General features: G+C 37.6%; 2 protein-coding genes across 4 annotated transcripts in view; both read right to left on the bottom strand.

The window, feature by feature from the left end:
- Nucleotides 1-8431, bottom strand: part of LOC311293693 (monocarboxylate transporter 2) — a 14484-nt gene extending 6053 nt beyond the window's left edge. Inside the window, exons 1-3 of one of the 2 annotated variants that reach the window (XM_084414153.1) lie at nt 8257-8431; nt 3541-3770; nt 3236-3379 (exon numbers count right to left, since the gene is read on the bottom strand). In XM_084414153.1, coding sequence (XP_084270279.1) covers nt 3236-3379; nt 3541-3742 — 346 coding nt within the window. In that variant the 5' untranslated portion in view covers nt 3743-3770; nt 8257-8431. The remainder of the gene's footprint in view (nt 1-3235; nt 3380-3540; nt 3771-8256) is intronic. The other variant, XM_084414154.1, reaches the window with a different exon arrangement.
- Nucleotides 8432-14447: 6016 nt separating this feature from the next.
- On the bottom strand, nt 14448-64959 carry jak2b (Janus kinase 2b). 2 transcript variants are annotated; one of them, XM_084414048.1, is made up of 24 exons: nt 64298-64959; nt 47939-48182; nt 44330-44453; nt 44094-44211; nt 39547-39692; nt 38242-38536; nt 35791-35910; nt 35474-35631; nt 35212-35323; nt 34203-34389; nt 32656-32780; nt 31986-32120; nt 31488-31575; nt 31275-31408; nt 31055-31193; nt 28601-28752; nt 28326-28476; nt 28069-28205; nt 21580-21769; nt 18299-18423; nt 16331-16503; nt 16083-16200; nt 15773-15886; nt 14448-15040 (listed from the first exon to the last, which is right to left on the bottom strand). In XM_084414048.1, exons 2-24 carry the CDS (start codon nt 48138-48140, stop codon nt 14906-14908), a joined length of 3378 nt encoding a protein of 1125 aa, XP_084270174.1. In that variant the 5' UTR covers nt 48141-48182; nt 64298-64959; the 3' UTR covers nt 14448-14905. The 2 variants fall into 2 exon arrangements, with proteins under 2 accessions (XP_084270174.1, XP_084270173.1); XM_084414047.1 differs by lacking the exon at nt 64298-64959 and adding an exon at nt 49851-50259 and having other exon boundaries at nt 47939-49485.
- Nucleotides 64960-72089: the final 7130 nt, after the last annotated feature.

Below are 72089 nucleotides of genomic sequence, written 5' to 3'. Positions count from 1 at the left end.
TATATATATATATATATATATATATAAAATGATTTTCACCATCATTACTCCAGTCTTCAGTGTCACATGATCCTTCAGAAATCATTCTAATATGCTAATTTGCTGCTCAAAACACATTTCATATCATTATCAATGTTGAAAACAGTTTTGCTGCTTAATATTTTTGTGGAAACCATGATACATTTTTTAAAGATTCTGTGACGTAGAAACATCAAAAGAACAGCATTTATTGAAATAGAACATTTTGGTAACAATGTAAATGTTTTTACTGTCACTTTTGATCAATGTAATACTTCCTTGCTAAATAAAAGTATTAATTCTAATAAAAAATCTTGTTTAAATGTTATAGATGTAATAATAAAATAATACATTATATACATAATAACTTGCATTTAAACTTGATTTATCAATTTACATTTAACTCATTTAACGAAAAATAATATTATTTGTCTACTGATTTAAATGTTTTTATTTTATTTAATAATTAGATTATTTTATTTTTTAAATGGCACTTGCTATGGTGTTACTAGGTGGTAGGTAGTTGTCAAAAATGGTTACTATGGAGTTTTTATAGAGTTCTTAAAATCTTTAATAACGAGTGCCATCAGTACAGCACGTATTTCTTTCATACTGTAGAAGAATAAGTAAATACTGTGTACAATACATCAATGTTTGTTTGTTTCTAGATTAGTGTCTCTTAACTTAACCTAGTCCGTTTACGCGATTTTCATGTGTTTGAAATAACACATAGCCTAGTACTTCAGTATATCCAAAGATGGGCATAAATACATGGAAATGTATTTAAAATACAAATACAAAATACTGTGTGGAAAAATGTATTTAAATACAAATACAAAATACTGTGTGAAAAAAAATGTATTTAAATACAAATTGTGTATATTTGAAAATACACAAAATACATGTGAAATTGGCCATCCAGTACAGGTATAGGTCACAGTGAATGAAGAAACTACATAGGACTACTGCCTTTTCATTCCTAACCTCATCTCTGCCCTCTTTCTTTCTTTCTTTCTTTCTTTCTTTCTTTCTTTCTTTCTTTCTTTCTTTCTTTCTTTCTTTCTTTCTTTCTTTCTTTCTTTCTTTCTTTCTTTCTTTCTTTCTGGCAATTACAAATAAACTTATGCAAAATAGCAGCCATTTACATACTATTACTTGTGGTGAACACTATTAAATATTGAGTGGTGAACACTATTAAATTAATATACTGTATGTAAAACTGTGGGAACCTTTTCTGCTATCTAGCAAAGAATATGGATGGGCGATATGACTAAAATCTCAATTTTACTTCACAGTAACAATATCATGGTTTCACAATTCTCAATATCAGTTTTGATTCCACAGAATAAACTGAAGATCAAACTCTTTTTTTTCTTTTTTTCTTTTTTTTTGCAGGTAGTCCAATGCTTTTTAAGTAATTTTATGTTTATTTTATGTAAAGTTTATTTGTTTCTATAAGTTTATTAAAATTAGAAAGTGTATCTAAAATTTAAAATTAAAATTCATTTAGATTCATTTGACACTATTTACCCCTTTTTTATTATTATTTTTTTATGTACAATGAAAGTAAAAGCTGAAGATTTCTGTGGTCTATCATTCATCAGTGTTTGTTTTTCCACTCCAACGTTCCAATAATTCCTGCCCACTAAAAGCTGCACGGATCAATTTGCACTTTATATCATTGCTATGGTATGTAGTGTCATATCACCCAGCCCAAACATGCAGTAATGCTTTAAACACATTTGACAAGCTAGTTGATAAAAATCAACAACCGGCCAAGACTGATTGGATAACGCTATTTTCCCACTTGTCTGTGGTCTTTTATTCTTTCATGTTAACTGAAGTGAATAATGCACTATTTTAACTTTAATTAACAAGTAGAATTGATCATGACATTCTCACCTTATTCCAAAGAAAATTGCTGATCCAATGATGAGCTATAGTGAATGTCTGAACTATTTGATGCACAAAATCAATACCCTGATAAAGAGGTTGACTGGCAAAAAGTATTTATGTATTTTGAAAATACAAAAATACTCAACTTAAATGTATTTAAATACAAATTACATTAGATTTTTTCCAAAGGCTTTAAAATACAAAATAGTATTTTGTATTTCAAATACGAGTATATCATATACTGTTCAAATGGTACATATTTAAACATGGTAACAGTGCACAACATTCATCACATAAACCAGTGGTGTACCTGAGTCTGACCATGACCTACTGCCATCATCCTTAGACCATCTTATAAGCCAAAACAGAAGGCATTGCATTGTGAAACAGCAGTGAACTTGGTTTTTGGATGTAAGAAAATGTGCATATTATGCACAGTTTGGATAATGCATGTATCTCAGTTTTGCAGAATTATTATAACTCTACACTCTTAGAAATAAAGGTTCAGTGGGGTTATATATAGAACCCTAGGGTTCTTGATTGAGTTTTAAAGAACCCTTTATGCCAAAAAGATTCCATATACTGTGAGGCCTTAAATGATTGCATAAACCTTCCATGTTTAATGAGTTATTTGAATTTTTTTTTTTTTGATAAAGTACGTTTATGAGCAGTTAATTCATAAAATGTAATTAAAATTAAAAATGTATTAAAACAAAATCCATAAAATGATCCCATGATGGGAACCCCTAAAAGGTTCTACAGTATATAAAGCACCTGACGGAACCCTGTAAGGTTCAATATAGAATCTTTTCTTCTAAGAGTGTACTTTCATAAGACTTGACTTGACTAATGTTAATGTTGCCTTAATGTTGCCACTGTTACACACTACAAGACTTTGTCCCAGGGTTTTGCTCCGATTTGCAGTCTAGAGAAGAATAGTTGTCAATTAGTTGTATATTTTGGGGCAGAGATGACAGATTTAATAGAAAATCATGCAGTGTATGATGGGCACAGACTTTTTCAGCTTCAGACTATAAATCCATTCTGTCGGAGGATATCAAAAACGATTTTAGAGTTTCACCGGTTTTCATTTCACAAGGTTCATGTTGAGTTTATTGTGTGCGGAACAACTTTAAATGACTAAATGAGGTTCACATACTATCAGACTTTCATGTATGATAATCAGTTTTACTCAGCAAGTGCCTGGTGTTCAATCTGTTCAGATTTTTAAAGTTATGTAGTGTATTCCAGTCTTTATACACGTAAAAAAGAGGATTACGTGCTTAAAATTCCAGCATTACATAATTAAAACTAAACTTACCTTGCAGTATACCCACAGACAGATACATCCAAGGCAGACTGAGGCCCAAAGAGGCGATAATCATTCCTGAGGCAGCCAGAAGCCCTCCAACCATGATAACAGTGCGCTGGGACAGGTGCATACTGAGAGCACTGGCAAGAGGAGCTAAACAGATGGGGAAAAAAAAGAAAACACCTCTCACTATGCAGGTCTGGTGCTTACTAGGGTGTCATCATGAAATGTCAGTTTAAAAAGTTTTTAAATAGTGGTTCTGAGACCATTCATACAATTTCTGTGGATAACAATAAGGAAAAAAAAATTCTCACCTCCCAAATGAAACACAGCAATGGTGGTTGAGGTCATCCATGAGGTAGTACTAGTAAGGACATTGTAGTGATTTTGGATTTCAAGGAAAAACAAGCCAAAGTTCTTGTGAACAGCAGCAGTGAGGCCCATGATGAAGAAGGCCGAGGTCACCACAACCCAGCCATAGCCTCCATCCGGTGGGGTGGACAAATACCTCTCCATGCTGAATCCGACAATCACTTCCCACCTTCTGTCAAAGAAGGTTAAATAATTTCAACATAGGCGTATATTGACATTATACTATTATAGTATTTATTAATATTATTAATATAGTATTTATTTTTACATGATCCATTTTGAGTTCAATTTTATCATATACTTCTGTCCATTTTTTATATGTAATATTTCCATTTAGCTTTAATTTTTTCCAGTTTAAGTCATTTTCATACGACTTATTTCAGTTAGCTGCCAAGGCAACATTTACAATGATCTTTTAATTCATTTTTTTTTTTTAAGTTTAAGTTTTTCATTAATCAAAATTTCATCAAAAATATACTTTATTTCACTTCTATTTACCAGCTTACCAAAACAATTTAGTCTTCTTTTTTTTGGCCTAACAACAACACTGCGCGCGTCCATAAGATTATTGAACGTTTTGATATTTTTCTGGACATTTCTTCATCAACATTTCTTCAAACGTGCCATCATTGCCACATGGAGGGGTGATCACTAACTCTTGACAAATTAGCTAAAAAGAGGCGTATGCATTTACTATTAAAGTGTTTTGCTAGCGAGCAGATCCGACAAACCCGATTATCCCTCCACGTGCCATAAGGTTGCTGACCCCTGGTATATACAATTAAAAAAATTCAACAAATTATTTGAAAGAAATTATTTTAGAATGTTATGATGAATGCATCTCTGTCAGCACTTCTGCAGCCTGTTCCACACAGTGTGTCATTTAGCATGTTGTGACCAAAAAAAAATATATATTGCATTTAACTTTTCATATGTCACTTTTCCCATAATCCATTGGATGGTCAGGGCACCACAGCAGATGCACACTTAGACAGCTTGTTCCATTCTGGTGGTTCTTGGCCAGGACTTGCGTCTTAGCAAAGTCAGGCCCATTCCATTATTTCATATTGTCTGCCTACTTTGTCCTAGGTCTCCATCTCCTTCTTGTACCTTCAATTTCCTTCTTTTGACTGTTACCAGTAGTTGTTCATTTGGCCCAGTATGCAGTATTGCACACTTCCTCATTGGTCACATGGTCTTTGTAGCTGATGCCCAGAATCTTTAGATTTTTCACAGGAACAGGAACAATCGTTCACAGTGGAAATTTGTAACAAGTGCCAGAAATCGTAAGATCGTGTGCGTCAACAAATTACCCACAATGCCTGCTCCACTGCCCAGCCCTGCTGCGATCACTGACTAAGCTAGTCCTTTATTGCCATTGACTCAGCACCACTAGCAGCAGGCAAACATACTCATGTTACAGTACAGTTCATGACAGCCTTGTCCTTGACTTGTTCCATCACCCATATTAGGCTACAGCTTGAAGTATTAAAGAAGCTATCAAACTGTCAGCAACCTCCAGTACAAAACAGCTTGATGTCCTGCAATCCAAATAAAAAGCTGCTTACCACCTACTATGCCATTCATGTGACCATTGTCACCTTTCAAAAACTCTTGCTTCCCCGCTGATAGAATCCTGTCCTAATCCACTCAATTACCGTATGAATCTGTGTTAATGCAGACTGCTCCTATATTATGTAATGTCTATAGGTTTGGGTGTAAGTGTAAATACAGGCACTCCTGAGGTTTACGGGCAAAATCTCCATGTTTCATCATGCATCTGCACTACTGTTGTGTACATCCAGCCTGACAGGAACCTGTCTGCATCAGCATAGTTGCTGCATGTTGAGTCAATGTGTCAAATGTGAACTCATGAACTTGGTAGAACTGCTTTTAGCGAAAAATGATGCAACAGTGGCAAAATGATGAAATTTACAGTGAATTCATTTTATGAAAAGTTATCATTTTAACAACAATAATTAAATCATGCAATAAACTGTTCTGCAGTAATTCACAATGTAGAGAATAACTGCCAATTTTCACTTATCACTATGTAAACCATTCGTTTTGTATTTACAAGTGCACTGGAATTACACAACACTATTGAAAAATCACAGGAAAACCATATTAATATACCAGGACACAAAGTGAGTTAGGCTATTTTATCTTTTTGCGCTGTAGTGGACACATTAAAACCCACACTGACCTACATTCAGACCAGTGTTATTTTTACTATCTACTAACCCAACAAACACAATGTTCCCCTATCTTTAGTATTTGGTTCCTGTTTGGTCATTTTTTGGGGGGAACCAAATAACATTTTTTTTTTAGGTTTTATTTTTTGCAACCATAAAATAACATTTAATTGCAGGTATTATAATAATATTACAATAATTTGTTACATTTAGTGCTTTTCTCTGCATTCAAAGAGCTTTATGGAAGGGGAAATCTCCTCAACCACCACCAATGTGCCACCTGGATGACGTGACGGCAGCCATATTGCACCAGAATGCCCACAATCAGTCTATATGGGGATGATTAGGATGACAATAGGAAAATTTGGCCAGAATGCCGGAGATACACCCATACTCTTTTTCGAAGGATATCCTGGTATTTTTTATGCCCACATAAGAGTCAGGACCTCGGTTTAACGTCTCATCCGAAGGACGGTGGTTTTTGACAGTATAGTGTCCCCATCACTATACTGGGGTGTTAAAACCCACACAGAACAGAGGGTGAGTACCCCCAGCTGGCCTCACTAACACCTCTTCCAGCAGTAACAGTTTTACCAGTTTTACAGGAGGTCTCCCATCCAGGTACTGACCAGGCTCAAACCTGCTCAGCTTCAGTGGGTAACCATTCTTTGACTACAGGGTGATAGCTGCTATAACCTAAAAATAACTCATACAGAATGTTCCCTATTTTATAAACCATAAAATAATGTTCCTAGAACACTGCAGACTGCAGTAAGGTTATTTTTAAAATAACCTAAAATTAACTTATACATAACGTTCCCTAATGGTTATTTTTAGGTTATTATTTTATAAACATGTAAACTAACCTTCCAATTAAAACGTTGCAGATGTTTTTGTGTGATGACCTATACAGAGCTCTGAAATTAGTTTAGTACAGATTTAATCAAATGAAGCTTAAATTAGATCAATCAAAACATGTTATAATGATCAGAAGAATACAACTTTGTGCTAAGGGTTAAGCATGTGAAAAGCACAGTGAAAAGCACATCATAAATGTGTGGGTTTGTTTGTTTCTATCTTCATTTACTACGCGCACTATTTAAAAAATAACGGTCATTTCTTTTTATTGCCTGCCTGACATTCGTTTTATCGATCTCTTTATTGAATAAATGAGCAATATCACACGAGCAGCATACGAGTAGTTCGTTCTGGTTCTCGAATCTGATTGGCTGAAAGCCTTTTTCCCAGCCATTCGATATTCTATGACCTTTCTTAATACCAAGTACAGCATATAAAATAACATTATTTATTGAGCAGCTTTAATTGAAATGTTCACTTAATCTTTAATATTTGGCCACTTTTTTTCTTTTCTTTTTTTTTTTACGATAAATGCATTGTAAGTTCAATGCGGAGCGAGGGTTTAAACTTTTATTTTGAAATCGCGATGAAAAAGATCGCACTTAAGTGTGTGTTAGTCCTGTGTCAGTGTAGGTTTATAAATTATATAGCACTATGATATGCTATATTATGATTTTTTAATTGTTTTAATATATCGTGCAGCCTTAGAAAACGATCTAATAATGCGGTTCATGGATTCTTTTTTTTTGGTTCATGGATTCTCATATGTGGAATCAATATAGGCTACATCCTCCATACCCACGCGGGTGTGCTTGGATGATTACTACAGCGGGGTAATGATATCAGAGTAAAGCGGTTAGGAACGTTCTAGTAATGTTAGAATAACGTTAGGGGAACTTTAAAATTACGTTAGAATAACGTTCTACAATAAGAAAACGTAAAGAACGTTCTGGGAACCAAAAAATGTTAGCTGGGGATACCGTTTTTATTAGTATTTTAAATTAGTTTTTATTTTCATATTTTCCATTTTAATTTAAGTTTTAGTAGGCCTACATTTGTTGTGTATTTTTGTCCTTTGTATTAGTTTTTTGGTCTATATTTATTCATTTGGTTTTCAGTTTTAGTTATTTTAGCACATCATGTTTAACTAAACGAAAATGAGAAATGTTTCATTGGCAATTAGCTGAAATATATAAATATATATATATTCAGTTAACGTTTATTTCATTCAAATAACGAAAATGTTTTTTTTATAGTTTTAGTTAACTAACTAATTCAGACAAGCGTGAATGAAGGTATTCAACTGAAAATTTAAACAAGAGTATTCTTCCTGAATATAAGGTCGCGTGTACCAGCCTACAGAAATTGACATACAAAAATAAACCCAAATATTCATTAGAGTAATAGTGAACAAGCCACGGTCCCCTACATATTGTTTATACTGTATTGTATCTTATGCCGAAGTGTCTATGTAACTATATAGATCGTTGCTGCTTTTCTTTGCAAGATAATTCTCCATAAAGGATTAACGATGTACGTCCTTGTACGTCAGCGTTTTGAAATAAAATCTGCTCTACATATATGGTTGGTAGGGAAATGACTTACACCAATGGTGCGACCGCACTCTTCTCCTCTCCTGTACTTTGTCAGGTCCTCTTCATGTTGTTCATCGCAGTCTGTAACACAATAGTAGTAGCAGTGTGTGATGCTGCCACTGATGTGAGCGGATCTCTATTTATAAACTCGCACGACCTGGCCACGCCCCTGCTCAACACGCTTCCATATGGCAAGCCCACTCAACATTTATCCCATTAAAGTCAGCATGAAATGGAAGCTGCGATACAATTTTCTTCCTTATTTGTGCCGTATATCCGAGTGAACCGGCTCCTCGAACAAGAAAAAATGTAGGGCGGGATTTGATTTGGTCAGTCTGGAATTTATTGGATTGTTGTTGTTTGCTATTGTTGCAATCATTGTTGATCTCATGTGAGTGAATGGTTGTCCTGCCCTCACACTAGTAAACACTTGATTAGAGAAGAGATGTCCTTGCAAGTGGGAGGCAGGGGCGCCCTAAGAAAACCTAAGGATCTGGGCTACAGCATTATGTAGTTTGTGGGGGGGTTGGGGGGGGAGATAACCCCTCCAATATTTAAATCTATGCATTACAACCCCCCAATATTTATACCATGATCACATGAAAAGGAGGCATCAGGAGGCATACCCAAACTTCAACCCCCCCAATGTTCAAACCAAATCTACGCCCTTGACGGTAGGCCCCCTACCCCAGATAAAACTTTTTTTTTTGTTTCGTGACAATTATTTATGTAGAAATTTGTCTCCTCGAGAAGAAAACACTGTAGTTACTCAAACATCAGTTCTCTATTTACCCTTGCATGAACGACCCTACAGCAATGATATATTCGTATTTGTAGCATTTATTTAATTTTTTGGGGGGGAATTTGATCATTTTCCACGGCTAGTTGGGAAATACTACATTATTATAGGCATTATACGGAGGTAGCTAATATGAAAAGAAAATGCCATCAAAACTTTTCTGACCAAAATGCGAGTTTACAGCTCCATGATATAAATAACATAAATTATGTAAAATATTTATTATTCATTAGCAGTAGATAATCACATGGCATAAATGAGGGCTATTTGGTGAAGAAAAGGTTTGAGTTTTCAAGCCACCAAAACGCAGTTGTCGTGTAAATGAACGGTCAAAACTCATTAAAAGTCTTCCGTTTTTAGTTGAAATTGTCGTGTAAATGGCCCCTGAAAGTATTCTCTAATTTTTTGTTCTTTTTCAATTTTCTCATTTAAATTTTATATTCTGTGCTTCAGAATATATTTAACTTGTGAAATATGCTAAAAACTGTTCAAATTTAACAACCTAGCATTGGATTAATGCTGCGTTCACGCCAGTCTCGAGATGACAACACGTGACGTTGTATTCGGACCTTTTCATATACTCGGACTGGGAGACACCTAGCCTGGTTTTTTTTCCCATGCTGCCTTGCGCGCAGTGCGATTTTATTCACGCTGCTAGGCAGCCTGGACACCATGGACCAGATTTTCCCCTCAAAAAGGGAACCAATCACAGAACGGGAAGGGAGCAGCAAGACGATGACGACGTCTATGCGACACACTGAAGCAGTTTGTTTAGATCTATGGATCCAACATGGCAGCAGACGCGAAGTTACCTTTCGATGCAGCCTTAGATAGTGTTCTAAGTAGTTTAGTCGCTGAACGCCATCGTGTACACATAAATCTCTGACCCATCGTCTTCTTCCTCGTCGAATTTCTGTCGCTCTACATACGTCATCTGAAACGATTGGCTATGAGCTACGTACAGGCGCATTTGATAGACATTCGTAGCGCCCAATAAACGGCTCTGGGCATTCGTAAACCACGCCTCAAATACGAGAAAATGAACATGTGGTTCCCAGACCACGTCTCAATGAGACGAGGTCTGACGTTAGCCAGGCTAGGAGACACCATTATCAATGCCTAAATGAATCTGTAGTGGTCAGGCGGTACAGCTGTCACGTGGTCCAACAAGTAGGAGCTCTCAGAAAACTCCTATCTTACAAGCTGTAATTACTAGCTCTATGGGGTTTAGTTTAAAGTTTAAATCACGTTGTCAGGTTGTCAAAATATTATGGTATTGGGGACGCATGTCTCAAGATGCTTGAAGACACATGGCTCAAGATGCTGGAAGAAACCTACCTGCAAATCTACAGTACTGTTAAGTTTTTGGGCACTTGTGTAAAAATGCTGTAAAGTGAGGATGCTTTCAATAATGTCATAAATAGATTTTACTGATCAGTTAACGTCTATTAACTAAATCAAATCAATATTTGGTGTGACCACCCTTTGTGTTTAAAACAGCTTTGTCCTGGTAAAACAGCACAGTTTTTCAGGTAACTTTGCAGGTCGGTTTCTTCAAGCGTCTTGGAAACGTTGCCACAGTTCTTCTGGATTTAGTCTCAGTTTTTTCTGTTTCTTCATGTAATCCCAGAGAGACTCGATGATGATGAGATCAGATCATACTGGCTGTTGTCAGAGTCCTTGTGCACACAAATATCTCTCTAATATATTAATGGCAAGAGGAATGTTGGGGAATGTAAAATGATATTTCCTACTGACACACTACAGTAAAAGATGTAAATAATGCTTAAAACATACATAAGACTTTTGCACAGTACTATATATATATATATATATACATATACAGTACAGGCCAAAAGTTTGGAAACATGACTATTTTTAATGTTTTTGAAAGAAGTTTCTTCTGCTCATCAAGCCTGCATTTATTTGATCAAAAATACAGAAAAAAACGTAATATTGTGATATATTATTACAATTTAAAATAATTGGTTTTCAATTTATTATACTTTAAATTATCATTTATTTCTGTGATGCAAAGCTGAATTTTCAGGATCATTACTCCAGTCTATCACATGATCCTTTAGAAATCATTCTTATATGATGATTCATTATCAAAGTTGGAAACAGTTCTGCTGCTTAATATTTGTTCATAACCTGTGATGGGCAATTCCACGCAAAACTGTCACATCCATAACGCCAACACAATGCCATGGTATTTAGTTGGCGTTATGGATGTGACAGTTTTGCGCGGAATTGCCCTAATACTTTTTTAGGATACTATGATGAATAAAAAAAAAAAAAAAAAAAAAAAAAAGAAGCAAATGTTTTAAAAATAGAAATCTTTTGTAACAATAATATACACTACTGGTCAGTAATTTTTTTTCTTTCTTTTTTTTGAAATAAATCAATACCTTTATTCAGCAAGGATGTGTTAAATTGATAAAAAGTGATAGTAAAGAAGATTTATATTATTATAAAAAATTTATTTTGAATTAATGCATTTCTTTTTAACCTTTTATTCATCAAATATATTAGGCAGCAGAACTGTTTCCAACACTCATTATAAATCAGAATATTATAATGATTTCTAAAGGATCATGTGATAGACTGGATGTCACATGTGACACTGAAGACTGGAGTAATGATCCTGAAAATTCAGCTTTGCATCACAGAAATAAATGATAATTTAAAGTATAATAAATTGAAAATTTTTAAATTGTAATAATATATCACAATATATATATATATAAAAAAATCTGTATTTTTGATCAAATAAATGCAGGCTTGATGAGCAGAAGAAACTTCTTTCAAAAACATTAAAAATAGTAATGTTTCCAAACTTTTGGCCTGTACTGTATGTATATATACACTCACCTAAAGGATTATTAGGAACACCTGTTCAATTTCTCATTAATGCAATTATCTAATCAACCAATCACATGGCAGTTGCTTCAATGCATTTAGCGGTGTGGTCCTGGTCAAGACAATCTCCTGAACTCCAAGCTGAATGTCAGAATGGGAAAGAAAGGTGATTTAAGCAATTTTGAGCGTGGCATGGTTGTTGGTGCCAGACGGGCCGGTCTGAGTATTTCACAATCTGCTCAGTTACTGGGATTTTCACGCACAACCATTTCTAGGGTTTACAAAGAATGGTGTGAAAAGGGAAAAACATCCAGTATGCGGCAGTCCTGTGGGCGAAAATGCCTTGTTGATGCTAGAGGTCAGAGGAGAATGGGCCGACTGATTCAAGCTGATAGAAGAGCAACTTTGACTGAAATAACCACTCGTTACAACCCGTTACAATGCAGCAAAGCATTTGTGAAGCCACAACACGCACAACCTTGAGGCGGATGGGCTACAACAGCAGAAGACCCCACCGGGTACCACTCATCTCCACTACAAATAGGAAAAAGAGGCTACAATTTGCACGAGCTCACCAAAATTGGACAGTTGAAGACTGGAAAAATGTTGCCTGGTCTGATGAGTCTTGATTTCTGTTGAGACATTCAGATGGTAGAGTCAGAATTTGGCGTAAACAGAATGAGAACATGGATCCATCATGCCTTGTTACCACTGTGCAGGCTGGTGGTGGAGGTGTAATGGTGTGGGGGATGTTTTCTTGGCACACTTTAGGCCCTTTAGTGCCAATTGGGCATCGTTTAAATGCCACGGCCTACCTGAGCATTGTTTCTGACCATGTCCATCCCTTTATGACCACCATATACCCATCCTCTGATGGCTACTTCCAGCAGGATAATGCACCAAAGCTCGAATCATTTCAAATTGGTTTCTTGAACATGACAATGAGTTCACTGTACTAAAATGGCCCCCACAGTCACCAGATCTCAACCCAATAGAGCATCTTTGGGATGTGGTGGAACGGGAGCTTCATGCCCTGGATGTGCATCCCACAAATCTCCATATATCAATGTATATATGTATATATATATATAAAAATCTATGATATGTCTTTCTATAAAGCACCAGAAAATGGACATTGAATTAAATATATAAATGTCCATGAACGTAAGATATGGTAGGGTTTGTGCAAAATGTTTTCTGGGACCTTTTAAGGATCAAATCCAGTGGTCAATGTTTTCTTTTTGTCTCGGTATGTTTTTTTTTTTTGTATTCACTGCCATTACTTTGCCTGACTGATGGCCATAAATGTGGCAGATGAGTAAAGTCACATGACTGAAACAGATGAATAATACAGTTTAAGGAATAAAAGGCATGCCATACTTCCGTCCATTCTCTCATGCACTTTCATCAAAATACTTATTTCACTAATGCATATGCAACACATAAATGTTGCTTCAATTATAAAAGAATGTTATTCCACGCCCATTTCTCTGAAACATGAGCTGGTTGTCAGCGTGTTGCAATCAATATCTGTAACAATCTCTATCTGTATAACACAAATATATAATACGAGTTAACAGAGGTCTTGTAAATGTGAAAGAGTTACATCAAGAGTACATGAAGTCTTCTGCACTGTCCTGAATTACTGAGAAGACACTGTCAGCATATCAACGGATGCTTCAATAAAGCAAAACTCTGTATTGTGAATGCCATGGTTACCATAAAAATGTGAACTAAATAGTGAGAGCTGGTTTCAGGACCAAATTCAGGGCATTTGGGAACTGCAGAGAAATTGACATCATAATCCAAATCAAATTGTGATTTTATAAGCATAGTGAATCATGATGAAAATGCATCCTAATATCTGAACTTAAGTTATTCAAAATAAGACACAATGTGAACGCCAGAATTACAGCGATACGACTAAAAAGTCGCTCTCACTTTGGATTGTGGGAAACGACTGAACTGTTTACATTTCAGTAAACAATGAAAGGATAAAGCAAAGCCGAATGTTTGGCTTACAGGCCAATGCTGCTTATGTTAACAAGCTTCAATTGTCACAAAATAGTTCTAAGTAGTGTACTCAGATCAGTTTCATTTCGGAAACTTTCAAATTGGTCCAATAACACAAGGGTCAGTCGGTGTGGTGAAAACTGGTACCAGCCAGCGGTAAGAGGATAATGTCAAGTCTATGTTTGACACCCCACACTGTTGCCATTCCAAAGCTCCAGGGGCATGACGGATCAGAATACACAAACCGCATGTTCTTTCTTCAAGTAAATATCAAACTGTTTGAGGACAAAAAACAAAAATGTATTTCTATAGTCTATCCACAGAATGCCTTGAATAATTGTGAATAGCAGTTTGACCGACTGTGGCGCTGAAGAGCAATACGTTAACGCGTACTCCACATGCCCATTGCTTTACAAAGAGGTTAATGGGGAATATGCCACTGGGGAATGGCTCATTAGCGGCTACTTTGGGCTGTAGCGATGACTGAAACACATTAGCATTTCTTATTCAAAGAAAAACAGAAAGACTTACAATAGCAAGATCTTTTATATCTTTTCAATCAGATACCAACTGCATTACAACAAACAACCAATAAACAATTATATATTTTTTTTAAATCTTAATTTACATGACGCTGCTTCCAAACAATTCATTTCATTTTTATAAAATTATAAAATCATCTTTATATATGTACATACAAACACGTGGATGTAAAAATGCACAGCTTTTGCATTTCTTAATAAAACGATTCATTCATTTATACCATCGCTGATAGAGGGGCGCATGCCAGCACTGCTAGCAAAAGAGAAACCCATTCTTGATATAAATGACGTTAATTGTTCAGACAGAAGATGAGGTGATCAAGTCCTGGGGTTAGATCTGCCGTAACGGCACAAAGAAGGATTTTAAGACAGCGGACAGGGCCAGAGGACAGACTCAAAGCTGGATATCTGGGTGGCAGCGGTGAGCGAGTGAAGCTTCTCCCTTAAAACTCAGGCACTTGGGTATATCGGTCTGAATCGCTACCGTCCCGGATCAGGTCCACACGGAGAGCGAGCTCCTTGAAGGTTGGCCGAAGACTGAGATCGTTGTCCCAGCATTCCTGCATGAGCTCGCACATCTAAAAGAATTCAAAAAGTCAGTGTTTAACAAGAGCTGATTTACAAAGACCTGTTTTTGACCTGAATTATTTATCATTTACACAATTATACAGTGAGATTCTTTTATTGGTTTAAAATAAGTCTCTTATGCTCTGCCTTTATTTGATCAAAAATACAATAAAACAGTAATATTGTGAAATATTATTACAATTTAAATGACTGTGTTCTATTGTAATATATTGTAAAATGTAATTTATTCCTGTGATCAAAGCTGAACTCCAGTTTTCAGTGTCACATGATCCTTCAGAAATCATTCTAATAGAACCTTTTCACGGACTGTGATGACATGTTTCCACAGTTTTTAATATATATATTTTTTATATCTTTATTTCAAATTCTGAGGTAGAAAGAGATAAGATAACTTGATTATCAACCTATTTTCACTAGCATTTTATTACCACTAAATCATTAGTCATCTAATCACTTACTATTTTTCCTAAATTTCCCCCTCTCATATCATGATTTGCTTCTCTTGTATGCATAATTATTTCCAACTCTTCTTAATGTGTAGCTATCCTAATTGACCTGTGCCTGATCATTATTATTTATTTTTTATTCTGTAAAAGAGATTTAACTTTTTAATGTATTATACTGGCATAAGTTGTTGCATCTCAATAAACAAAGTATATATATATATAAAAAAAAAATGAAAAATGATACAGTTGTGTTGAATGTGTTCTGAGATCTGGTACCTCTGAGGGACAGCCCATAGGTTGGGGTAAACGGTTTCCTCTTTTCAAGAGTTCAATGAGATGATAGACTATCGTTTGTCCCTGCTTGTCACCTCCCATCATACTCAGGAAAACCTGAACACAACAAAATAAAGCTTCTTATTTAACAGTTACTCTATGCGGCGTCGTTGACGAGTTCTTTGGACGTCCTGTGTGATTTACATAGCCAAAGCAATTCAAAACAAGCAACTGTTAAATGTTGCCCTTATTGTGAATGCAGCATGTCCAGAGAACAAAACGAGAAATGTCAAAGAACAGCTGTGATACTTACTGTAGGTGGGCTGCAGAGCTTGTCGCTGTATGTAAAGAGTTCATACAGAACCACTCCAAAACTCCAGATGTCCGACGCTACTGAGAACTTACTCTCAGTAAGAGACTCGGGCGCATACCTGTCACAACAAACAAATATTTTTTAGACATGTTATTCTAAACACCTATGACTCACTTTCCTCTGCTTTCATCTTTTGCGTTCCAACAAAACATGAAAGTCATACAGGTTTCAATGAAAAACAAACATACCAGAATATTGGACTCTCTCCAGGTTCTTTAACCTTGTAGTACTCTTTGTCCTGAGGTAAAACCTTGGTCAAGCCAAAGTCACCAATCTTCACCCTGAACTCACTCTCCACTAGGATGTTTCGTGTGGCCAGGTCTCTGTGAATGTACCGCTTTGTCGCAAGGTATTCCATTCCCTGTAGAGACATAGCAGACGTGACAATTTCAGGAGATTCAACATTGTTGTGGAATAAGATAATGTAAAAAAGGGAAAAACAGTGAAGAGACTTTTTGTTTGCAATTAAGAGAAAGAAGGAGGAGGCTTACAGAATAAAATTAGTAGAGAAGCATGATAATATTACTACAAGACTAGGGCTGGGTATCGTTTGAATTTGAGCAATTCCAATTCCGATTCTTATCAATTCCTAATTTCGATTTTGATAAGGTAAAAAAAAAACATAGATATCATTCACATTTATTTGAAGTCTTATTGCAAAATATTTATTTGTAGCTGAATACCATGAACAAAAACCAACAGGCTAAAGAAACACTAACACAAGGAACTTTTGCCTATGGTTTAAAAATACCATAGCAAAAACAACAAGCATAACTAATATACATTTCAAGAATACACGAAAAAAATGCTGTTTTATAAGAGAAGTCACAGACAATTGTGCAACAGGTATGATTTAGTTTAAGGCACTTCTCATTCATTTCTATTTTTTAATCAGGTTTGGAGCTAAACCCCTGTTTTAGAGCTTGGCGTAACTTCAAAAGTGTATATTCACTGTAAAAATGCATATGGAATCTTAAGATTTTAAATCACACAAGTCTATAAATCGCACTTTTTCGTATATGGGTTTTTAAGACAAAGGGAATCTTGGTTCTTCAAAGATTTAGCCAATGAAAGTTCTTAAAAAGAGCTTGTGTAAATCTTGTTCGATCCTCAAACTGTCAGTAAACCTGATAACTCGGGCCTGATAACCTCTATCTTGACTGTACACAGTAGCTGAACGAAGTTTTGCAAGGGTAATCAAAGATCTTGTTGTTTGAATAAGTACTAAACACTGTCTATAAAGGCTCATATTTTATTTATTTGATGTCTGACTGACATGTGGGACCTGACCTGAGAGAGAGGTCATTTGCTAGTCATAGCCAATACATAGCCTACACTTAAATAGCCTGTGCATAGGCATTTCATAGCATTTCAAAATGAGATTTTGGCAAAATGTATTTTACAACAAGAAAAACTGAGCGCCCAGTAGTAACACAACAAACTAGTTTGTAACCTGTTGATGAAAATGTAACGTGATGCCGCCGGCGCAGTTTTAATGACGGACAAAATGCACATTTGCACTCATTCGCTGGTCAAAACTGATAAGTAATACAACAACATAGCCTATAATTTGTTTTTACCATCGGAAAATCATAAGCACAGGTGCGCCCGTGCGCTGTTTCGTACTGGAACTTACACAAAGCGACTGAGTGATCCTCGTCACCTAGGTAACATTTCTAAGAAATTTCTTCTTGGATTTATGATTGCTGATACACTTAATTTATGAACATTTAATCATGTTATGGTAAATAATATTAAACTATGGTTAATTCAAGGCTGTTAATATGCACGTATACGCTATCTATCTAATTTTTGAATCTATAGTAGGCCTATTCTATACTCTCCGCTCGTCTTCACATGTATAAATGTAGTAAAACATGTATTTTTTAGGGCTTTAGCCCTTATAGCCCTGAAACCCTGTATATCTATATTATTATTATGGTTGTTATTAATAGTGAATAAATCTAAAGCTTTTGAGAATATTATTTTGTGTTATTGAATTTGTCATGAAGATGTGACCATTTCTTCCTTTTATGTAGGCTTACTAAATAATCTAAATATAAAAAAAAAAGGGAGGGGGTGCCCTTTTTCAGTTTCAACACACGTCCCTCAAATGGTCTGTGCACAGCCCTGATAAGAAGAAAGGTATTTATTACCTTGCATATTTGAGATGCATAATGCACAAGTTTCTTGTGGTCAATCCTGTCTCTGTTCTTGTTGAGATAGTCTCGTAGACTTCCGTAAGGCAGGTACTCCATAATCAGTCGAAGGTTTCTCCTTCCTGAGAGAACAAGACAAAAGCACAGTTCTTCAATGTGGTAAAAATTTGTCAAGAAACAATGGAGAGCGCTCAATAACTAGATGCACACGGTTTTAAAAAATGATGCACTCGTTTGGGGGTTCTCTTCTGGTTCGGATTCGAATCTCTTTGAGACAAGAGCTGGGTTTGGTGCATTTATGGAAGTAAAACATTAATTTGCAACAGGCTTGTGCACAATTCAGAATTGAATTGAGAATGACTCCTTAAATTCCAATTCAATTCTTGAATTTGAATTGAATTTGAATTGATGTCAAAAACAGGATCTAGAATTACAATTCGAATTTGAATTAAAGGAAGCAGAATTGCAATTCAATAAAAATTCAAAGAAATTCATATACATATTTCAAGTGAAGTGTATAACAATGAAGCTTTACAGTATATGTCAGATATGATTGCAGTATAAATGATATTAGTTTGAACTACTTGTACAGATTACATTAAAAGGATATGTTTTCCCCCAGCAATGAATGTTAAAAGCTCTAGTCACAGAACAAATAATTAAGTTTGATTTATTGTAATTGTAATTTTGTGGAACATGATGGAACATGAGACTCCATTTCCCAGAATGCTTTACTTTAACCAAGTATTTAAAATGGTTGCTAAACAATTTCAGGTGGACATTTGTTTGAAAGCATAATTTGATGGGCAACACTGGACTTTTTAAGTTTCAGAAGTCCCTCACAACTTCAGATTACAAAGGTTGATAGATTTGACACCTGTAACAACAGCGACATGGAAAATAATAGCAGGCATAAAAGGTCATTGTACAAGTTCATTTTGAAGAACCAATTCCATCAAGAACACCTGGAAACCACAGAGCCATATGCAAGCACTGCAGTGCTCCAGTCAAGGCTACTTCAAATTTCAAAAGGCATCTACAAGTAAGTTAACAGACAGACAGTCTTCTATTTTGAAAACCATCTCTTGATGGTATTATACAACTGATATTTGATATAACTAGTGTTGGGGTCACTACTCAAGAATGTGTAATACACATTATTCACTTTTAAAAATACCATGATGCATTACCTTACTTGTTATTCTCTATGGATAGTAACTCATTACTCTACTCATTACATTACTGTAGTGCAACACAGCAAGAGCCTGGCATATAGCTCATGAAGGGTTATACACCCCTTTAACTCACAACACAACAGTAACAGTAATATTAATGTGCTACATTACTCAGTTACAGCCAAATATGATTATATTATTATGGCATTACTTTGTAAGGAGTTACCCCCAACACTGGATATCATATGTGTTTAAAAGCATGCAAGCACACTTTTTACTTATTACTTATTGTAAATCAAGAAAACAATTATTGTCAATTGTGGAATTAATAGAAATATTTGTTCTCTTAAAGAGTAATATACATTGAGGTACTTTTTTTTTCTACAGAAGAAACATCAGGAAATCTTGATGTACTGTGAAACCAGCGATTACACAATCCAGCCAAACCAGAATGAAGATCATGGTAATCCTTCTGAAACAGCCAGTTCCAGCTCTAAGAGGTCATCAACTAATAGATGACAAGTTGTTCTTACTGACAGTGTTGCTACATATATTGCAAATGGTCTCCTCCCTCTCTGTACTGTTGAAAATAAGGATTTCATTCATTTTTTGCATTGGAATAAATGATAACTGCATTTACAACAACTTTGTGTTTGTGTGATTACTTTGAAATGAAAATTACATTGGAACAAAACTAATTAAACAACATTGAGGGGGGAATTTATTTCAAGAATTTGATCAATATCTATTTTAGAACAAAATGTATGCAGGGTTGAGGAGTAAATAGTTATGTAAAATGAAATTTCTGTTATTAAATTACAAAATTAATGTAATTGTATTTAGTTGTATTACTGAGGTAAAATGTTTAATTCAATTAGTTACTAATCAACTTAAAACGAAATTGCTTTGCATTGATTAAGTTATCCAAATAAAGTAATCCAAACCACATTTATAATGGGTAACTAATAACAGTAAGCAATAACATTTCCAAAGTAACTTTCCTAACACTGAATGCATGCGAGACTCAACACATTCTTTCTGTTGTGTGACTCTGTGGAATTTCTTTGAATTGCCATGAATTTAATTCCACTTCCTGTCATTCCAATTCCAATTCAATTCAACGTCCTGTGGGGTGGAGTAAATTCAATTCAAATTCCAATTTATGAATTGAATGGAGGCCAATTCTGAAATTTGCACAAGCCTGATTTGCAATGCAGGATAATGCAACATACCAAATGTTTTAAGGATTATCTAATCAGTTTGACCAAGATGATTCAAGCACTTCTAGACAGATGCAATAAGTTTTAATATCAAATTACATTAGTTATTAAATTTGCAACTAAATGAAAGCGTAAATGAAAACTAAATGAGAGCCTATATATTGTTGATTGGATGGAGACAGATCTAAATGCAAACTTGTAGTGGAAGAAGTAATTTCACCAGAACATATTTTGATCAAAAAAATGGCAAGGTTTAAAAATAAAGCATATACATGGATAAATGGTTAAAAATAAAATCAATAACATGCATTAAAAAAATTGATTGGGCTAATTTTCATTTCATGCTTTATATGTTTGAACAGGACAGCCAATTTTCATGGGAACACATGTAATTAGACTGTGATCTTTTATTAATGCTATTATTGTGCTGGTCAGTCAAGAGACTGATGGTCTCACAACACCTTAATTTTATCTTAATAAGAGTATTATTAATATTAATCAAAATATGGCCTTATAATGCTCAGTTACTGACACTCAAAGAAATGTCAACTTGATCAATGCTGAAAACATTTACAGAAATTTTAATTTTCTGGTTCATTGGTGATTCTGGTGGTAAATGGCCTAAATACCACTTGTTTAATTTCTATGCATTGCTTGTCTGGAATCAAACTTTGATTTGAAGTAGTTGAACCAAGTGTAACAGCACATGCCAATGCATCTGCCAGCACTACAATCTTATTCATAATTATCAAGCAATGTCAGTTTAGCCAATCGTAAAAAGACTCAATCAACACATAAGTGCAAATTCTGAGTAAATGTTTGGGTCTAAAGATGACGCATCTAAAGCAACAAAAGGTTTCACAACACTTCATTTGTACAATACCTGCACCGTAGCACACGCCTTTATATTTCACAATGTTCTCATGCTGGAGGGATTTGAGGATCTCGATTTCCCGCTCAAAGTCACGGATGTGTTCAGTGGTGCTGTGTTGTAATTTTTTCACTGCCACCACCTCACCGGTGTTGTCCTGCAGGGGATCATACCTGCACATTTCCACACTGCCAAAATTTCCCTGGAAACAGGAATATAATTACTGTGGTTAGCACACATTATAATTTTTTTTTTTACTATTTTCCAAATACTGTGGCAATTGAAATAGTCATAAAAAATAAATAAAAATCTGCAGAACTACACTTGATGCTCCCCTTTAAGCATTAAAGAAATATGAAGCAAATCGACAATTCATACATAGACAACCATTCAAACGTTTACTGTTTTTGAAATAATGCTGCACATATTTGATAACAAACGTGACAGTGATGTTGTTAAATATTATTACAATTTAAAATAACTGTTTTATTTAAACATATTTTTAAGTCAAGTCATACAAGTCATTTATTCCTGTGATGGCAAAACTACATTTTCAGCAGCCATTACTAAAGATTTTTCTAGTCGACTCGTCATTCAATTAAGCGAGTAGTCGACTAATCGCACATGAAATATTAATGATTCATATAAATCATAATAATCAAGCATCGCGTTAGTTCAGGCAGGCCACGTCAGCCAATCCCGCATCAGCTGTTAGCCAGCTGTTCATGACGTGGTCCAATCCGGTGTCGACATCTATCTCAGCGGCACACATAAATCTCACACTCCTTCAGCATTTCCCACATAGCTTGCTGCTCGCATCTAAACTCCCTCCTCCAACCCCAACTCCTCCGAACCAAATCTTCATCTTTCTGATCACTTGTTTTCTTTACAGTGTAATCTTGGCAAATTTTCTATTATGTATTGCATTTCACATGTAATTGCTCATTTCAACTCATGTAATTGAGAATTGTAATCATGCATATACTGGTTCTGTTCTGTACTCCATGGGGGGTTTGCCTTGCTGCTCTCCCGCTCTGTCCAGGCATAGCTGCATGGACAGGCGTGGGAGTTTTGCCCAGAACAGATCCATACCGCCAACACTAACTGTATGCTATATTATCGCAATAAATCTATTTATCCATACTTGGCGAAGTGGTCCTGACTGAAATGAGCCTTAAATTCTCAAGCGCATGCATAAAGCTTGCCAAAGCGGTTTATCATTGGATTAGGTTATTCATTTCCCCCTCTTTCTTTTTTATATTTGTTTTGTTTGTTATTTTGGCCTTTGGGACACCCTGAAGAGATGCTCTTTATTTCACTTGTTATTCCTTAATAAATGTATTACTTTTTCTGTAATTTGATTATCCACCGGAGTGATTCGTAGCTGGGATTCCATTACCACAACCCAACTTTATTTATTACGCCTTTTAGAGTTTCCTATATTCCCCTAGAGGCGGGGCGTAATAATTGGGGGCTCGTCCGACCAGTTCTATTTTTGATTTGGAAATTCGCCCGATCCAAATTGAGAAGTTTGCGGCTTTGCTGGCGAGTACCACATATATTTTATGTTTTGATTGGCAGTTTTTTTCCATGCGTATATAGTGGTAGGTTGATAAATGGAATTTAGTATTGAGGCATTTAAAAACAGGCTCCTTCATGTGAAGTTTTGGAGTCCCGTCGGAAAGTTGATTTATACTTAATCACTGACTTCTATGATATTATTATAAAAACTGCTAGAAAGAAGGAACTGCGAGACGTAATTCAAGCTGCATTAAGCAGGGAATTTTGCAGCCTAGTTCTAACATTGAGGTAAGTGATGAAGATAGCATTGATGTTGCGAGTTCAGATCCCATGTTGCGCTCACTTAGTGGTGTAAACTCAGAGGATTTAAAACTAGCTATTCAGTTAAAGCAATTAGATCTCGAAATAAAACATCAGGAGCACACTACTCAACTGTTACGTTTTAGGCAGTGTGAACTAGAAACGCAGGCTGATGGATCATCGTTCCAGTTCAGTTAAAGGGTCACGACACCCCCCTCTTTCAGCTCAAGTCTAGCTCACAATCTTTTTGAAAAATGCAACTTAATTGGGCGTGGTGGTTGTGAGAAGAAAGGAGGGGAGTGGGTGTGGTGTGGCACGGCAGGGGAGAGGGGGGACTGTCATCGCCAGTGGCCCATGCATGCATATCAACTGTCAATAAAAATCAGTGGTAAAACATGAGGAAATGCTAGATTTTTTTATAGCTGGCAAAGTTATAGTCTAATGAAATACACTGACACCTTATAATTGTATTTAAAACATATAAATGCACATGTATATGTATAATTATGTCATTATAATATATATATATAAAAAAAAAATAAAAAAAAAAGTTCCGTACATAGCCATCTACGCGCCCCCTAAACCCACATAATAAAGATGGACAGTGACATAGAAATTTGCACAAATGAAGCATACGTTCCATACAATTTTGAGGTATTATCGAAATATCAAAATTTTTATAACGAGTGATTATTTAACAAAAGGCAAGTAAAACGGTCAGGGTTACATTTTAGACACACACACACACCTCTGAAGCGATAGAAAAGTCCTCGGGACCGCATCACTCGCAAGACGAAACCTCGATTGGTGTACAAGGCCGAAGTCCACCATTCTCCAGTTGTACGGTTGCTACATAGTTTAGATGTGTCCGTGGTTGATGGCCAACCAGCCGCCCGCAGTCAGAGTCTAGCCCTGGCAGCATCGCGGGGAAAGATGCACTGGAACTTTTGCACCACGAAAACAAACGCGCATTCCATATTACCTCTCTCATCTACTACGCGATAGGCGATATCATAGTTTGACATGTCTGTCATTGGAAAGATCCACGTGGTGTCATGAATAATTAATAGAAAGTGTCTTCTCATTGGATAAAAAACTCAGTCTCATTAATAATTATGAGACACCGATGAGTCATCAGAGTACTATAGTGCTCTGCCACGTCATAGTCTGTGACGTGGACACGATGAAGATTTTAAACCCGGAAGACGAAAATAGCGGAAAAAAACTAAAATTTAACCATTTTCCCCCTACTATTAAATCTAACAGATGCTAACTTTGTCTTCAATGGTGTTCAACACACATACCTCTGTTAAAATCTCAGAAATTTTGGTTTAGGGTGTCATGACCCTTTAAGACTCAATTTTATATACCCTCTACTAGTGTTGACTATCATTCACCCTCTGTGCCTTTGTCTGTGGCTCCTGGTCATTCTGTTGATTTTGATGTTAGTCGTCATCTAACCCTAGTGCCCACATTTAGAGATAATGAGGTAGATTCGTATTTTGGCGATACACTGAAAGTAATGATAAACTGAAAAGTGCGGTGCTAAGGGTGTACGAGAAGACTGTGCTTTTTGATAGATGGTGTCACTCCAGCAGAGTCGCTAATTTGGAAAAACTCAGTGAGTTGATTTAAAAGATTAAAAAAATTCATTGCCAGACCGAATTGTTGTCTATTTGAACGAAAAGAGAGTTTTGACTCTTGCCAAGGCTGCTGTCTGTGCAGATGAGTTTACTCTGACTCACAAAAATGCGTTTGTTGTACGTCACAAATTTTATTCTCCATCCTCAGAGAAAAATGCAAAAATCTCGAAAGCAGGTCTACCTAAGCAAGTAATATCAGTTGAATCCCGTGAATGTTTTTACTGCCATGGACTTGGTCATTTGATTGCGAATTGTCCCTCACTGAAAAATGGAAGTCAGCCAAAAGTGTTGGTCTTGTTAAGAAAATTGGCAGTCAACTTAGTTCGAATATTGATGCCGCATATGATCCTTTTGTGTGTCAGGGGATGATTTTTCTTAGTGGATCTGAGCGAGACCTGGTTCCTGTAACCATGTTGTGGGGTACAGGGGCCAATCAGTCGTTTGTGTTGGCTAGTATGTTGCCATTTTCTGAGAAAAGGCCTTAATTATGGGTAAGATATGGAGTTAAAAAGCTCTGTTATCACTCCAGTGGATTCGATCGTGGTTGCTTCTGACAGTGATGTTGATGAAGATGGACTGAATCTGCAGAGTACCCTGGTGTTGGGTGGCAGATTGAATAATTCTACCATTTTGGAGAATTTAACCTCTCATCTGGCACATTTATCTGACCCTCAGCGCACTGACATAGTAAAGTTGATCAATTCATCCTCGGAGTTGTTTTCAGACGTTCCTACCCGCACTCAAGTACTGAAGCATGATATTTACGTAGGTGATCATTCACCGATTAAGCAACGTGCTTATAAAGTGAACCCTGTTAAACGTAAAGTTATGGAGGCCGAGGTAAAATATCTAGTTGCGAATTAATTCGCAGTTCCGAGTTTCAGCTCCTGAAGTTCATCGTGTTTATTAGTCCCGAAATCGGATGGAACACAACGGTTCTGCACGGATTATAGAAGAGTAAATGCTGTGACAAAACCAGATTCGTTTCCCCTCCCACTTATGGAGGATTGCATTGATAAAGTAGGCTCTACGCGCTTCGTCACAAAACTCAATATGCTAAAGGAGTACTGGCAAGGAGTGCGCGGACGAAATATCCGCTTTCGTTACCTCGGATGATTTCCTTAATTATAGGGTGATGGCGTTCGGACTGCACAGCGCTGTCTATGTTCCAGCGCTTGAGGAGTCAAGTGCAGGGTGGTGTTTCAAACTGAAACCTGTTTCAAAAGCCTGTTTCAAACCTGTTTAAGCCGGTTTCAAACACGATGATGTTGTTTACTCGGATACATGGGACGAGCACTTGATAACTTTGAGCACTGTTTTTAATCGTTTACTGGATGCAACACTCACTCTTAACTTGGCTAAGTGTGAGTTTGGCAAAGCGACAATTACCTATCTAGGGAACAGGTGGGGCAAGGGCAGGTTGACTTGTTGCTTTGAAAGTGCAAGCTATTGCAGAATTTGCAGGGGCCCGTACGAAACGTGAACTCAGGAGATTCCTAGGAATGTCTGGCTATTATCAGGGATTTTGTAAAAATGTATCAGTTGTTGTGTTGCCTCTAAAAAATATGCTTCATGTGTCAAATGCCAGACTGCATTTGATTCTATAAAAACCCATTTGAGTAGTGCTCCTGTCTTAACGGCACCAAATTATTTATGTGCATTTCATTTGGATGAAGGTGCTGTCCTTCCGCAGGATGATGAAATTGGGATTGAGCATCCTGTTGGGTACTTTTCTAAGAAATTTCTGAAACATCAGTTAAACTACAGTACCATTGAGAAGGAGGCGTTAGCCTTTTTAATGGCTTTTGTCTCGGATGAAAAACTCAAATCAACGAATTATCCGCTGGTCTCTCTTTGTCCAGGATTTTAACCTGGAAATTCGCTTTAAGAAAGGCAAGGATAACGTGTTGGCCGATGCACTATCACGGTCGTTTAATTCTGAGTAAATCTACTGTATTCTATGTAGATTCTTTATGTGTGAGGGTGTTACGACCTGTGTTTATTTAGCCTATTGTTTCTCTATTGCTCTGTGTTCATTTAATTAGTTCAAGGGAACGTGTATCTTTCTGCAACATCTGAAACCGGTCCCCTTATGTTCCACCAACATATTCTACATGTGGAGCGTAGGAGTGTCCTGCCTTGTTTATTTAGAAATTGTTTTGAGCTCTGTTTTTGGCAGGGAGTTAGGTAAGATAAATGTATTTTCTTTCATTATTGGATTAGGTTATTCATTTCCCCCTCTTTCTTTTTTATATTTATTTTGTTTGTTATTTTGGCCTTTGGGACACCCTGAAGAGATGCTCTTTATTTCACTTGTTATTCCTTAATAAATGTATTACTTTTTCTGCTGAGATTTGTGTATGTGTTTGATTATCGACTGGAGTGATTCGTTGCTGGGATTCCATTACCACAACCCAACTTTATTTATTACGCCTTTTTAGAGTTTCCTATATTCCCCTAGAGGCGGGGTGTAATAACGTTTGTCAAATATGTTGTCAAATATGTTTAAACTTAAATAAACTACCTATACAAGTAGTTATGTCTCTTTGTATTAATTTGTCCTGTCATTGACAAAATGCGCAACCAGATGTTCAAATAGTTCGAATATTCGTGTGTTTTTTAGAGGGAATATTCGAACGTCATTTTTGAGCAATTTTGACAGCCCTACAGACTTCCGACACTTTTTTCCCGCGACTAACAGACAAATAAAATCTTGGTCGACTAAGCCTCTTCTGGTCGACTAGCAATTAGTCAACTATTAGGATGCAGTTATTGTCTTCAGTGTCACATGATCCTCTAGAAATCATTCTAATATGCTGATTTCTTATTATTGATGTTGAAAACAATATATTTGTTGAAACCACAATACATTTTTTCAAGACTCTTTGATGAAAAGAATGTTAGCATTTATTTGAAATAGAAATCGTTTTCAACATTATAAATGTCTTGCTGAATAAAATTATACATTTCTTTGAAAAAACAAACAAACAAAAAAACATAAAAATTAGTAGTTTATATATAAAATAAAATGATCTACCTTGCCAAGCTGCTGTAGGAAAATGAGATGTCTCTCCTCAAACTGCACTGGCTCCTCATTCTCAAACGCTCCAGTACTGAATCCAGATGCTCCTGCTCTGCTGGGTAAAATGTCACTCTCCTTCACGATCTCATAATCTGAGAACACATTTCATCACTCAACATTACACAGCAAGTGCAAGAATGAGCAACAACACAAATAAATTGTGGCATCAAAATGCCAGTGGGACTGGGTGTGTTACATGTGACTGTCCTGACCTGGGCAGAAGAGACTGTTGAGGTCTCGTATGATGGCTCTGAATGAAGGTCTGAATGTTGGCTCGTAGTCCATGCAGCTGTTGATCAGGTTAGCAAGTTCTGTCCACTTGGGAGCAGGAAGTTGGTGATGGTTTTCATAGAACAATTGTTTCTGAATGGAGGATTACAAGAAATGTTCGTACGGATTATTTCTTTAACAGCACTTTGTACTAAAACAGGCTTTTCTAATAAATATTTACTGTATTAGTATACTGTGGACACAAGTGTTGCTTCACCTTGGAACTGTCCATGTTGGCAAGTGGCTTTTCTCCTCCGCTGCAAATCTCCCATAAAGTTGTCCCAAAGCTCCATTTGTCTGAGGCAAGACTCAGGTTTTTCGGATCTAAGATGCATTCAGGGGACACCCAGGGGATTCGCTCCACGAGAACTATAAAAATATTTAAAATGAACTTAAAATTAAATGCAAATATTTAAATCAAATGTGACAACCCATTATCTACATATTAAAGACCCTCTGTGGTGAAAACGTTTTTAATGTTTATATGTTTGCGGGGTTTTTTTAAAATATACTTTCATGTGCAAATTCATCAGTCAACACCATTGCAGAGTATTTTCTCCTGAAAACTGCAATGAACCAAAGACGGTCTCAAAAACGCAGTTTGAAATCGCCCTTGTTTTCTAATTCAAAAACATGTTGTAACCATTCCCGTCAACGTGCGGGCGGGCTTTATCATATCATTAACTGCTGTGAAGTAGGTGAGTCTCAAAAGTAGGCATATTTTTCTGGTGATATGAAAAATCAGGTACATTTAGCAATATAGCAGGTGAATTACGTAAATGATGTATATTACGATGTTATGATGAACTATATGCCTTTCTCCACTGACTTTCTCAATTGTTCAAAGCATGAGGATACTGATTGTTAGAAGGCAGCTGTGTAACTCAGAGATGGTGAATGGGAACATGGTTTGAGTAACATTAGCAGCACATTATTAGCGTAGTCAAGCCAAGGGCTAATCATATTAATTACCGTTATATCTCTGACATAGAGAGCATAAAACGCATTACCATTCTGATGCATCGACTTTTAGACGAGCCTGTATAATTTGCTCTTCCGCTTCTTCTGAATCAGTTTCTGGTTCAAACATACTGTATGGCTGGATTAAACCAGTATTTCCACTTGCCATTGTGCAGCGTTTATTACAGTAAAGTTGATGAGCGGATCAGGTATTCTGAGCAGGGATAATTTGCATGTTCATTGATCTACGTATTCTAAACGAAGCAAGGGTGTGGAGTTATCGTCAAGCTTTTTTAAAGGCATGAATTATTTTCACAAAAAAAAAAAAAAAAAAATATAATAATAATAATAATTTTGGTGATCAAAGATGAATTTTAAGGGATCAGGCAAATAAACTCCCATTTGGCCTAATTTAATTTTGTTAAATAAAGTTAATTTAATTTAGTAAATATAAGCAGTTTAATGTACATGTAAGTGGCTTTCATTTCAAGTTATCATTATATTGGCCATCGGCTATTAAAACAACGCACATTTGTTTACCACACCACTATTTGACAGAATGCTTTTGGACCTTATTAACAACAAATCTTAAAAGGGATAGTTCACCCCAAAATTAAAATTCAGTCATCATTTAAATCACCCTCATATCATTCCAAACTTGTATGACTTTTTTTCTGCTGTGAAATAATGTCTCTGTGTTTTTTGTTGTTTTGGGCCCCACTGACTTTCATTGTGTGTACAAAAACAGTTAAAAAACATTCTTCAAAATATCTTCTTTTGTGTTCCACAGAAGAAAGTCTTACAGGTTTTGAACAATATGAGGGTTAGTAAATGATAACAGAATTTTCATTATTTTCATTTTTGGGTGAACCATCTCTTTAATAAGATGACGTCTGCCCTCTACTGGTCAGTGTGCATGACAACAAGTAAAATATGCTTCTGCTAAAATAGTTCTAGCACTGACATTCTACTTCATGGTATCTTGTCACCGAAATGTGTTGTATAAACAGTCAACTCTGCATTTTGATGAGAAAAATGTCAAATGGCGACTAAAATGCATCAACTGGAGTGAAGAAGAGACCATTTCATTCTTACTTTTATAGACCAAAAAAAAAAAAAAAAAAAAACCTTGATAGTATATTCGGCAATGTATAATATGAGCAAGTGCAATGCTAGAGCTTTTATATAAAAAGGTCACGTGCTGCGTTCATCCAATCAGTGACACTTACGCCACAAATACGCAGATTATGACAATAACTGAGGGTTTAGGAATGTACAGTGTGAAATGTCATCTTATGAATACCCATGATTAATTGCTAAACACATGTAAATCATGAGCAGTGTGATGTGTGAAGCAAGATAACCCAGGTTTTCGTTGACCCAGGGTTAACCATTTCAAGTGTGAAAAGCCCTTTTCTGTAAAATTGGTGGGTATGAACGGTTAGTTAAATAATTTTTTACGTTGATTAGCCCTAAAAAACCTACCGTTTTTCTTTCAGACGTATCGGCAGTTATTTGTTTTATGTGGAAATATACATAGTCATTATTCATTCACTTTACCATAGGGAATAAGTGGAGGGTAGCGGTTGCTTCATGACCAGTTTGAAAGGTCTGTGCCACTGCCTCTAGAAGGCCAAATATATAGAGGTAATGAAAAGCCGGCTACAGATTCACACAAGTTCTCCAAAGAGCCGTCATGCGGTTCACTCACTCTCTCTGGGCAGCACTGTGATGCCGATGCCAGGGTCACTTAGTTTGATGAATAGAGGGGTTCCCAACGTCCTGTCCTCCTCCCTGATTAAAAGGATGTTTTTTGCACACACATTCCCATGAGCCAGATTCTTTTCCTCCTGAGTGTGAAAGAACAAAAGCATTAGTCTACTTGGCTCACAATCCACATGGGCTAATCCTGAATTGTTGCGATTTCTTACCAAAAAAAGCATAGCCCAGGTAAGCTGCTTGGCCACTTCCAACTTCCACAGGATATTAACTGATATTGAGTTCTTGTTTTTCTTCAGGTATGTGTCCAATGACCCAAACTTCACATATTCCTGCACCATGATGTCTAAGACCAAAAAAATCCACAAGCTCAAGTATGCGGCGGTAAATCATTTTGGTCACATGTGAACATTGTGAACACTTACTCTCATCTCCGCACACACAGATCCCGTAAGTCAACACCAGATGCTTGTGGGTGAGCTGGCTCATCATGCTGGCTGCCTCAAAGAAAGACTTAAAGTGGGGGAAAAAATTAAGAGACTGAAGAAACCACTACATCAGTTAATCAAGCACAAACAAGTATACTTCCTTTAGTGAGATATCTTGATATAACATGTTATATTAAAGCAGAGGTTTCAACCCTGCTCCTGGAAACCCACTGACCTGCAAAGTTTATATACAACCTGCTTCAGCACACCTGTGATTTTCAAGTGATCCTGAAAAGCTTGAATAGCTGGTTCAGGTTTATTTGAGCGAAACTCTGCAGGACAGTGGGTCGCCAGGATTCAATTCGCTTTTCGATTCAGGGAGTCACAATTCAATTCCAAAATGACTCCAGAATCAGTTGACACTTCCCCCTACATTTATGTGGCCCACTTTGACGAAACTCTCTCTTAAAATAGGACATTTTATCTATATCTTACCTCAGAGTAATTTCTGTGTGCTTTGTCCAAAACTTTGACAATGACTTCAGTCTTATGGGTTTCTCCGTAGTCTCCCTGCTCTTTCCGAATCCCTTTGAAGATCTTGGTGAATGTCCCCTGACCTTGACTCTCACCCTGGAAACAATGTTTCATAATCATATGAAACTTGACATTTACACTACCATTCAAAAGTTTGGGGTCAGTAAGGTTTTTAATGTTTTTGAAAGAAGTATCTTATGCTCAGCAAGGCTGCATTTATTTGAACAAAATATTTTAAACAACTTAAAATAACTGTTTTATACATTATATTTTAAAATGTAATTTATTCATGTGAAGGCAAAGCTGAATTGTCAGCATCATTACTCCATTCTTCAGTGTCACATGATCCTTCAGAAATCAATTCTAATATGCTGATTTGCTGCTCAAGAATCATTTCTTATTATTATATTTGTTAAAAACAGTTGTGCTGCTTAATATTTTTGGGGAACGGTGATATATTTTTTCAGGATACTTTGATGAATAAAAAGTTCAAAAGAAGAGCATTTATTTAAAATAGTCTTTTGTAACATTATAAATGTCTTTACAGTCACATTTGATCAATTTACTGCATCCATGCTCAAACGTAATCTCAAAAAATCTTATCACATGTATAAGATAACAGGATGCTTACAAGATCAAGGTCTTCTTTCCTGATTTTGTGGAATACCATCTGACTGATGTTGTGTCTCTGCAGTGAGGGAGACAGGGGAACCTCCAAACCCCGATGACTTCGGCACACCAACAAACTCGACTTCTCTATTTACATCAAAAACACAAAGCAAAAAAAAGTAAACCATCAACCCATTATAAAAGGATCAACAAAACATTTTCCAAATCTAAAAGGTTTGTTTTCCATCCAGTCAGCAGCCATATCACCCTGTAGCCCAAGACTGGTTGCTCACTGAAGCTAAGCAGGGTTGAGCCTGGTTAGTACCTGGATGGGAGACCTCCTGAGAAAACCAGGTTGCTGCTGGAAGAGGTGTTAGTGAGGCCAGCAGGGGGCGCTCACCCTGTGGTCTATGTGGGTCCTAATGCCCCAGTATAGTGACGGGGACACTATACTGCCAAAAAGAGCACCGTCCTTCGGATGAGACGTTAAACCGAGGTCCTGACTCTCTGTGGTCATTCAAAATCACAGGATCTAATCACAGTAGGGGTATAACCCCGGCATCCTGGCCAAATCTGCCCCTTGGCCTCTGTCTATCATGGCCTCCTAATCATCCCCATATACTGATTGGCTTCATCACTGTCTCCTCTCCACCAGTAAGCTGGTGTGTGGTGGGCGTTCTGGCGCAATATGGCTGCCGTCGCATCATCCAAGTGGATGCTGCACATTGGTGGTGGTTGAGGAGATTCCCCCCTTCTATGTAAAGCGCTTTGAGGTCTCAGAAAAAGCGCTATATAAATGTAACGAATTATTATTATTATTTCCAGGTGATATTGTAGAGTTGTACATTTCTGGTATTCGTATGGCATATAACCAGGGCTTGACATTAACTTTTTTTCCTAACCAGCCACTGTGGCTAGTGGTTTTCCAAACTTACTAGCTACACAGCATTTTCACTGGCCACAATTGTGACATTGATACCATAGGGGGAAACCTAGCATATATATACTTTTTTAATATTACCTCATAATTTGGCAGTCGGTATTTTAAGACCTGACGCACAGATCCATTATACGGTTTTATACAGCCAATATACTGCACTTGTCTTTGTGCGCACGCACTTTGGGTGTGAGCACAAAATCTGCGGGAATGAGTAAAATTATGCTAAATATGCGCAATTCCCTTGCTGAAATTCAAGCCCTGTACCACCAACAATATTCATCCAGAGCAAGTGAAACAAGTGAGTAAAGGGTTTGTGTGTCAACTCGCTGTGGGAGAATTAGAGAGCGAGAACGAGCAGCTGGTATCTTGTGTATCTATTCCGCAGAAGAGTTTCAGATATTTCCATATCGATACCTTTGACAAAACTAGATAGCATTTAGTTTATTATTTCAGATGCATTTTTAAAAGACTACAATTGAAAAATGTATATTATATAAAATCCAACCCGCCAAAGTGGCTAGTAGGAGTGACTGCATTACACGCCACTGCTGAAATCCACACGCATTTGGCGGGTGTTAATGCCAAGCCCTGCATATAACCATAATGAGAATATCAGGTGCAGTACTGACCTTTGGCCTTCGGTGAACAGCACCTGCTAAACTGAAAGATGACACCATCTGATTTCACGGTTTCCTTCTGGTAGCACTTGAGCAGCTCCTGCAAGCTTCTAAAACTCCTTTTGGTTCCACTAAGATTGTAGTCGCCATTCTCGGACCTGGTGATCAGGCAGTGCTTGTACTCTACATCCTCATACGCCTGAGGGAAAGAAATCATTATGTCAAGAGACTGTCAGGATGTTTAGAAGGACATAGCTGATGTACACCACCGTTCAAAAGTTTTGGGGTCAGTAAGATATTTTTGAGAAAGAAATTAACATGTTTCTTCAGCAAGGATGCATTAAATGGGTTAAAAATGACGATAAAGACATTTATAATGTTACAAAAGATTTCTATTTCAAATAAATGCTGTTCTTTTTCACTTTTTATTCATCAAACAATCCTGAAATTAAAAAAGTATCACGTTTTCCACGATAATATTAAGCAGCACAACTGCTTTCTACATTGATGTAATATGGAATGTTTCTTGAGTAGCAAATCAGCATATAGGAATGATTTCTGAAGGATCATGTGACAATGAAGACTGGAGTAATGATGCTAAAAATTCAGCTTTTGCCATCAAGAATAAATTACATTTTGCAATATATAAAGGAGCTGTTTTAAATTATAATAATATTCCACAATAATACAAATAAATTCAATTCCAATAAATGCAGCCTTGCTGAGCATAAGAGACTTCTTCCAAAAATATGTTACTAAACATAAAATAGACAACTGTTATTTTAAATAAGAATGAATGTAATAATATTTCACAATATTACTTTACTATATTTTTGATCAAATAAATGTAGCCTTGGTGAGCCTTGGTTTCAAAAACATCAAAAAATCTTCAAACTTTTGATTGGTAGTATATGAAGGTCGGGATTATAGTGGAGGAATATTCGATCTTAAGTACAAAATGCTACTAATTGATAATATATTATGTTTTGTGTAATTAAAATGGCACTTTGCAAAAACGTACCCCGACTGCAAGAGTCAGGAAGTATTTGTTGAAGTCTTTGGGGCTGCACCGGAGCACAAAGAGACCTCTCTGGTTCCCTGACTTGCGTAGTTTACTGATTGCAAACTCCATTCTGTCAACACAGGCAATGAAAACAATGATGACGCTTAAAAATAATGCATGAATGCAAATCTTCTAAATCTGAAAAAAACAACATATAAAAGTCCCAGAAATGGGGCTCTATAATAAATCGTTTAGAGAAATCTGAACCCGTAGTGCTTACGATATCGGCCCGTGGCAGTAGCTCTCGATGGCCTCCAGCAGATGGGGTGGGACGACATCCTTGCAGAGGTAGTGATGGGCATCTGTGGTCAGTCTGTAGTAGCCATCGATTAGAGACACAAATGACAACGCCTCCATTGAGGTGGAAAACACCAGCTCCTGTATGAAAATAAAAAAAGAAATCCCATTTTAGTGCATGATCTGTAAATATTCTCAAAGATAATAGCAGGAACAAATCCAGTAGTTCAAAGGCACTTTGAGACCCTTTAAAATAGAGTAACAATTAAAGGATATCCCAGAGAGTTACAACAGACTTACTAGAATTTTTCCATCCTGTCTGTTGATGGCGACAATGCGGTTCATGTTGGTTCCCTCTTTGCTGGCTTGTCTGATACTGATATCGACAACTTCCGCAAAATCACAATATGTCTGCAGGTCCTTGTGAGAAAGTACAATAGTGTTACGAAAATGTCTTTAAATACGAAACCTTTTTAAATTTTGGCATCAGTACAGAAATATTAATAAAACACAACAAGACTGGTATTTCCTTCAGGATATGCCAATGCATTCAAGGCAGCAAAATAATTGTTTTAAAGTTCCAGGTAGGTTTAGGTTTCAGGCTTTAGTTCAACATAAATGAAATGCCACATCAGAGCCGATTTGCCATTGTCATGACACTCACTCATCATGCTGTTATTTTAAATTGGTTTAAAATTGCAATTTTTACAAGCAGCCTTGTTGAGCATAAGAGACTTAATATAAAAATATTAAATACACTACATTTCAAAAGTTTGTGGTCAGCAACATACAGTGCCCTCCACAATTAATGGCACCCCTGGTAAATATGATCAAAACTGGCTGTAAAAAATAAATCTGCATCGTTTATCCTTTTGATCTTTCATTCAAAAAATTTGCAAAATTCTAACCTTTCATTTAAGTAAAAGAATTGAATGTGGGGGGAAATCACATTATGAAATAAATGTTTTTCTCCAAAACACGTTGGCCACAATTATTGGCACCCTTTTATTAAATACTTTTTGCAATCTCCTTTTGACAAGATACCAGCTCTGAGTCTTCTCCTATAATGCCGGATGAGTTTGGAGAACACCTGACAAGAGATCAGAGACCATTCCTCCATACAGAATCTCTCCAGATCCTTCAGATTCCCAGATCCATGTTTGTGCTTCTCTTCAGTTCACTCCACTCATCAGGTCAGGGGACTGGGACGGTCATGGCAGAAGCTTCATTTTGTGCTCCGCAACAAATTTTTGTGTTGATTTTGATGTTTGTTTTGGATCGTTGTCCTGATGGAAGATCCAACCACGGCCCATTATAAGATTTCTAGCAGAAGGCGTCAGGTTTAGATTTTTTATCTGTTGATATTTGATAGAATCTACAATGCCATGTATCTGAACAAGATGTCCAGGACCTCCAGCAGAAAAATATGCCCACAACATTAAAGATCCAACGGTATATTAAATTGTACACATGGGGTACTTTTTATCCTTGTGTTCACCAAACCCATCTAGTGTGTTTGCTGCCAAAAAGCAATTTTTTTAGTCTCATCTGACCACAGAACCCTGTGCTGTTTGAAGTTCCAGTCATGTCTGACAATTAAATTTGCTGGAGTTTGTTTTTGGAGGAGCGAGGAGGATTTTTCTTGAAACCCTCCCAAACAACATGTGGGGATGTAGGTTTTTTTTTTTTTTTTTTTTTTTTTTTGTGGCTTTCTGACCCCAAGACTTAACTAATCTCTGCAATTCTCCATCTGTGATCCTTGAAGAGTCTTTGGCCGCTCAAACCATCCTCCTCACCGTGCATTAAGACAATATAGACACACGTCCTCTTCCTGGCAGATTCATAACATCTTTAGTTGATTATAACTTCTTAATTATTTCCCTGATGGTCAAAATGGGGATTTTCAATTCTTTAGCTATTTTCTTACAGCCACTTTCTATTTTGTGAAGTTCAACAATCTTTTGCTGCGCATCAGAACTATATTCTGTGGTTTTACTCATTGTGATGGATGATTAAGGGAATTTGGCCTTTGTGTTTCCTCATATTTAAACTCCTGTGAAACAAGAAGTCATAGCAGGACAGTTTCATGTTCCTAGTCACCCTGGTGTACTAAAAAAGGTAAATATTAATGGGAATATACTTAAGAGAAATTTTACTCGTAAAAAATTCTAGGGGTGCCAATAATTGTGGCCAACGTGTTTTGGAGAAAAACATTTATTTCATAATGTGATTTCCCCCCACTTTCAATTCTTTTACTTCAATGAAAGGTTAGAATTTTGCTAATTTTTTGAATGAAAGATCAAAAGGATAAACGATGCAGATTTATTTTTTACAGCCAGTTTTGATCATATTTACCAGGGGTGCCATTAATTGTGGAGGGCACTGTATGTTAAATGGTTTTTGAATTCATTGTAGAGAGGAATAACAACAATGTTTGATGAACATCAGTGCTGCCTTGAAAACACTATTTAAATAGAGAAAGTAAAACAATCCACAGTTACTGGCCTGACTAGACCTCTATTAATCTAAAGTCGGATCTGTTTCACCTGAGGTGGGTAGTGGGTTCTAGAACAAACAGCTGTTTAAACATTTACTCAAATCACTAAAATATATGTGAGACCAGATTGACTTCGATCACACAAGTTTAGATCTTGCTTTGTGTATATGCATGGCCAAGGGGTGAACATGTGATTTTGAAGTACTCATGAATTTGAAATAAAACATTTAGGTTCAACATCTAAAACTGGTTACCTCAGACTGTGTGTCTTTGTGTCGTTCTCTGCACCACTGGATGCCGCGGTCTGCGGAGATGACGATGGTGACCTGCTCGGCCGAGGGCTCTTTGACCTGAAAGCGTTCGGTGTAGAAGCCAGAGTCCAGGGACTCCAGGCTGATCAGGTATTTGAGTTTTAGGTCGCGCGCTGAGGCTCGGCACTGGCTGAGCTGCTGCACGACTTTCCGAAAGCGATAGCGGATGCGCTTCCTTGTGACAAAATGGTAATCCTGGATTCGCTCCCTCATGTCTTTAGGGAGGAAAGACTTGTAACTGTGAATTAAGCAGACAATGAGAATTACCGTCAAACACCACATTTTGTTTGTAGGATGGATGGATGGAAGTTTTAAAGGTCTTTGTCCCATTTTTGTTTTTATTAGGGCTGTCAATGTTAACGCATTAACGCGTGAGATTCATTCAAAATCACAACGCACATATTGCAAATAAATGTATGCAAATAAATACTGAAGCACGTGAAATTGCGTCATTAATGAAATTTACGTCACACAGCCAGATGATCTTAGAAGTCGGGAGTTTATCACACTGAGCATCTACAATGGTGCAAGCACCTGAAACCCTGGTAGGTGGAAATTTCTATTTTAACCCGATTTCGCTTCTCGGTTTGCGATCAGATCAGTTCCTCTGGGAGAGTTTTCGGTCCAATGATCCAGAAGGCGAATTCATTCAAACAATTAATCAGTCCAAAACAGCACTAATATAAAGAAAATCAGTTTTCAGTGAATTATTCATTACAGTATGTGTTTTGCTTTAAAACACGAGCTCAATCATATTCTGTGTTTGTTTCTGAAGAGTGCGAGCCACAAACATCCCACCATTGTATGCCCAGATGATACGCAAACAACGTTCCTTGGCTGGATAAAGCAAGCCAGAGACTCGATAGTAAAGTTTTAAAGGTTGCGAATTGTAATAAAGGTAAAATCGATTGCAGTGACGTACAGGACTCGTAAAGTAAGTGCGTGTGTGTCTGTTATACTGATGCACAAACAAACCGTGTATGTGTGTTTCCACACACATTCAGGATAATGTTTTGATTTGTCATGTGCATGTTGCTGTGTTTAGTAATTTAGGTGTTTAGTAATGTGTATGATGAATTAGGAGATCTGAGATGGTTTGGATTCAGACAACAAAGCAGGTTTTAGAAAAAGCGGCAAAATTCTGGAGGATTTACAGAGGCAAATGGGATCATAACTTTAAATGGACTCATCGTAGATATGATACACTGACAGGTCTAAATATCAAGTAGATCATCCCATTATTGGTACCTAATGTCGTTGTAGATGTCCAGTGGGGAGCACTGCTTCTCTTTGGCAGTCCTCATCATGTCCAGCACAGCCATGCCAAGGCACTCCTCCTGAACCTCATGGTCACTGGATAACTTTACCCAGCTGTTTACAAAGTCACTCCTCCACTGCATACACAAAACAGAGAGGGGAACCCCACATCAGTATTACAGTATAAAAAAGAGAGAGAGAGAGATTAATGACATGGCAGTAATTCTCTGGGAACAATGTTTAAACACATTTATTAAACAAGAGTTAAGGCCACGTTTAAACCGGAGGGCATTTATTCGATCAAAAATACAGAAAAAAAAGCAGTATTGTGAAATGTTATTACAATTTTAAATAACTGTGATCTATTTTAATATATTTTAAAATGTAATTTATTCCTGTGATGGCAAAGCTGAATTTTCAGCAGCCATGATCCTTTAGAAAGGATGCGCACCACATGCATTTTTTCATCTTTATTCACCACAACTGTCTGAGGCTGTCTACTGGAATCAAAGTAAACATTGCCTTTGTCTGCTGATCGAGTGCATGATAAAAGTGTGTAGCAACGTAAAGTCCCGTTTGCTGTCGTGTTCATGACGTTTAATCTCGGAAGATCTAAATGCAGAACTTGCACTTCTGTAACCAAAGCTGAATGTCTTTTCCTATGTAACGCGACAGCCATGGTCCCACACCGGCTAAACACCCTCTGGCTCCGCCTGCTTCAGTAACCACACACCAAACTCTTGCCAAAGGTTGAGCTGGAATAGGACTGACGGATCTGAGCGGACCGCTCTCAATGATTTGATGGCACCTGGGAGGCTCAATGTTTACACCTTTGGGGGAAATAAACTCATGAATGGCAAACTAGTAGTCAAGGAGCAATAATTCTGGGTTAACAGAATGCATTTTAAGCATAGAAAATCTTACATATTTCACCTTTAACCCAGAGTTAAAAATAGTGGTCAACTATTATGATTTCTTTTTTATATGCAGAAACTGATATTTGTAGATGATGATCAATATTCTGATATAATTAAAACTATTTCATGATAGAGGTTCACAAATTTGCTTGGAATGAAAACTTATTTTACACAATATTTACTGAACAAATGAAACTGTCCACTATCTATTTACAGTGCTGTCAAATGGTTAGGCTGTTGGCCAATTTGGCACATTTTGTGTCACCAACCAATAATCTCAAAATGGCTAATTATCAGCTAATTAATTAGCCTGGCCGATATCAGCCTATATCTAAAAAGTACCCTGGGTTAATGATATTAAGTGCAGTTAAGAGTGTGTTACGTTTAAAACCCAATAGAAAGATGTAGTCACCATGGAACTGGGGTTTTACACAGAAAAACACCATTTATAAAACTACTGATAGTATGTCAAACAAACATCAGTAGGAAACAATGTTGTATTCATTGTATACTACCTACTATGACACTGCTGTGCATTAATACGAGTGCGCTAGAGAAAACCACAGCAGGTATAAGCAAACATACACTGTGAAAACATCAATCATGAACAGAGCAGCCGCAGACTGACTGACAAGTGTACACAAGATGACACTGCAAAGCTGCTGCCTCAAAAACGGGTTTCAAAATGACTCCAGTCTGTGTTAGACTTGCAATTTTTAAGGACATAAACCCATGTAATCCAATGGGGTTAGACAGAGTGCACCTCCAAACACATCGCAGCTTAATTTTAAACCCCCATAAGCCTGTTCTTCTTTACCTGGATGAACTCAACATGATGGTCGTATGACTTCCGCTAAAGCACAGCTTCCCCTATGACAGTGGTTTCCAAACGCTTTCTTTTGGGCCTGCCTTTTGTAGAGAAAAATATTTTCAAGCCCCTCCACCAGCACGCACCCACATAAAGACTCTTTTAGAGACATGACCTTGCTTGCAAAATCCTATAGGATTTATTTGAAAGATAATTAATACAGTACTAAAACTTCTTAACTTCAACAGGATGTTTTTTAAGTGGTCTCTAAGTGGCATCTTAACTTGTTGGGGTTCATACTGCCAGAAGCTAATATTTTGAGGCACGCAACACACTGTGGTCACTCTTCATTACTCACCGTTGTACTGGTGAATCCGAGGACGAGATATGCCTCATCATATTTTCTTGTCTTGAGGCTGTCTACACAGGACGCAACAAAGCGAACGTTACAAATCCATTTTTTCTTTTGTGTCATAAGTAGCGCAAGCGCTTGAAGCACGTCAGAAATAGAACGGGGCATCAGTTTCCTGTCAGGGATTTGTCGTGTCGCGCCATATCCAGTGTAGACAGCATCACTGATTATAATGGGTTCTATTTGCTTTTGTCACGTCGCGCCTCAGTGCTCGTGTCTGATGCAGACACGTTGTTTTGGTAGTCGTGATGTTTGAAGTAGATCCATTATCTCCTTTACGCTTACCTGGCACTGATGTATATATTGTGGTAGTTCACCCAAACTAAAAAGTACTGTGTGAGAAAAACAATGCAAGTTTTCAGAGTTTTAGTGTCTGTATTACTACATATAATGTTGAATATAACGTATAATAATGCAATGGGGGAATATTTGTGTAAAAAGTGGCCTACATTATTTGAAATATATCTATTTGTCAAAAATAATTCTGTATTTTCTGCTTGATAATTAGGGCTGCACGATTTGGGGAAAATGTCATATTGCGATAATAGAGGTCAATATTGCGATTGCGATATAATAAACAAATGGTTTCATGAGTCAACTAGCTTGGTTCTCAAGGAAAATAAATGCACACACAGATTAGTGATAATCTGCCTAAAGAAAAAAGTTCTTTAGTCAAGAGCAGTGAGTGTTTTTCTCTGTTCCCTTTGTTCTTTGATTAACTTTAGCGACAGATATAATTAGTGGCTACTGTGTACTGTCCCTTTAAGACCAGTCGGTCCTGTCAGAGACGCGGATCTCACACGCCTCATTCTCTCACGAGTCACAACTCTTCACGTTCATCATAAGACTACTCTTATGTTATGAAGATACTCGACAAAAAGACATTTTGGCATAATTGTGTGTGTTATTGTTCGTTCAAGCTCGAAAGAGAACTGTATTCTGGCATGCTGTTTTGTGCGCACGCACGATATTAGCGCGAGTCTTTCTGTGTGTCACAGTCAGGACATTCACAGGCAGCGCGTTCATTTTGGCATACATGTGTGTTGTTCGTTCTACCGCGAAAGAGAACTTGATACTGGCGCGCTGTCTGTACGATACTGGCGCGCGTCTATCTGTGGGTCGTGTGTGTGTGTGTGTCAGGAGGACATTCACTGACAGCGCGTTATTTTTTGTCTTATCGCGCATTAATGGTTTAAAAGCAATTGCATGAATAAGAGCGGGATCATGTAACACTAGCCAAAGGATGCCAAAAATTAACAGATGCTGCGTTAATTGCGTTAACAGCGCTAATTTGTTTATTTAATATAAAATCGCAGCATTTTGCGTCATATAATCGCGTAGGCTTGACATCGCGATTGCGATACGATTCATCGTGCAGCACTATTGAGAATCATGAATATTTTTATTCTGGTGTCACCATTGTCCATGAGTTACAAGCACCAAGTCTATTCATTTCCACCCACAATGTAATACCAAATTTAGCATTTTAATCAACAGCACATTTTTTGTTAAACTTTTATCATGTGTCTTGGAGTATCGCAATAATAGTATCGGGAGTTCAGTATGGTGATATGCATTGAATTGTGACATTAGGGTATTGTTACACCCCTAGTCCTTTCACAAACTTGTCCATGCTTTGTACAGAACCATGCATAATTCTTTTATATTTTTACACGGCTCCCTGCAATTCTCAATTCTGATTGCCTCCTAGTGGTCTGTTATTTCCTCTATTTCTACATTTACATGAAATATTATGCTCAGTTAAAGTAAATTTTTACTAATAGTTTAATAAGCCTATTAAAACGTAATCGTTAAAATAAATAGTAATTTTTTCAAAGATGACATTTAAAACAAATCTTAGTCTATAGTCTACAAAATAGTCAGGAATTTTAATATCCAGCATTGTGGCTGCATTTTGCATGGGAAGCTGTAAGTGGTTAAGCTAAAAAGCTGAAGTTAGGAATAAAAAATCAGATCAATCAACTTCCCCTCAGTTACAGTCATCGCATGACAGACTGTTAGTGGAAGACAAACGGGCGCCACAAAACCAGCCCACTCAGTAGAGTCAGAGAGCGGGCAGCATGAGTTTCCTTTATTTATCATGTGTTTAGTAAATAGGGGCCTTTATCTGTGCAGATACACAGTGGCGTAATTCACATTTAAACACTGTAAAATCCGAAACCTTGACTGACTCTTTTCTGAGAAGATAATCTAGGCCAAACTGCAATTAAATTATATATGAATGTGCTCAATAACGCAAGATATGCTCAGATTTCAGGCCAAGTGAAGCGTAACTGTAAAACACTGATATGGTGATTCAGTATCCACTGACAGCACACAACACTTAGTTCACAATTAAAAGTAATTTCTTTATTGCAAAACTGACGTGGGGAATCCTCACCTGAGCAAAGAGGTAAGACATTACATAGTCATCCAGGACAGGACTCTCAGATCCCTTAGTCACTCCATAGCGGTACGCCCGAGACGCTCCACAACTATACCAGCCGGGAAAATAGTACCTGACAGGAAAAATCGCAGTCACTAAACTGCAGGCTACAAAACATTGAGACGGAGAGGACAAAGGCCAAATAAAATAAACCAGGTTAATTAAGTGAAATATGGAGCAAAGTGCACTACCTAATTCTGAATAACAAGCTCTCGTTGGCTGTTTCGTGTAAATGGAGAACATGATTGGGTGATAACCAGACCCCTTCATCTTCTCTGTACAGTCCAAACAGGCTGCAGTAGACTGGTGTAACTCCTGTGAGAAACAGATGAACATAAAGAACAGACGCTAGTGAGACAAGAGAGACAGACACAACATCAGCCCTAAGGCTCAAGAGCAACACATAAAAAACAAAGAACGGCAAACATAGATGCAAGCAATTTTTTACACCAAAACATCCAGTGTGAAGTAAGAAATGCCTGCGCATATAAACTAGGGAATGGATCATGATGGTCAACAATGGTCCAACAGCGAAATAGTCAATTTGTGAGGTTAACTTTAGTTTTAATAGAATTGTCCTCATCTACACTACCGGTCAATAATTAAGATTTTATTTCATGCTTTTTAAAAAAAAGTTTATTTAATCAAAAATATAGTAAAAACAGTAATATTGTGAAAGATAAAATATAAAAATAACCGTTTTCTATTTGAATATATTTTACTGGGATGGTAAAGGGTGAATTCCAAATGGCATTTCTGCACCCTTGAAGGGCACTTTGGGAAGGGGACACCATTTGTAGAAGCGTTCCAACTGAATCCCTTCACGAAGGGCCCTTCCACAGGTCAGTTAGTGAAGGGAACATGCAATGGTCACTTCAAGGAAGTAATTTAATAATTTGTGGTTATGTTCTGCTCTTCGGATTGAGTAGGGCATAGGGATGCTCACTTCCGATTGGAATTTGCCCAAAGTCTTCAGTGTCACTGTCACATGATCCTTCAGAATAGAATCCAAAAAAAAAAAAATGCATCCTGGATACCACAAAAAATTAAGCACAACTGTTTTCAACATTAGCCGCGTTTCCATTACCCTTCAAATTAAGCAAATTGAAATTGCGAATTGAAAATACGCCCAATGGAAACATGTCAATTTCGCAAAAACTCCCATATATCGCAAAAAAATTTTTACGCTCGCATGAGGTGGTTTTTCAGGCAATTCGAAAAAAGGAATATTTCGCAAAACTGCAATGGAAACAGTTTTTGCGCATTTACACAGTCACCTGACTTAGAAGGTGCGGTGCGTTTGGACAGAATACGAGACAGAGTTCTTTATTAAATTCATAAAAGACAAAAGAATGACAGAAATACTGGATTCTAAACCTCAAAGAAATGCCACAATCAAGACCTCGGAGCAGAAATGAGTGAGAAAAACCCAGAAACACCTCATATGTGCCACTCACAGTATAAGGGTCTTTCCTTGCCATTAATGCTTGGATAACACGCCTACGTTTCCTTCCATTAATAATAATAATAATGTCTAGTGCTGTACGTGGCTGTGATACAGTGCTATGCATAAGTTTAGACACCCATGCTAAAGTTGACTAAAAAGAGGAATAAAAAAATCATCTTTTGGAAATTGAACTTAATGCCTTGATTAAAAAAAATAGGAAAAATCCAACCTTTAAGGACACCAATTTTCTTTGTGAATGAATAATGTATCGTAAATAAATAAATGTTCTTCCTTAAAATACAGGGTGCATAAGTCTGGACACCCCTATGTTAAATTCCCATAGAGGCAGGCAGATTTTTATTTTTAAAGGCCAGTTACTTCATGGATCCAGGATACTATGCATCCTGATAAAGTTCCCTTGGCCTTTGGAATTAAAATAGCCCCACATCATCACATAGCCTTCACCATACCTAGAGATTGGCATGGAGTACTTTCCATAAGATCATCTCTCAATGCAAATCAAACCAGCTATTAGGCTAACTGAAATAAAACCATGCCAATCTCTAGGTATGGTGAAGGCTATGTGATGATGTGGGGCTATTTTAACATTTAACATTTATTTATTTACGATACATTATTCATTCACAAAGAAAATTGGTGTCCTTAAAGGTTGGATTTTTCCTAATTTTTTTAATTAAGGCATTAAGTTCAATTTCCAAAAGATGATTTTTTATTCCTCTTTTTAGTCAACTTTAGCATGGGTGTCTAAACTTATGCATAGCACTGTATATATAAACTTACCAACGTCCGATGCCATGATTTTTGGAATGACTTATCGAGAGAGGAAAAAATTACGTTTTAGTCGCATAACATCGATTAATGGAAACGCCGTAATTTCGCAATCGTTTTTTTATCGATAAAAATAAAATAAAAAAATTTGCTTTAGTTTAGCACAAATCTTTAATGGAAACGCGCCTATTGATAATCTTTTTTTGGTCACACTTTAGTTTAGGGTACAGCTCTCACTATTAACTATTAACTAAGATTTTTGCCTCAAACTCCGAATTACTGCTTATTAATAGTTAGTAAGGTAGTTGTTGAGTTTAGGTATTGGGTGGATTTAGGGATGTAGAATATGGTCATGCAGAATAAGCCATTAATATGTGCTTTATAAGTACTAATAAACAGCCAATATCCTAGTAATATGCAAGCTAATAAGAAACTAGTTAATAGTGAGAATTGGACCCTAAACTAAAGTGTTACTTTTAGAAGTGCATATTAGAAGTATTTCTGAAGGATCATGTGACACAAAAATTTTTGCTTTGCCATCACAGGAATATATTTTAAAATATTTAAATTTTACATTTTAAATATTTTAATAAAGGGCTTATTATAAATTTTATAAGTTAAGTGTTAAATGTACTTCACACCTAAACATGCATTTATTAGTTGATGTCTGATGCAATAAAAATGAATAAAAATGAATTTCTTTAGTGCATAGACAAATAAAGACAAGGTGTTTCTGTAAATTTTCACAGGATAAATGACATCAATCACAGATTCATTTACTAGCCCATTTACATTATTTTAATAGCAGCACCATGCTTAGCAGTAAAGAAAGTCAGCTAAAAAAGTGTGACAAGACCATCACATGTCTGTCACCAATACCCTGTTGGGGATGAGCTGATGGCTCCTGGGCTGATGTTTATCTTTTTTAAACAGTAAACACAGGTGGACTGACAGGATCTTATTATATAAGCCATCAATACTACATCTGATTAATGTGAGAATCCCAAGCATGCCACAAATAACTGACTGTTTTTGCAATAACCTATAATAATAATAATAATATAATATAATAATTACATCTCATTTTCAGAAAAAAAAGAAAAAAAGAAAAAAAAAAAAGATACTGACGATACTGTGTTATCAATAATAAATCTGAGTACATGGGCAAGAAGAAAATAATGTTAGCCTGGTAAACCCTTTTTCCAGGGAAATCACTTTAACATTGTCCTAAACAGGAGCAACGTGACAAGTTTTCAGTAACGGTCCTAATCGAAAATGTTGCGTGACACAGCATAATTTTTGTTTAATGCACAGCAGTGAGCATCCCAGTTTTTGATAAATTAAACTTCACAGTGGCCAGGCCTACTCTAAGATACAGACACTAAGCAACCAATAAAATCATGTCATGGGACGTTTGTCACAGTCTCCATGGAAGGGATTTATCACATTGCATCTGTATGGAACACAGTGCAACATATTATTCTTTCATTCATATCTACTTTATAAATTCTAAATAAATTTTTTTTAGCTTCTTTTCTATAATCACATGATGGGCATAACTGACCGCACTCCTTGGCAGCATCGATGATGAGCTGTTCGGTGACATACTCTCCCGGTGGGTAACACAGAGGGGTGCAGTTAGCATCGCTCCGGCTGCTGTGGTAGAGGTGGATCTTGAGAACGGTGGGCTGCTTTGGACAGAGCTCCTCATGGTGGACATCACCATTCTGGTAACGTGGTTCACACACAGCTGTCTCCATGTCCATCACAGAGACACATGTGATGAGAGACAAAACAGCAACATTCACCTGGTGGAGGAACATGGAGAAAGAGTACATTATCTACTAGGCTTGGTGCGGTAGTTGTTGTAACCGGTGTAATTACATTACTTGGCCACCGTGGCACCGCCCCCACTGTCGTGTTTTTTTTATTTTATGGAAATATAAACTGAAAGCATCTGCTCTGCTCCAAACAGCATGAGCATGAACTAACATTTTGCCCCACCTGCCAATGGCCGGTGACTTTACCGGCCATAAATATTTTTTTATCGAATGAAACTGTTTTAGCAAAAACAGGCAGTTATGACGCCAACATTTCAATGAATCTAATCAAATGTAATATAACACTGCATAGTCTTCACTGTGTAAACGAAAAATAGATTAAACATAGAATAACAAAAGTAATTCATTCAAGATCAGTGAGTGTTTTTTAACATTAAAAAAGCAGACAGCAGCAAGTCAATTAACCTGCTGTCACTTTAAGACCGAATGCACGGATCCAATATACTGAGACACACTGTACACAAGGCTCGAAATTGCGACCAATTTGGTCACATATGCTCCTGAAATTTAATCTGTGAGACCTAAAAATATATTTGGGTGCATTTGTGCGAGTGCAAATAATGGTTTTGGTGTGACCTGTTTTCATTTCTCTACAAAACGCTTGCAAATTAGGCCTAGTGCACAGTGTGTACCTTATGTGCGCTGATGCGCGGTGCCCGGACCATCATTCTATCCAACATTACATAACCAATCAAACTTCATCCTTACTTTCTTAACTTTAAAGCAGAGTTTAGATTGGTTAATTTTAGCTGTCAATCACTCCCACTCCCTTTCACTGCGCTCCGTTGTCACGTGACAGGGAGCTGACTACCATGTGAAATTTAAAAGGATGAATAAGAGAGAAGATGAAACGAACGCCGACAGATTTCTTTTGTAAGCCATCACAAATAATCCTGGAGTTGGTGATGTGGTTAATGTGGATCCACCAGCTGAAAAGAAATCGTACAGCTTTCGGAGAGAGTGGCTAAAAGATTTCGAGTGGCTCCGCTATGCTGATGGTTCAATGCATTGCGTTCACTGTAAAGCCTGTGGGACAGAATTTGCAGCCAACACAGCGTTCGCAACTGAATCAATACATTTTAAGCGCGCAAGCTTGGTTAAACACGGAGAGTGCCAAGCACAAAAAATGCAGGGACAAGCGTGTGGCAAACAAATCAGGTTTGATTATTAAGGCTTTTAATCGCCAGGATGCTGTCATTCTGCTCTACTGGCTAAATGTCACATTTGGTGGGTGCTCCTAAATCTTTAAATTGGGAGCACCAGAGCTAGTCTGGCTCCGCCCTCCTACGTACTTCCGCTCAATTTCATTTTCCTTCAGTAACTCCGTCTGGGATTGTGGTGTATTCTTTGGTTTTCTCCGATCAATTTTTAACCGGTCCAATCAGCGAACAGAGGGAGTGGCGGAGAATGATGACGTTGAGATCGTGCGCTAGTTTGAGTTGACATACGTCATGACCAAACGTTAGCCATTGGTTATGGCAGATCCAGAGTGACTCTGGTCAGATCCAATAGTTTTAAACTTCAGCAGAGTACCCGCCTACAAGGAAGTTAACGCTTGTCAATGGAGAGAGGCCAGACTCTCTGTACAAATGAAATGTACGAGAGTCTGGTAGAACCAGGCTACACCAGAGCTACCCAAGTAAAAAAGTTATTTCGAGCTCTGTGTACACATGCGTTTTCTTTCTCAACTGTTTACGTTCATAACAATGTTTACTAGGATACTTGCCAAGCATTTTTTGAAACAAATGTGTGAATTTCTCCGTTCAAGCGCAAAAAGGGCATGAAAGAGCTCAATATTCACACGCTGTCTGAGACACGGTTTTCTGGGCGTGTGCTTCGGATGTTTAAACTATCCTAACAGCATGCAAATAATGAGTTGAGTAAATTTTTTCATGTTCTTGGGCTTGAATTTAAATTGGCAAGGCTTACACTTTCGTGATGATACAGAACTGGCCCGTCAACTTTCCCAAGCGTCGTTCATGTTTATTTACAACGATGTTCTCAAAACATTGCACTGTTAGAATTCAAAAAAGTGTTACCAGCCAACTGCTGATTGACACTGTTTCAAATACTGTGCCTGCCAACGTTGATTTTTACTTGCATTTGGAGCTTGGTGAGTGTAAATTTGAGTTTACTTCACTTATCACTAGGGCGGCTTTTTTCCTACTATGGAACTCAATAAGACCAGAAACTGTCTGGTTACTGACAGTCTTCTAAATATCTTCCTTTCTGTTCAGCAGAAGAAAGAAATTCATACAGGTTTGAAACAACATGAGGGTGAGTATATGATGACAGAATTTTCATTTTAAAGTGGAGTATCCCTTTAAGGACACAAACAGCAGCAGCTTTATAAGTCTGCTGTCACTTTAAGATCGAACGTATGGGTCCAATATAATGATACGTGTTCGTTTTCTTTCCCAATTGTTTACGTTACCGTTCAAGCAAAAACAGAAGAGAAAGAGAATGGAATTCAGTGTTTGTGTCCTCTTGCTCTAGTACGGTTTAAAATCGCTTGAATGCTTCAAGTGTTAGTTCAACCAAAAACGAAAATTCGGTCATCACTTTGACACTTCAAAAAGTTCTTAAAGAGGTTGTAAAACTAATCCATAAGAATTGTGTGGTTTAGTCTAAATTTTCTGAAGACACATGAACGCTTTTATACGCAGAACAGATTTAATGTAGGCTTTTATTCACATATAAACATTCATCAACGCACACATCAGTTATGATAAACGGAAGTTCAAGAATGTTTGCTTGATGTGCGAAAACCAATGAGGTTCATTCTTGTGTGTAACGCAGCACATCTGAGCTTAAGCAAGAACCAAAGAGGTTTGTTCTTGTGCGTCAAGCAGGTTCGGTTGAGATTCTGTTTATGTTTGCTGATCAATGTTTATAAGTGAATAAAAGCCTAAATTCTATCTGTTCATCATATAAAGCGATCGTGTCTCTTTATTAAATTTAACTAAACCTCTCAATTCATTTGGTTTAGCTTTACGATCTCTTTATGAACTTTTTGAAGCGTCAAAGTGGTCGTTGCGTAGCTGTCAATGGAGAGTACAGAACTGGCTCAGATTTTATAAAAAATATCTTAATTTGTGTTCCGAAGATGAACAAAAGTCTTACGGGTTTGGAACAACAGGTGAGTAAATGACAGAATTTAGATTTTTTTGTGAGCTAACCCTTTAAATTGACAGGACCAAACATTTGCTCTCTGATAGTTACATTTTGCAACTAATCCGAGAATCACGTTTTGACCGTGGTGCCTGGTCTGTACGGATCAACTACGATCCCTTTACTTGACATTAAAAGCGATTTCAATAGCGGCTCGCTGATGTCCGCAAATTACAGGCCTATACGTGATCGCAAATTCAAAAGTGTAAGTGAAAAGAAACTCGCATTCAAAAGCAGTCCCCCACTCCCCGGTGTTACCAGTAATACCGGTGTTATCGCAAGTTTAATTATCAGTGTGAAAATGTCCTCACTGTGACATCCCTAATATCTACCAACAACAACCACCAAACCAAAAAGAATACAAATTAGCATTGCATAATATACAGTACTGTGCAAAAGTCTTAGGCATGTGAATATCTCCCACCCCCCGTTCCCCCCAGAAATGTTTTTAAGTCAGTTATTTATATCTTTTGCTGTAGTGTGTCAGTAGGAAATATCAGTTTACATTTCCAAACATTCTTTTTGCCATTAATTGTAATAATCCAGTGAGATTTGTGTATGCACAAGGAGTCTGACAACAGCCGGTATGATCTGATCTCACCATCATCGAGTCCGTCTGTGATTACATGAAGAAACAGAAAAAACTGAGACAGACTAAATCCAGAAGAACTGCGGGAACGTCTCCGAGATGCTTGAAGAAACCTTCCTGCAAAGCTACCTGAAAAACTATGCGCAAGTGTACCTGGACAAAAGCCGTTTTAAATGCAAAGGGTCGTTACACCATATATTGATTTGAATTAGTTAACAGAAGTTAAATCATAAATAAATTGAATTTGTGATTTTGTTTTTGAAAGCATTCTCACTTTACAGCATTTTAACACAAGTGCCAGTACTTTTACAGTACTGTAGCTTCGCACAGTTCGCAGGAAGGTTTCTTCTGAATTTAGTCTGTCTCAGTTTTTTCTGTTTCTTCATGTAATCACAGACGGACTCGATGATGGTGAGATCAGATCATACCGGCTGTTGTCAGACTCCTTGTGCATACACAAATCTCACTGGATTATTACAATTAATGGCAAAAAGAATGTTTGGAAATGTAAACTGATATTTCCTACTGACACACTACAGAAAAAGATATAAATAACTGACTTAAAACCATTTTTTGGGGGGAACGGGGGGTGGGGGATATTCACATGCCTAAGACTTTTGCACAGTACTGTATAAGGAACCAATATGTTATCTGGCAATAACTGAATTATTATTGACGCAGATAGAGGAGTTAATGCTAATTTGAATGATAATTAATGATAATTTTAACCAATAATTTGCTTACTAGCTTGTACCATCTTTTCATTTTAGTCAAAATCACATCTGTATATGAACAGGGGGTCAGGTTTATGTGGACATTCGTCAGATGGACATCTCTGGCCCCTCCACTCTTTTTAAACACATAAATGTGTCCTTTGTGAATGGCCACTTACATCTAAGGGTTTTCACATTCTTTCATAAGAACAAAAATAAAAGCTTTTATTCACTTTTAATACTTCATAAATCATTTCATAAAAATCACGAAATATAAAGTTTATTTCGTCAGCCATTTAAAAAGCAGAAGTTCAGAGTTAGTCAGATTTCCTATATGCAAGCAAAATTCAGACTCTAACAAGATTTTGAATCAAGTAAAAGGTTTTTAATTCTTTAGCTGCTCCAGGTAATAGGGGTAAAACACAAAAAGGAAATAATACACAACAATAGATTATTAGATATTAATAAAACCCCAGAAATTCCATATCAGATCATCTCAAACATGCCTTAACATCAATATCTGTCACTTTGGCATTACTCACGGATTAAAGAATGGATCCGATTCACTTCTGTCTGCTGTATGTATCAAACCATCTGAGAGTTATAGATGTTGTATATATGGTCAAAACACAGAAATGTGAGCATAGCTGCAGAAAAGAAATCAAGTGAACTCTACCAACAACGTCTCTTACATGTCTGTGTATGAAGAGTACAACACTAGTCCCAACCACTGTGTGTACACACATTGACAAGCTTACACTGTTTACTTGAATTATAGCCTATTGCAATGCCCTGCGTCATCATTTTTATTTCATCCACTTGTTTTCTATTTGCCCTGAAGTGGACTAAATGTTAACTGCTAAGAGGAACACACATTCACTCATCTGAGCTTTGTAATTATATTAGTCTACATTTGATTACCCCACTACAATAGTGACTTTACAGAAACTGCTATCATAAAAATACACTTACTACCATATATATCATTTTAATTCAACCTACATTTAATTTCCAACAACAAGAACTTCAGCAAAATGTATATTGTAGTCAGATTTATTGCGCTATTCTATGCGCTTACATCAGGCTCATCCACTCCTGATAAAAAAAAAAAAACGAAATATTTTTGCATGACCTTCTAACATTTATATTGTGAAATATAAGTTATTCACTGGGGAAAACACCACATCTCAAAAGCATTAAACAGCACAAGTATCAGTCAGAGCATCTGAGGGGGAAAGCCGCTTTAAACTATACGTGTTAACTATATCTTACAAGGTATTTTGAAGCCCTTAATAATAAGCATGTTTCATGTTTAGGACAAATTGGATTATTATGCACTTTCCCCAACAATTTTTTCAGATGCGCTCCTTATATTAATATACTGTGTGTATTGCCTCATCCTAAATCGTTTATAAAAATAGATATATCGTATAAACTCGATTTACCGCCCTGCCCTAATTTGGTGTTGGTCAAGTCATTCTGACTTCTGATATTACAGGCCCTTCTCCATTAAGAGAAAACACTGGAAATAGCAAACTGACTGACCCCTCTGAGGTTGGTGTTGATTTTCAGCTTTCAACTAGGGATGCAACATTATAAATATTCTGGGCCGAAACTGAAAATTCAGGATGCACTTGGCCGAAAACCGAAAATAATCAATCAATCAATCTAATGATTTAATAATCAACACTCAAAAAGCTAAAACAGAGTTGTACTTAAACATTTAAATTGCACATAAGGCAGTATTTATATACACTTTTTAATTAACAAGATTGTTTCTACTCCAGCTTGTTGGTGAAACAGAACATGAAAGATGTATTAAACATTAAACAAAAGTATCAAGTAAAAACATAATGAATATGTAATACAATGCATTTAGCAACATGCTCTGGCCTAGAGTTATTTTTTTCTAGCTAACTAATGAGATTATGGACAGTATAGCTTTCTTGAGGTAAATGTAACGTTAAGTAGGCTATAGCCTACAAGCTGTTTTATTGACGTCTTTCCCCGATTAAAACACTGATTGAGTGATTACATGAAACAGGATTAATTTCGGCAAGTTGTAATGCATCTTTCAATTAGGGCTGCCAACTACTGAAAATAAGGGAGAAATGTGGTTCTTTATAGGAAAATAAGGGACAGAATGTACAGTACCACACAGTGTATGTCATTTCAGTGTCTGCGGTTACGTACATGTATAAAGGGTGATTCCAACTAATAAAAAATAAAAATAATAATACAATAAATCTTGCATGTCACAAAGAACTTGTTTTTCCACCTCCACTAAGTGTTGTTCATTTCGTCGCCTTGTTGAGGTAAATTGTAGTTTTCCTTGCTTTACCCCGGTAAAAAGTAAAAAGATAACTGAAAAAATGTAATACATTTATGGTGAGATTACGACATTTTAATTAATTAAACGCATTTATGGTGAAATTACTACATTTTCAAGTCAATCTGTGTTCATTTCGACCACGAAACATGCGCTGTCACTTTAATTCAGCGTTTGCAGCACAGCAAAAATAGACTTGGTGCAGAAACGATCGCTGCACTGCTGTATACGCACCGCAACTGGAACGGATCGACGGACTGCAACCGCGTGCAGTGTGAAAGCTCTAACCTGTTAACATGGGTACGGAAAAAAAATACGCACTGCAAACGGAGTATGTGTGAAACGGGCGTTAGGGGTGGAGGGGCTTAGCTACTTGACATTGCGTTGATGGCATGTGTTTCCACATGTCCACAGAGCATTAGCTCCAGGGACACCCAAGGCAACTACAAAGCTGAATTCGGAGAATTAGTATAGGCTGCTTTTGGTTGGAAAGCATTTAATAATGATGTGCACGGTTATTTGCCTGAGTGAGAACATTTTAAAGAACATGTTAGCATTTCCGAAATGCCAAAATTAAGTTTTCATTTAGCTAAAAACTGAAACCGCATATGTTTATTTAACCCTAAAACTGGCAATGTGATCTGGGTGTAACATAGTTTTTGTCGTCTTTTTTGGGGCGTAAGAATGATTTTTTCATCAAATCCTTTTATCATTTATCACAGCCTGGTCTGTCTTGAGTATGCTGGTCACATGATTTGTTTAAAATTTTTTGTGATTAATTAGTCAGCCTGACCTAAATCCAACATGGCTGCCAGTGGTGCAGGACATTCAGATTTTGAGATAAGTAAATATATATTAAACTTACTTTTCTTTTGAAAAAATAATACTAACACTGCTAACATTAATTATGAACATTGTCTTAAGGTGCTGAAAAAGAAAATTTATAAAAATGTTGTTCATGTTGTTATTTAGCACGTTTTGAAATATATGTTACACCTGAGTCACATTGCCACTTTTGGGTATAAAAAAGGGATTAACCAGAGCCCGTCTACGGAGAGCCTGCCCACTCCCTATTAAGTCCTATTGTACCGAATTTTGGTTGTAGTTCCACCAGAGTTCCACTGGGGGCGATCGCCCATGAGTGCAAAATGAATGGGAGTCTATGGGGCTAGACGGCTAAATTTGTCTCTTTCACCCGATTGCCGTTGAGAAATCTCAGAGTTGTTGTTGCCCATAACACGCTAGCATTCTGCTAATGAACGCTGATTGGTCAGTGAAGGACTGATTACGACCAGAGATACCGCTTGATGGCATCGTGGCATCCGAAGCGGGACCAGAAACAAACAAAACAAAAACTCTTCTAGCACGTGTATTTACCTGTGTCAGCTGTGTTGTCGATGCCTCGAGAGAAAAGAAAGTGCAGAGCGCGAAAGCACCAAAGTGACTGAAGGATTGCCGTAAAGCAGTATCTCTGGTCGTACGATGTGTATGACGTCATTGACATTTTAAAAGACTTTTTAAAGCAAATAAGTGACTCTAAAAAATCTAACACCCAGCAATGTGTAATTTCTTTGCATCTCCTTTCGAATACAACATTCAAATTACTAGACAAAAAATTATATCCTGAGAAAAGTGGATTTTGAGGGGTATAGCGCCATAGACCTCCATTCATTCTGCACTCGTCCTGTGAGCGCCCTCATATGGAACCAGAGTGGAACTGCAACCAGTTCAGAAGCCGGAAGTTTACTGAGAGTGGAAGTTCTCCCCTTTTTAGACATTCTCTGGAATTAACTTTGTATTCATTTTTGTAACAATCTTTGTATTCTGAGTTTTTTTTTTTTTTTTTACAAATGATAAAATTTACAGCTTAAACTGATACAGCCTGTCTGTCTTGAGTATGCTGGTCACATGATTTGCTTCACGTTATCTGTGATCAATTAGTCAGCCTGACCTAAATCCAAATTTTTTTACCATTTTTATGGTAACTCAAGGTCCGATTTCAAAACGGTTTTCACAGGCTGAATCTTGAGTTTGATTCAAGCTTTCCAATGATATATAATTTGTCAACATTATATGAGTTGAAGTATAGGATATAATTGTTTTAAACATGCAATGGCAGTTAGGATAGGATAGATGGATAGATTTGGTCCTTTTTTTATACCCTAAACAGGTAATGTGATCTGGGAGTCACAACTCATAAAATCCTAAATACACTCACCTAAAGGATTATTAGGAGCACCTGTTCAATTTCTCATCATCGCAATTATCTAATCAACCAATCACATGGCAGTTGCTTCAATGCATTTAAGGGTGTGGTCCTGGTCAAGACAATCTCCTGAACTCCAAACTGAATGTCAGAATGGGAAAGAAAGGTGATTTAAGCAATTTTGAGCGTGGCATGGTTGTTGGTGCCAGACGGGCCGGTCTGAGTATTTCACAATCTGCTCAGTTACTGGGATTTTCACGCACAAACATTTCTAGGGTTTACAAAGAATGGTGTGAAAAGGGAAAAACATCCAGTATGCGGCAGTCCTGTGGGCGAAAATGCTTTGTTGATGCTAGAGGTCAGAGGAGAATGGGCCGACTGATTTAAGCTGATAGAAGAGCAACTTTGACTGAAATAACCACTCGTTACAACCGAGGTATGCAGCAAAGCATTTGTGAAGCCACAACACGCACAACCTTGAGGCGGATGGGCTACAACAGCAGAAGACCCCACCGGGTACCACTCATCTCCACTACAAATAGGAAAAAGAGGCTACAATTTGCATGAGCTCACCAAAATTGGACAGTTGAAGACTGGAAAAATGTTGCCTGGTCTGATGAGTCTCGATTTCTGTTGAGACATTCAGATGGTAGAGTCAGAATTTGGCGTAAACAGAATGAGAACATGGATCCATCATGCCTTGTTACCACTGTGGTGGTGGTGTAATGGTGTGGGGGATGTTTTCTTGGCACACTTTAGGCCCCTTAGTGCCAATTGGGCATCGTTTAAATGCCACGGCCTACCTGAGCATTGTTTCTGACCATGTCCATCCCTTTATGACCACCATGTACCCATCCTCTGATGGCTACTTCCAGCAGGATAATGCACCATGTCACAAAGCTTGAATCATTTCAAATTGGTTTCTTGAACATGACAATGAGTTCACTGTACTAAAATGGCCCCCACAGTCACCAGATCTCAACCCAATAGAGCACCTTTGGGATGTGGTGGAACGGGAGCTTCGTGCCCTGGATGTGCATCCCACAAATCTCCATCAACTGGAAGATGCTATCCTATCAATATGGGCCAACATTTCTAAAGAATGCTTTCAGCACCTTGTTGAATCAATGCCACGTAGAATTAAGGCAGTTCTGAAGGCGAAAGGGAGTCAAACACAGTATTAGTATGGTGTTCCTAATAATCCTTTAGGTGAGTGTACATAACATTTTTCAAAAATTCTTTTGGATATGATTTACTAAAGTCCAGATGATATAAAAAATGACATGAAATTATTTGTTGCTTATTTTCTACTCTTGCCTGTTTAAGGGTTAATAATCAATTAATTAATCAAATGTATTTAAAGGTATACTTCACCGCTGGAAAGATGAATGAGTATTTAAATTGGGTCATTTATGTAGTAGAAATGTGACATTATTTTAGAAGTTGGTGCCTTCTAGACTGAGAAAACCCAGAAAATTTATTTTTGGCTCATGAGGATGAAAGACAACAACTCCCAGAATGCACTTGCTTCGCTCCCCTACGAGGCCATTCCCAAGCCACACCTACCGGTTACAGAGGGCAGTATCGGAAGAAATGATACAACTATAGGCTACTAGTTGACTGGAAACTGAAAAGACGCAGTTTCATCGTAAGATCCCACCCCCTATGGGCGGGTTGAAAACATGCGGAACTAGCTCCTACTACTGGCTGTAGTCTCTAAGCCTCTAGCCAAAAAAGCCTCCAATGATGACGATTTTTGCATCATCTGAGTTTTTTTTCCAGACACACAATACAGAAATCTCTCATCTCAGGGGGACATGAGGGAGGGAAGCACGGTCATTCGAAAATACTACCGGGTTTCTTCTGATACAAAGCTTAGGCTAATGCTTTAATCAACACTCAAAGTTGTATACAACGTTTAAGTTGCACATAATGTAGTTTTTATACACAATTTGTAATATAATTTTGTTTCTACTCCAATTTATTGTTGAAATATAAACATTTAAACTGTGACTGTAATAAACTTGTTTTGACAGATTTATTCAAAACAGATTAAATAATGAAGACAAAAGGTTAAGTAAAAATATAATGTATACAGTGGTGGTCAAAATTGATGGCACCCCTGATAAATATGATAAAAAATGGCTGTAAAAAATAAATCTGCATTGTTTATCCTTTTGATCTTTCATTAAAAAAATTCACAAAAATCTAACCTTTCATTGAAGTAAAAGAATTGAAAGTGGGGGGTTAATCACATTATAAAATAAATGTTTTTCTCCAAAACACGCTGGCCATAATTGTTGGCACCCTGTTATTAAATACTTTTTGCAACCTCCTTTTGCCAAGATAACAGATCTGAGTCTTCTCCTATAATGCCTGATGAGTTTGGAGAACACCTGATAAGAGATCAGAGACCATTCCTCCATACAGAATCTCTCCAGATCCTTCAGATTCACAAGTTCATGTTGGTGCTTCTTCTCTTCAGTTCACTCCACTCATCAGGTCAGGGAACTGGGACGGTCATGGCAGAAGCTTCATTTTGTGCTCAGTTACCCATTTTTGTGTTGATTTTGATGTTTGTTTTGGACCGTTGTCCTGATGGAAGATCCAACCACGGCCCATTATAAGATTTCTAGCAGAGGCTGTCAGGTTTTGATTTTTTACCTGTTTGTATTTGCTAGAATCCATAATACCATGTATCTGAACAAGATGTCCAGGACCTCCAGCAAATAAATAGGCCCACAACATAAGATCCAGCAGTATATTTAACCGTAGGCATGGGGTATTCTTCATCCCTGTTTGCACCAAACACATCTGCTGGGTTTGCTGCCAAAAAGCCCTTTTTTTAGTTTCATCTGACCACAGAATCCGGTCCCTTTTGAAGTTCCAGTCATGTCTGACAACTGAATATGCTGGAGTTTATTTTTGGAGGAGCGAGGAGGATTTTTCCTGAAACCCTCCCAAACAACATGTGGGGAGGGGTTGTTTGATTTTTTTTTTTTTTTTTGTGGCTTTCTGACCCCCAAGACTCAAGTAATCTCTGCAATTCTCCATCTGTGATCCTTGAAGAGTCTTTGGCCACTCAAACTTTCCTCCTCACCGTCCATTAAGACAATATAGACACACGTCCTCTTCCTGGCAGATTCGTAACATCTTTAGTTGATTATAACTTCTTAATTATTGCCCTGATGGTCAAAATGGGGATTTTCAATTCTTTAGCTATTTTCTTACAGCCACTTTCTATTTTGTGAAGCTCAACAATCTTTTGCTACGCATCAGAACTATATTCTGTGGTTTTACTCATTGTGATGGATGATTCAGGGAATTTGGCCTTTGTGTTTCCTCATATTTAAACTCCTGTGAAACAAGAAGTCATAGCTGGACAATTTCATGTTCCTAGTCACCCTGGTGTGCTAAATAAAGGTAAATATTAATGGGAATATACTTCAGAGATATTTTTCTCATAAAGAATTCTAGGGGTGCCAACAATTATGGCCAGCGTGTTTTGGAGAAAAACATTTATTTCATAATGTGATTTACCCCCCAATTTCAATTCTCTTACTTCAATGAAAGGTTAGATTTTTGCGAATTTTTTGAAGGAAAGATCAAAAGGATAAACAATGCAGATTTATTTTTTACAGCCATTTTTTATCATATTTATCAGGGGTGCCATCAATTTTGACCACCACTGTATGTAATATAATATAATATAAAAATAATATATTTAGCAAAATGCTCCTCTCTAGTTTTTTTTTTTTTCTAACTAAAGCTAACTAACTAACTATACTGAATGGCTTTCCTGAGGTAAATATAATGTTTACAAGCTGTTTTATTGACGTCCTTCCATGGTTTATACACTGTTTGAGTGATTACATGAGACATGACATTTCAGTAATGTAATAATAAATGTTTATTTTGTGCTTTAACTAGTGGTAAAGCGAAAGTTTGTTGAACTGCCTGTTAAAATTGACAGAATGTGAAAGCTTCATAATTCATAATGCTTCATAACGGTTTCCCCGTTGCAAGTCTGTGCACTCTCTAAACTGTCAGAGTGCCGCACTGCAACCGCCTTTGATCCGACAACATCACGTTATTAAGAAACATTTCGAAAATTTGTGAATCGATAAGAATCGGTAGAAGATAGAATCGCGATTCATGTGAATCAATCCCCCCCAAATCTATCATCAACCCAGTGCTATTATTATATTGTCTGATCAACAAACTAGGGTTTGTTACCCCAATTTTGACGATAAATATTACCACAAAACTACCACTGCGATAAAACCAAGCTGAATTTCGAAACGGATATAAAGCCGAAGTTGTTCTTACTATCTTTGACTTTTGTCTTTATAATAAAATCTATTAGCTTTTGAAATGTGTTTACTAGCAAGGTTGATGACTTTAGATTAAAAGCTTGACTAGTGCCATTACCAATTCTAAAAGGCAAACATTTTTTACTGAAATACCACATGAAGCAGCATAAAAGGAACTGCAATAATAGCAAAGCTGGGACTGTCATCATTGCTGCTGTTTGCTATGGCAACATTAAAAAAAATAAAAAAAACAGGACACAAAGGCCATCAGAAGATTATGAAATTTGCTCCAAGAAAAAGAAATGCCTTGACTTGAACTAAACTGGCCGGAACGCTTTTACAATAAATGCCTACTGTTTTACAATAAGGCCATGAGCGATTGACCAGGAGTCAGATGGTAGAGTTCAGAAAGCTTTCCAGACAGACATTGACTTTAACCTGCACTGTGATTATTGATTATTGGATTGTGCTATTGCACTACATGTTTCTTTATTAATAACTGACTCGTATTGTTTGCGCTGTTGCAAGCGTTCAGATACCCCTCGTGCCCTATCTATATTTAGGAATTCTCTATGGGATGCAGGCGCTGCAACTACTCATTCGTACTGGGAAGGTTAAAGAAAAATAAGAGGTCTCTTTAAATGAATCTTTCAATAACAGCCTTCAATAATGATTCAATAAACATCATCTTCCAAACAACAGCATCCATGCAAAGCCTGTATTCGCACTGTGACAGATTCATAAAACAGTAGGACAAAAATGTCTGACTGAAATGATGTTGGCAAAGTTTCTGAACCCCCAATACCTGTCATTGATGTGTAAAATCTGGATGGTAATGTGTTGCAAAAGTTCACAACGAGTCATTTTTGCAGTATGGTTTCAAGTAAGAAATAAGATATAAATCAATCAATATAGAGACATCTCACATATAAACAGCCAAACACAACCTCAAAACAAGTCTAACAGACTGAAAAGCCCATGCATGCAAATTCACAAAACTGATGAAATTAGCTAAATTAACTTCAACTCTAATTTTGAACAGAAGATGTAGAGAACAGAAACTCTCTGAAGGAGCAAAGGCCTTTAACAGGATGATTTTCTGCAGCACAAGACAGAAGTGAGTGAACTCGACTTCCTGCGGGGGTGATTTTTTTTTTATTTAATTTTTTTTTGAAACATCACCTTCAAGCGTCGGGTGTTGGCTGGGCCATTTCTGCTGCCTAACCGCAACACGTGCCTTATTTCTAACATGACCATTTTGCAATGTGAAATCTATTACATGGTTAAGATGAAAGGGAAGATTTGAGCTGACAGAGGTTCATAAGAATTCCTTTTAAAGAAACGTTGCACACACATGGGCGTTTCTTCAACTACAGGCACTTTTGTGTCACAGGGTTTGATTTTAAATATTTTATAAAAGAGTTTTACTAAAACAGACTTAAACTTCAGTCAATTTTGAATTTTTTTTTTACCATGCCTTCCAAGACCTCTTACCTTCAAGATACAGACTTTGAATCTTGAACTATATAAAAAAAATTTAAATACATTTAAGCAAGAAACTAATGTCAATTTTGGGATATTTTGCTTCCAAAGCATGTCTTCTTTCACACTAGTGGAAAGTACATAAAAATACACATTTAAGGGTTTAGTTTATTACACTATTTTTGTATCTGTAGATTTCAATAACAATTCATATCTTTAAAGGCCGTTTTCTCAACATGAAACAGAAATCTCCACTTCAGTAACACTTACATGCACCTAACCTTACAGCTTTATTTCTATCTAAATTCTGAAGGTTTTTACAAAGGGGTTTCTTTACATAATTTGCGTGGTATATTCTATTTTATTCCAAAAACATGGTGAATGTTGTTCTGGCTGTTGAAAGTATTTTCTGATTTAAGATTTTCTGAGCGATAAGAGACCAAAAGTTTACAGTTTCCTCAAACGTTAGTGTACTTGTTTATCAAGGAGACACCCATGTTTGTAAGGAGCTTGAGATTAAATATGAAACATGATGTCTGAAGTAAACTAAAAAAAATAAAGATAAATATCATGTTAATACTTTAAAATAAGGTCCCATTAGCTAAAGTTGGTTCACTAACAAACAATTACATTTATATTAGCCTAATCTTAGTTAACATTAGTTTCTAAAAAAAATTAACAGTTCATGGTTTAGTTCCATAGAGTTCATGTTCATGTCAGATACAACATTTCAAGAATTTAGTAAATGTTGCAATTAACATTAACTAGTTGTGAAATGGTTTAGAAGTATTTTCATTGTTAGTTCCTGTTAACTAATGTTAACAAATAAAACCTTTATAATTGTAATAATTATATAATTACTGAATTTTCCTGTGTCCTTCCTACCGCAAGACAAGTTAAATAAACTGTTAGAGTGTGAAAGAGAGTTACTATATAACGTTATATATATATTTTACAAATGGCTTTAGTTGAACTTGAAGACCTGTAACTTATATGAATTATGCATGAATAGGGGTTAAACGAGTAACAGACTGCTGTACTCCGTTAATTTATCAACAATCGGAGTCGGCAGATTGCCAGTGTGCCAAACTGGCTGTACAGTTAACTGTTACATAAAAATAAAAAAAGAATTATACATGACAGCAAGTATTGAATCCAATCTAACGTTACAACGTTAACATAATATGCTCTTATAGAGTGCAATACACAAGACAGAGTGTTTTAAAGCAAAAACCACATTCGCACAAGAAAAACAATTACTGTAAAGAGAAATACTTACTTGTTTGGGGTTGCTTAACGTTAGCTAGCGACACTGCTAGCCAACTCGAGTGACGATCAACGCACTTGAAACTTCCCAATATCAGAGCGAAACAGTCATTCAATCCATGCTGCTTCTTTTACTCCAAATATTTTTGTCGCTCAGTGTCTCTTACGTGTGGATGGATCATCCCGTTAGTTGTCGTAACATTTGACTTATTGTAGCACAGCTCGCTAAGGGGTCAAGTTTAGACGGCTAGCTGCGCGTTAGCATGTGCTGTTGCTTCCCATATTTACAAAACATGACCACAGGAGCTTCGCATTTCGCATGCTGTCTCAACACAATACGACCGCAAAGACGACGACATATGTTCTTAAATAAAGCCACCTGATGGATATGTTATGGACGTGACATGTCTTAATATCACCAGTGGTGGTGTGACAGCTAGCGAGCATGCTAACTCACCCGAAATGATAGTCAAGACCATCAGCAGGTCATGCTTTAACAAACCACATCTAATCGTCTTTAAACGAGCGTTGTTTTGTCTATCCTTTTCAAAAAGAGTGAAATGAAGACCAGTTTTAATTTCCAGGACGCAGTCTGTATGTTCCTGTGCTGTCTCAGTGTCTCATATGCAGGTGGCGCCCTGTGCGTACTGCAGTTGACACGCCATTCAGAGTCTCAGCGGGAAGTATCTCAATACCCAGTGTGCTGCCTACCTAGACAGCATGTTTGGACAGCATAGGTTCATTAGCTTATATTTCCCCCAAAATATCCCTATGATGCCGAGGCCCAGAAATGCTTAAAGGTTTTAAAACACAACCTGTGTGTAACAGAACAGAAGAGTGATTCACTGACCCTTTGTGTATCACCTTGGTCAGATTACAACAATCAATCATTAACCAGCCTATAGACCCTCCCAGCACGGGTCCTTTAGATTATTCATGCATTTTATATTTGGTCGTTTTGAAATGCATATTTTTGGCTGAGTGACTTGGTTAAATAATAGCAAGGAAGTAAAAGTCAGGATGGTGAACTTGTCCTTCATACCGACCCTCTCCTTTTGACCTTTTAGTTTGGTTTTAAGTGAAAGCAAAGTATGTTTGCTATACACATGCTCCACTGCGTATTCAAACTAACATTTTTTCCCCTTTTCAATTTATCAAAATGTCAAACAAATCCATTTACCCAAACACCAAACAGTGTGATGAATCAACAGCAGATTTTGACTTTGATTCTTGAGCTAATAAACAAAACAAGGGGAACTTTGCACAATGTATGATACATGCCGGTTTCATAGACAAGGCTTAAGCTTAGTCCCAGAATGCATGTTTGAGCTGTTTTAAATGAAAGCAACTTGCAATGACATAATCTTAAAATATGTCACTGTCATTGTTTTGTCTCAAGATGCACACCAGTAATGTTTTTTTTTTTTTTTTTGTCTCTAAGGCACATTTATAAAAGCTATAGTCCTAATTGAACTAAAGCCTAATCCTGGCTTAATCTAAGCCCTGTCTAAACCAAGCCTATAATTTCTCCAAAGTTGTTAGATATGATCAGTGAAATGATAATGCAAAGCCTAAGCAGAGGCACAACAGAAACTTAGCCTTTAAAACATGCTTTAACAATTCATAAGGATTTATTAGAAATATTATCATTTTTAGTTTATTTATTTAGCAAGTCACTTGATTACACACTGTAATAACACACATTGACCACACTTAAAAATGTTAGAATATTATTGCATTAAATACAATTTCAAACTAAGGGCATTTACTTTTAAGATAGATAGCATAAACACTTGCAATTACATGCAAAACATTCCAGTAATAGATAAAGGCTGCGTCTGAAATCGCATACTCTCTTGAGTAGGTACTTGTTTTGAATAAGTAATTACTTCACGACTGCTAAAAAAGTATGTTCTCTATAGCAGTGGTTCTCAACTCCAGTCCTCGGGGCCCACTGCTCTGCACATTTTGTATGTCTCCCTTATTTAAACACACTGCATCAGATCATCAGCTCATTAGGAGAGACTCCATGAACTGAACTGAGTGTGTCAGATAAGAGAGACATACAAAATGTGCAGAGCAAGGGGTCCCGAGGACTGGAATTGAGAACCACTGGTATATGTGTGTAGTATGAATGTAATCCGGATGTACTACATTCACTATGTTGTTCAAGTTTCAAGTTCAATTTATTTCTAGAACACATTTAAAAACAACAGTAGATCACAGTGATGTACATAAAGGGTCATAAAACAAACAACAATAATAGGGTACTGTACATATTGTACATTACAGGTCGGAAAAACAAACAACAAAGACAAAGAGGAAAAAACACAGCTCTTAGACATAAAAATGTGTTTTAAGACTAGTTTTAAAAGCAGACAGAGTTGGGGCCATCCTCACAGACAATGGTAATAAATTCCAGAGTTTAGGGGCAGCTACTGCAAAGGCACGATCTCCCCTGTGCTTCAGTCTTACTCTAGGGACGACCAGCAGCATATGGTCAGCAGACCTCAGAGACCTTGATGGGACGTGCAGTTGTATAAGGTCAGAAAGGTAAGTTTGGGCTAGGTCATTTAAGGATTTATAAGCAAGCACTAAATCCTTAAAATCAATCCTAAAAAAGGACCGGAAGCCAATATGGGGGAAATATATTTCCATATATATGTTCCCGTTTAAGCGTTTGTGTTAAAAGTCGAGCTGCTGTTTTCTGCACTAACTGCAAGAGTGAGCAAGAGGCCAGGTTTACATCAACATAAAGGGCATTACAATAGTCTAAACGAGAAGAAATAAAAACATGTATAAGCCTTTCAAAGTCATTAAATTACAAAAAAAGGCTTGTTGTCTTTGTCATGTGACCTACCAGCGCCAAATACGTAGTTTCACCTCCATTTAAAAAGTCAAAAGGCATAATTTCTTTTGGTTTCATTTTTTGTTATTTATTCTTTTACCTTCAGAGCTGCATTAATTATTTGAGGTTTAAATTCAACAAGGTCCTGGAAAAATTCCTCAGAGATTTTGGTCCATATTGACATGATAGCCTCACACAGTTGCAGATTTGTCGGCTGCACATCCATGATGCAAATCTCCAATTCGACCACATCCTGTTGCCCTATTGGATTGAGATCTGGTGACTGAGGAGGCCATTTGACTATAGTGAGCTGAGCTCATTGTCATGTTCAAGAAACCCATTTGAGATGATTTAAGCTTTGTGACATGGCGTGTTAACCTGCTGGAAGTAGCCATCAAAAGATGGGTACATTGTGGTCATAAAGGGGTGGACATGGTCAGCAATACTTAGGCTGTGGTGTTTAAAAGATGCTCAGTTGGTACTAAACATTCCCCACACCATTAGACCACCAGCCACCTGAGCTATTGAGAGGCAGGATGGATCCATCCTTTCATGTTGTTTATGCCAAATTCTGACCCTACCATCTAATGCCTGGTTCAGATTACACGATTTTTTTTGTCTGTTACGATAGTCACTGTGTCAGATTACACGATTTTGACTCTTAAAAATCTTGTCATGTCGTGGACAAGAAACATGTCAGACTACACTTTGTTTTCCGACCAGTCATCGCGAGCCGTCTCACACACTCATTCACTCGCACATATAGCCTACACACGCTCACTCACATAGCCTACACGCACTCACACATGCACTCACTCACTCTCTCTCTCTCTCTCTCTCTCTCGTCTCACACACACACACACACACACACGAGCTCACTCACTCGCACGCACTCTCTTCTCTCTCTCTCTCACTCACACAATCACACACACTCGCTCACTCACTCACTCACTCGCGAACACACACTCTCACTATCACTCTCCCTCACTCACTCACTCAGTCGCGCGCCGTCGTCGTGGAGGACCGTTAAAAAATTAAACATGCTAGTCTTTTTGTCGTGATGTCGTGAAGCATCGCAGACGCGACGTAGGTTGTCGCCCACTATGACACACTATACGAGATGAAAGTGAAACGATCGAATCTTGCGTCCCGACGCCCGTTGTCGTTTGCGAATCCCCACGACACCCTACGTCAAACGGATCGTGCCAAAATCGGGCTAAAATCGTGTAATCTGAACCAGGCGTAAATAAATGTCACAGCAGAAATCGAGGCTCATCAGACCAGTTAACGTTTTTCCAATCTTTTATTGTACAGTTTTGGTGAGTCTGTGCAAATTGTATCCTCATCTTCCTGTTCTTAGCTGACAGAAGTGGCACTCAGTGTGTTCTTCTGCTGCTGTATCCCATCTTCTTCAAGGTTCGATGTGTTGTGCTTTTAGAGATGCTCTTCTGCAGACCTCAGTTGTAATGTGTGGTTATTTGAGTTACAGTTGCCTTTCTATCTGCTTGAACCAGTCTGGCCATTCTCTTCTGACCTCTGGCATCAACAAGCTTTTTACTCACAGAACTGCCGCTCACTGGATATTTTCTCTGTTTTGGACCATTCTCTGTAAACCCTAGAGATGGTTGTTTGTGAAAACCCCAGTAGATCAGCAGTTTGTGAAATAAACAAGACAACGACAGGCCCAAACAACTACCTACTTCCACCTACTCCCCCCATGCCCGAATTTAACAGAGAAATAGAAGTATAGGAATAAATGAATGTTGTTGATCCTAACAGAGGGAAATATTAACCGAAATCCTGAGGGTAAAAACTGAAACTCAGAATAGAGAGGATGGCAACTAAACATTAAGATGAATTGGGCTTTTCTAACTGCCTGGCAATTAAACAGGATGGTTTGTGACTGCTGAATTTCTAAAATCTTACTACTAGTATTAACTATTTAAAGCAGTCTTTGCCTTCATAAAAAGTGTCACAGTGGTGTTTGGGTTAGTTTGGTGTCCGTCTGTTCAGTCAGTCGTGGTCCGATCTCCATTTGTATTTAATATGTGTTGCTGCCTGTTCTGCATATTACTCCCATTAAACCTTTGTGTTGGAAAAGATACCTTCATCTTCTGTCTTCCTGCAACCACCCGTGACAGAAGATTGGACCTAAAGATTGGAAGAGGAGAACATGGCCGTTCTCCGCACCCTCGTAAATCCTGCAAATTGACTGGTGACCTGTTTCCAGGAGGGGCGCCAGATCGAAGAATATGTCAAAGTTCCTAGAGATTTCTCATGAGGTTTACTGGGCAGATGATGTCCTAAAGACTGTGTTCTGGTACGGGCTGGACGATCATCTGCACCAGCAAGCTCCAGCGGCTGTGATCCCAGGCACTTTTCCCAAAACCTGGATCATGTGCTGTGGTTGAGTGGCTCAACCTTAACCGTGGGTGAGGCTGACGATGACACCGGCGCTCAACCACAAACACCTGTCAGCTTCGTCGCCACATCGACTGGATCCGTTCCTGTGCCTTCCTCGTCAATTCCAGTCTGTTCTTCAGAGCCTGCTCCACTCCGTTCTTCAGAGTCCGCTCCACTACGCTCTCTGGAGTCCTCTCCAGGATGTCCCACTGAGCTCAGTTTGGAGCCCGCTCACCGCACAGAGCCTAGTTCGGAGCCTGAGCTCCCTCATGTCATGCCTGCTGTGCATGTGTCTTCAGACAAGATGGCCACCACCATTCCTGAGCCTCGTCCCGTCATGACCGCCGCCATTCCAGAGCCTTGTCCTAAGATGGCCGCCACCGTTCCAGAGCTTCGTCCCAAGATGGCCGCCTCGCCGCCCCAGCCCTCAGAGGAGATGGTCGTCGCTACACCTGAGTCTGTTCCTGAATAGCCCACCCTACCTCCCTCTCTCGCCTCACATCATCCAGCTGTCATCCTCATCTCCTCTGCCTGTCAGCCCCATCATTCACCCTCAAGACACCAGTGGAATGGTGGGTTCGCTGGGGGTCTTCCAGTTCTCAGCACCATCATGGACAGTGGATGCCCTGGATCCGACTCCAACCACCGCGTCCAGGATTCCTCATCGGCCCATCAGTCCACTGGCTCACCCTTGGTTTCTACCTCCATCTCTGCTGTGGCCCATCAGTTCACCAGTTCCGCCAGGCTCCCTCATCCCCCCGGATCTGCCCGGATCCCCACCCTCACCTCTGGACTGCACTCCTCGGTCCCCGTCTACACCTCAGTCGCCCGAGCCAGCGGCTTCTCCGTGTCCCTCTGCTCCACCATGGCCCGGTGAACTTCCATCTCTTCCCTGTCATCCTCCCCCATCAGTTCCATCTCTGTCCGTCATCGCCCTAAAACCTCCTGCCCTTCAGCCTCCATGGCTCCTCCGTCCATCGGCTCCACCATGGATCATCCTTCTCTCTGGACCTATCACCCCTCTGCCAAGCCCTTCTCCTGATATTCTGCCTGCCTTCTCCAGCCCTTTGGCCACTCCTGTTGCCAGCCCTCAGCCTGTTCCTCTTCCCAAACCCCCACCTCCCCACCTTCACCTCTCTCGTTATGGCGCGAGGACGCGCCTTGCGGAGAGGGGCGTTCTGACACAGTGGTGTTTGGGTTAGTTTGTTTTCATTTGGACTTGTCTGCTTGTATGTCACCTTCACTGTCATTATCAGTTCAGCTGTATCACCTGTTTAGTCGATCATCGCCATCTGTATCACCTGTGTTCCGTTAATCAGTGTCATCTGTTTGCATTTAAGTTCCGTCTGTTCAGTCAGTCTTGGTCTGATCTCCGTTGTATTTGTGTTGCTTCCTGTTCTGCCTTCCTGTATATTACTCCCATTAAACCTTGTTGGAAAAGATGCCTTCATCTTCTTTCTTGCAACCACCCATGACACTAAGACTGCCATACCAGCATAACATAGCGAATGTTAAAATGGACTCATTATAAGATTTGTAAAACAAAGTCATCAAGGACCGATCAACGTTAAACTTTCTGTAGACAGTATAGACATTGCTGGCACTTTTTACAAATCGTCTCCACATTGACTATTTATCACTGATTCTTGAGATAACAGACAAGACATGTTTTAGTAGTTTTTTTTTTATTATTTAATAATATATTATTATAATCTTCATATATTTGTAGACAAAGGTCTTAGCTAACGAACCATTAGCTATAACCATTAACCATAGGCCTATTAACAATTGCAGACTGAATTTTCACATAACCTAATAAAATAACAACATAAAGCAAGACTGTTTCTTTGAGTGTTCTGTCACCAGAGGGAGCCAGTTTCCTCTGTAATGCTGAGTTAGCTTCACAAGTCTTTGGAAAGGGATATTGATGGTTTAAAAATACCTAAATTTTCTTGTATTTGATACAATACAGAGGAGTATAAAAGAGAACTTTAACATATTTTAAAACTCATAAGGGGGTCCTAGAGAATATTTCTCCATCTTTTATACTGCTCTACGCAAGGCTAGGTGTTATATTCCAGTCATGAGGGTTACTGCAGTACAGCGTCTGACATCATGATCAGTGTTGCCTTTTCCTGGGGATATCCGTCACAAACAGTGAGGTTGAGATTGGGACAGGGACAGGAAAGCGTTCACTTGGAGGAGGGTGGGCTGTGCCTAAGAAGTAAGATTTCAGCAAGGACAAATATTTCTTCAGACACAATTTGCAAAGCCTGCTGGTACTGTTATATGTTTGACTTTACTTCACTTTCCTGTTTTAATGCTGGTTTTCTAAAGGATAATAAACATAAATTAAATGTTTGAACAGACAAACTACATTTTGTAGTAGTTTACTATATAAGCCTTAGTTACCTCAATTCTTTATAGTAAAATATCTAATATTTCTCTCAACTGTTTGTTAAGCTCTCTGTTTATCTCTCTCTCTCTCTCTCTCTCTCTCTCTCTCTCTCTCTCTCTCTCTCTCTCTCTCATGTCTGAACTTATGAGGTTGAGC

This window comes from Rutilus rutilus, assembly GCF_951802725.1.
Source record: "Rutilus rutilus genome assembly, chromosome: 7".
In the NCBI taxonomy this organism is placed as follows: domain Eukaryota; kingdom Metazoa; phylum Chordata; class Actinopteri; order Cypriniformes; family Leuciscidae; genus Rutilus; species Rutilus rutilus.
The sequence above is the reverse complement of the archived record's forward strand: the minus strand, read 5'-3'. Positions and strand labels throughout refer to the sequence as shown.

Bases quoted from the DNA above. Each gene is read 5' to 3' on its own strand.
- jak2b (XM_084414047.1), bottom strand. From the start codon at position 48,212: ATGTACTCTTTCTCCATGTTCCTCCACCAGGTGAATGTTGCTGTTTTG. The intron at 34,390-35,211 runs GTACGTTTTTGC...TCTTTCCCTCAG, and splicing joins TCCTGACTCTTGCAGTCGGG to GCGTATGAGGATGTAGAGTA. The intron at 31,576-31,985 runs GTAAGATATAGA...CCCCACTTTAAG, and splicing joins CACACAGAAATTACTCTGAG to TCTTTCTTTGAGGCAGCCAG.